General features: G+C 36.2%; 3 protein-coding genes and 1 long non-coding RNA gene across 7 annotated transcripts; 3 read left to right on the plus strand and 1 right to left on the minus strand.

Annotated features, from left to right (window-relative positions):
- Nucleotides 1-2941: 2941 nt before the first annotated feature.
- LOC132622324 (uncharacterized) lies at nt 2942-4541 on the minus strand. The gene is made up of 3 exons (XR_009575864.1): nt 4477-4541; nt 4228-4280; nt 2942-3172 (listed from the first exon to the last, which is right to left on the minus strand). It is a non-coding gene; the product is annotated as an uncharacterized LOC132622324 (long non-coding RNA).
- A 9157-nt stretch (nt 4542-13698) lies between these two features.
- On the plus strand, nt 13699-23023 carry LOC132627266 (uncharacterized protein At2g24330-like). The gene is made up of 6 exons (XM_060342519.1): nt 13699-14003; nt 15420-15698; nt 18319-18463; nt 21510-21619; nt 21878-22295; nt 22392-23023. The coding sequence occupies exons 2-6, from the start codon at nt 15423-15425 to the stop codon at nt 22658-22660; spliced, it is 1218 nt and encodes a 405-aa protein (XP_060198502.1). The 5' UTR covers nt 13699-14003; nt 15420-15422; the 3' UTR covers nt 22661-23023.
- Nucleotides 23024-25582: 2559 nt separating this feature from the next.
- LOC132627267 (vacuolar protein sorting-associated protein 45 homolog) lies at nt 25583-42616 on the plus strand. Of its 2 annotated transcripts, none has more exons than XM_060342521.1 (14): nt 25583-25849; nt 28987-29188; nt 29343-29422; nt 29765-29992; nt 30176-30301; nt 30496-30576; nt 30663-30804; nt 30926-31104; nt 31625-31780; nt 32338-32445; nt 33068-33189; nt 41545-41676; nt 41989-42100; nt 42190-42616. In XM_060342521.1, the coding sequence occupies exons 1-13, from the start codon at nt 25760-25762 to the stop codon at nt 42047-42049; spliced, it is 1707 nt and encodes a 568-aa protein (XP_060198504.1). In that variant the 5' UTR covers nt 25583-25759; the 3' UTR covers nt 42050-42100; nt 42190-42616. The 2 variants fall into 2 exon arrangements, with proteins under 2 accessions (XP_060198504.1, XP_060198503.1); XM_060342520.1 differs by having other exon boundaries at nt 42218-42616.
- A 2300-nt stretch (nt 42617-44916) lies between these two features.
- LOC132627268 (protein LAZ1 homolog 1) lies at nt 44917-54562 on the plus strand. 3 transcript variants are annotated; one of them, XM_060342524.1, is made up of 9 exons: nt 44917-44999; nt 46403-46909; nt 47125-47181; nt 48086-48194; nt 48495-48679; nt 48763-48851; nt 49023-49278; nt 53492-53737; nt 53838-54562. In XM_060342524.1, the coding sequence occupies exons 2-9, from the start codon at nt 46694-46696 to the stop codon at nt 54120-54122; spliced, it is 1443 nt and encodes a 480-aa protein (XP_060198507.1). In that variant the 5' UTR covers nt 44917-44999; nt 46403-46693; the 3' UTR covers nt 54123-54562. The 3 variants fall into 3 exon arrangements, with proteins under 3 accessions (XP_060198507.1, XP_060198506.1, XP_060198505.1); XM_060342523.1 differs by lacking the exon at nt 44917-44999 and adding an exon at nt 45037-45301; XM_060342522.1 differs by lacking the exon at nt 44917-44999 and adding an exon at nt 45039-45396.
- The last annotated feature ends 12576 nt before the right edge of the window (nt 54563-67138 follow it).

Genomic DNA, 67138 nt, shown 5'->3' on the forward strand with positions numbered 1-67138 from the left:
CTTTCAGCAAAAGGGAATTCAATAGCTTTCCCTTGAAGGTTGTCTAAGAGCTTAGTATATATAGTTGACTCTTCTATATCACTCCAAGTAGTAGTAGGTTGAGGCTCTTCACCAACACTTTCGTTGTCACCTTCTAAATCTGTTGTCTCTTGTTTTTCCACTCCAATCACTTGTGCAATAATTTCTTCATCTGTGTAAGTTTCAAGAATTGAAAGTGTTGCGTGAAACTTCATCCATTGTTTGATTGGTGTTATGAGATGGGATTTGGGCAATAAGTGATGACACATTACCAACATCCTCAACAAATTCTAAATTTTCACGATTAACACTAGGGTTGTCATCTGTAGGTAGAATTCCGGTATTTCTCCAATAATGGAGAATGGTAGAGGTCTTAATATTATCACATAATATTTGAGTATGGTTGTTATAGAGAGATAATTTTACAAAGAGTATATCGCTATAATGAATGTCACTACTGTTATAGGTAGAATGTTGTTACAGAGAAGTAAAATATAACATGAAAATTTGATTTTGGAGAAAATCATACCGTTATAGTGAAATGTTATTATAACGAATGGCAATTATAGAGAGGTTTGACTGTTTCTCAGAGCATTTTGAACATGTAGTAGATTCTAACCGGTTCATATTGGAATTCCGTTAAAGTCAAGGGACAAATATGATATGATTTGCCAACAATAAGGATATGAATGGAGGTAAAAACTTGTTCGCACAGGATAGATACTTCAAACCAGATTCACTTATCATGGTTAGGTGATCTAATGAGATGAGAATGTATATAATTAGTTAATCATGATTAAGTGAGAAAAGTCACTTTAATATATATCCCGAAGGAATATTTGGTTTTCATGGACAAACGCCTACAATAAATCTGAACATTCAGCTAACTTAAAAGTAACTTGAATGAATAGAACAACATCCTTTAGAACTAATCATATGGATCTGTTTAGCCCAAACTCAGCCCTGTCACACATACATTTCTTTCCTTTTGGACTTAATTTTCCAAACTTGCCAAAATGATCTTTTACATATACAGCACAACCCCAACGTCGTAGATCATTTAGGTTTGGTTTATGACCAATCCATAGCTCATAGGGAGTGGAAGTAACTGATTTAGAAGGCACTTTATTCAATATGTAAGCCACAGTCAATAACGCATGTAAATTTGCCTAAGCCATCATGGACCTTGTCATGTCCAATAATGTTCTATCCCTCCTTTCCGCTACACCATTCTGTTGAGGTGTATAAGTAATAGTTAACTGTCTGGTAATGCCTTTTTCATTACATAATTCTTCAATTGTTTTGATAAATATTCACGGCCTCTATCGATTCTTAAAGTCTTTATACTTTTATCTAATTGATTCTCAACTTCATTCATATATCTTCTAAAGCTTTTAAGTGCTTCAGATTTATGAGAAATCAAATAGACATAACCGAAGCGCATGAAATCATCAATAAATGCAATGAAATACAAAGCACCAGATCTTGCCCTTACATTCATCGGACCATAGATATCATAATGGATTAATTGCAATGGGAATCTGCTCTCTTAGCCTTCCCAAATGGTTTACGTGTAATCTTTCCGGCATGACAATTTTCACAAGTTGGCATTTCAATTTTGGAGAAAGGACCTAAATGCCCTTCCTTTTCCAATCTATTCATCCGGTCTTGCCCTATGTGACCTAATTTTGCATGCCATGTAATAACATTAACATCATTGTTACTAGAATAACATGTCATTATACAACGGTCAACATAATCATCATCACGAAGTCCAAAATCATAAAAAATATTGTCTTGAGTAATTCTAACACCACTGCGACTAAAATTTAAACAGAAACCATTCAACCAAGATCTAGAAGAACAGACACAGAAACTAAGTTTCGTCGAATCTATGGAGCATATAGGACGTCATGCAACATCAAAGATCGGCCACGACGCAAGTCTATTTTGCAAGTGCCTATCCCTTTGACTTCAAGCTTTGCATTATTTCCTACATATATCCATCTTGATCCAGCACTGTTTTACTAACTGAATCTTATCCTTTATGGATTGTAGACTCAGGGACCACCGACCATGTAAGTCGTGATCGAGAAGCGTTTATGGAGTTCCGTCGAGTTTCACCTTGATCAAGGTGGATATATGCAGGAAATAATTTAAAGCTTGAAGTCAAAGGGATAGGCACTAGAAAAATGGGCTTGCGTGGTGGCCGATCTTTGATGTTGCATGACGTCCTATATGCTCCAGATATTCGACGAAACTTAGTTTATGTTTAAATTTTAGTCGCAATAGTGTTAAAATTACTTAAGACAACATTTTTTATGATTTTGGACTTCGTTATGATGGTTTTATCATTTTAGATTGTAATCCTCCAACTTATGACTATTATGTAATGACTTGTTATTTTAGTAACAATGATGTTGATGTTATTACATGGCATGCAAGATTAGGTCATATAGGGCAAAATTGAATGAATAGATTGGCAAAGAAAGGACATTTAGGTCCTTTCTCCAAAATTGAAATGTCAGCTTGTGAAAATTGTCTTGCCAGAAAGATTACACGTAAACCATTTTGGGAAGGCCAAGAGAGCAGAATCCCCATTGCAATTAATCCATTCTGATAGCTGTGGTTCAATGAATGTGAGGGCAAGATCTGGTGCTTTGTATTTCATAACATTTATTGATGATTTCACGCACTTTAGTTATGTCACGCCCCCAGGCCCACCTTAGGCGTAACAGACATCCAATGCTATGAACAACTCCAGAAGCTCCTTATAAAATCAATAAACGTCTAATCTCTTTCGATAATCTTTCAACAATGATATCAATACATTATGAATAGCTAACTGACTCATGATCACCATCAAATAATAAAATCAGCAGAAGTCTGTCATAAATGTATCGTTATATAACATAGCAACACCCAAAGAGTCAAGCAGTGACTTCGACAATTACCTACAGAATTAACGTCTATTTATGGAGCCTCTAAGATGATAAATATAACATAATATAACTTGGGGACATAGCCCGGAAATTAAACAATACTAAGATAGAATAGTGCCCCACGAATAAGCATGTGGACTCACCAAATAGTCCAAAAAGTAGCAAGCTCTCCTACTCCGCATGAGTTTCACGAACTTGCTCTTCAACATTACCTAACACACCATAAAAAACAACAATGGTATGCCTGAATACTGGGTACTCAGTGAATGTCTCTGGAACAATAGTTAATATAACAAAATAATATAATAAGGACCAGTAAAACAATGTCAATTAAATCGGTTTGAAATTCAGAGATAGCATAAATCATCAAACTTAGTAACACCATTAATGGAAACCGTTAAAAGAGAAATAAATCAATTTCAACTCATTATGTCGTTTATCACATTTAAGTCTTTCAATCAAGAACTCAAGATAATCAACAAGCCACTCATAGGCAACCAAAGTATAACCCATGCCAATACAGGCCCAAATCAATATAACGAAGGGACGACCATTTAAGGTTCTCTAAACTGCATAAAATCACCACATCGGGGTTTGTCACCCTCGACGGGTATCCTTCATCCCGAATAGCTAGGCAAAACCACATCGGGGTTATGAACCCTCAATGACTGCTCTTCCTTCCAAATGGCTAGGCAAATCCCACTAGGATCCATAGTGACTACCCTTCCTCCCAAGTAGCTAGGGCAAACACAAACAATAGAATCATAGCATAAAGCCAAATCACAATCAAAGCATGAAAGCCTATTCACTCATTGTGAGTTATGTTCATCATCCCATTAATAAGGGTACACCAATATCATTAACTGATTTATAAATTAAGTTCAAATCATTATTCAATTTCAATTCAACGAAACCCGTTCATAGAGCAAACCACATGAAATATCCAAGCTTTCCGAAATCAATTTTAAGCATCCCTTATGGGGTAATCCATGTTCAAAGATTAAAGCTTTATATTTCAATTCCAATCATCCTTCAATAAGGAAAAATCATGTATATATATATATATATAATAGTATAACACACATAAGGTTTAATGCGGGCTTGTCCCTCACGCACACAAACCTTACCAAACAACACCTTTAACATTTGAAAAAGTATGTTCGAAAAAAAGACACACGTCAAAAGAAGATTTTCAAAAGAGACATATGTCAAAATAAAGTTTTCAAAATAGATATACGTCAAAAGAAGGTTTTCAAAAGAGACATACCTCAAATCCCGCTAAAATGGTAGCAACAGAATTTCCAAGGTTCAACAATCACTCTACATTAGGTTTAGATGATAAAGATTAGAACTTTAATCGATTATAGGGCTTTCTACCCTTATTCGAAAAACTAGGGGTTTTTTAGCCTTAAAACTTGTTCTTGAATCCTCATGTAAATCATTAGTGAATTATAATTTTGTAGTATGCTCTACACTCAAACTTCATTAATAATCCCAGAAAAATCAGAAATCTTACCTTTCTGACAAAATCCACACACCCCAGTTTTCTCCTTTCTTGAGTTTTCAAGAATCTAGGGTTTGGAAAGATGAACTAGTGTCAATTTAATGTTAGAATGATGAAGTAATGATGAGAATTGATTAAGAACTTACCTTAGATGTTTTGGGGAAGTTTCAGGGTTGTTTCCTCTCTAAAAGTCGGCCAAAACGAAGTGAGAATGAATATAACGAAGTAGGAAACTTATAAAATTCAAAACTAGAAAAATAATGTGCGGCGGAACCCTTGCGTCGCGGACCCATCACGGATGAGACCACCTGCGGCACCCCTACAATGCAGTGGTGCCACACAAGGCAAAATTTTGATCAGAACGACTGCCGACCTTTTCTCAGTAAAACAGTCATTACTTTTTGTAAGTAGCTTCGGTTGAGCTGGGAGACCTACTGTTGGAAAGATATTTCAAAGAAGTACAACTTTCATTCTTTCAATTTTCTCATATTCTCAACGCAACTATCTGAAAAATGGGAAATATTAAGTAGTCCTCCATGTTATGACCCGTATTTTTATACATTGGGACAACCCGGATTAACTATGATAATTTAGGGCCAAGACCATTTCGGGATTTGAAGTTGGGACTTTTGACCATTTGATTTTATTTTGAGACATAAGTTGTGTATGAAATTGTTGGCTTTGAACACTTAGGGAAAATTGGGACCACAATTCATAAATTTGGAATTTAAAAATCTTGCACCAAAAGGCCATTGTGGCCGTGTATAATGGAGTTGGTCCCACACATTGTGTGGCCAATTTTAAATGGTCCAACACATGTGTGGGCCAAGGACATGGAGATATTTTTGTGGGACTTAAAAGATGACTTTCAAGTCATCTCTCTTCATTCTCCACACTTAGAAAAATACCAAGAGAGTTGGAGAACAACTCCCTCCAACTCACGGCCAAGACCATGGAGAACCAAGTTCCATTTCATCCCTTCCAAAATTATTTCTTTGGTACAAATCAACTATTTTGAGGTCCCTAAGTAGCGTGGAAGTGTTATTTGAGTCATCCAACTATTCGTTGTGGCCATTTGCAAACCCTAGCCTTCTTGTGGATTGAAGAAGAAAGGTGAGTTTTGATATTGTTTTAAGGGTTATAAATGTTTTATGCATATTGTAGTATGTTAACATGGATGAAATTTGTGAAATATGGTATGTTGAAGTTGGGCCGTGTGTTTGGTGGGTTGGCCGTGTGAAGTGTGTGTGTGTGTTATGTGGTGTTGAGTTGATGAATTGATTCTTATGCATCATGTTAAATTGTTGTAGTGTGTAGGATGGCCAAGAATCATCAATATATGTATATATGTGGGTGTGGCCGTATATATGGCCCCAATGTGTGACAAAGGATGAACTAATATCGCTTAGTGTTTTAGTTGTTGTCGTTATGAACTCTAGTTGGAAATGAACGTTTAATGACTTACGGTTTATGTTGTAAGTATATGGGCTGATTTGAGGCTTATTGTGCGTTTGACGTAATTTGTATATCTATGAAAATGATATCGTTATATTGTGAATTGTCGATACAAATCATGATTTGAAAATGAGGAATGTGTTGTGGGGACTGTTCTCGGTTTGGGGTTGTTTTCGGCCAACTTGGAAAAAATTGTGGGATTGTTGGAAATATTAGGTGAATTGTTTAGAGTGTCCTTGAATATTGATGGTAAGGATTCAGGTTGATAATTGGATGAATGAGCGATAATGTGGCTTGAATGTAAGCCGTCGAAATGAATATTATGAATATTGTCGAATGGTGTAAAAGAGAGTTACTATTGCTATATTGTCTTTCGGATTGGTTATTGGAGTTGCTAGGTTGATTATTGTTGTTGTTGCTGTTGATTTTGGACTAGTTAAATTCTCGGGTTGGCCTATTTACAGGGGAAATGCTGCCGAATTTTCTGTAGAATTTAGTGTTAGTTTGGAATAAACGGCTTAAGTGCCTATGTCTAATGTTCGATATTCGTTGGAATATTTGTAGACCTTAGGGAGCCCGAGGCGTAGATTGGGATTAACTTTATATTGGCTATCTTGGAGTGCGTGCGAGGTATGTAAAGCCCAATCCTTCTTTCTTTTGGCATGCCTTAGTTTTCAATAGGCTAGATTATAAGCCTTGAGGAAATTCTAAATTCAAAAATCCGAGCACATTATGATCCTTATATATTCCTTGGCATTCTTATGTATGATGTGATGAAATATGAACCATTATGCCTTTGAAGAAATTGATTTCCAAACTTTGCACGAAAAGTTGTTTTAAAGAATTCCGAACTATAAACGCCATATCTTTCACCGAAAGGCTTGGATTTCTTCAATACTTTTGTAGGAGTTTATATGGCATATGATGAGCATACTTTCCATAGGCGGGCCCGACTCGGGTCAATACCCGTCTGTGGGTCCCGCGACTTTCCTTTATGTAATTCGGAGAACTTTTGAAAGAATTTGGTATGACTATTATTCCGATTTCAAGTATGATCATTTTACTTATGTTTGAGTCTATGATAGTGATTTTATGCATATAGTTACTCACGACTCTACTCGTGCATTTTGTTACACCTTTCGCCGAGTCCCGGGCCGGTTCTGCTGTCGTGCGCACTTTGATATACTCCGGAGTTATGCTGTGTTTATGATTCATCGAGCCACTCGTTAGAGGGCCATGTTCCACTTATATTTGGCGTTATGCTGTGTATGGAGTTATGCTGTGTTATGATATGTGACGGGGATATGGAGATTTGAAACCTTCCGGTGTTATGCTGTGTTATGGCGCCATCGACGGGCGGGCGACCATATTCCTCTGTACCCTATGCATGACTTACATAATTTTTTAAAGTAAACGTTTTGATATGTTGGATTTGTACTTATTCTCTGTACTACTATTTTTGTTTATGTCTCAGATTTGTTTCTGTATCTTCTGCTTTGCATACTCAATACATATTTCGTACTGACCCCCTTTCTTCGGGGGCTGCGTTTTATGCCCGCAGGTACAGACGCACAGTTTGGTGATCCACCAGTCTAGGACACCCTCTTCTGCCGTTTGGAGTGCTCTTCTCATTTCAGAGCATATATTTTGGTATATATTCGTTCGCTGTGTATGTATACATTTGTTCAGGGGTACGGCGGGGCCCTGTCCCGTCATATGTTTCGGTTGGTATGTTTAGAGGTCTGTAGACGTATTTGTGGGTGTGTGTGCCTACTTCTGTTCAGATGTGTTTGTATGATCCTATTCGCTATGGCAGCCTTGTCGGCGTGCATTCGTATTTGTTTTGGGGCCGTTGTGCCATTTGATAGCCTTGTCGGCTTTTGATATATATATATATATATATATGTGTATGGTTGTGTTGAAATGCGTTTGAGACAGTTTGATATAATTTAAGGCAGCGTGTGACAATTGTGCTAGTATATGCTATCTGTATGTGATTCGATTTGGATAAGTTCGTTAGGGTGCCCAACTCGGGCACCAGTCACGGCCTACGGGGTTGGGTCGTGACACTCCAGACTTGGACGAAATTTAGAAGCCCTCAAAAACTTCACTTTTTGGTTTGACATCAAAACGACTGTTTATCACCCGAATTCATCCCGAATTGATTCATATAGCTAAAATATCATCCTAATACTAGTTTTACACATTCACACCTAATCCAGATTTACGGAGTGTTACCAGTTATGTCTATTTGATTTCTCATAAATCTGAAGCACTTGAATGCTTTAGAAGATATATGAATGAAGTTGAGAATCAATTAGATAAAAGTATAAAGACTTTAAGAACCGATTGAGGCCGTGAATATTTATCAAAAAAATTTAAAGAATTATGTAATGAAAAAGGCATTACCAGGTAGTTAACTATTCCTTATACACCTCAACAGAATGGTGTAGCTGAAAGGAGGAATAGAACGTTATTGGACATGACAAGGTCCATGATAGAGCAGACAAATTTACCTATCTCTTTTTGAGGAGATGTGTTATTGATTGCGGCCTACATCAATAAAGTGCCTTCTAAATCAGTTAGTTCCACTCCCTATGAGCTATGGACTGGTCATAAACCAAACTCAAATGATCTACGACCTTAGCGTTGTGCTGCATATGTAAAAGATCGTTTTGGCAAGTTTGTAAACTTAGTCCCAAAGGAAGAAATGTATCTTTATAAGATACTCAGAACACTCCAAACGGTATGTGTTCATTGGTGAATTAGAAGATGGAAGTATTACAAAAATTGAATCACGAGATGTCACATTTCTAGAAAATGATTTTCCAAAAAAAGGTGAAATAAATGAAGGAGATCCTCTTTACGAAATGTTGAATTCAGATGATCACAAACAATGTCTTCAGACATGTTTGATAATCAAATAGATTAAGGATCAGTTCCTGATCCAAGTGGGAGTTTTGAATACCAAAATCCTTTAGAGGAATTTGAATTTCAACAACGTAAGAGTACCAAAAAAGGTGTACCTAAACGATCTTATAGATTGAAGACTACGTTTTCTTGGAATCTCCCACAGAATTGGATGAGCCTAATTCTATGACTGAGGCTTTGGCAAGTCTTGGAAAATATGAATGGATGAAAGCAATGAAAGAAAAAATGGAGTCCATGAGAACCAACAAAGTCCGGGATCTGGTTGACCTTCCTTTTGGGCGTAGAGCTATTGGGAATAAATAGGTTCTCAAAGTTAAACGCAAAGCGGACAGGTTAATAGAAAGATACAAGGCACGATTGGTTGCAAAAGGTTTTACCCAACAAGCTGGAACAGATTATGAGGAAACATTTTCACCACTTGTGAAGTTTACCTCAATTCGCTTACTTTTGGCTATTTTTGCACGTTTGGATCTAGAATTACACCAAATGGACGTGAAGACGGCTTTTCTCAAATTGAGCACCAAACGAGGAAATCTACATGGAACAACCTGTAGGTTTTGTCGTTAAAGGCCAAGAAAAGAAAGTCTACAAATTAAAAAGATCTATTTATGGCCTGAAGCAGTCTTCAAGGCAGTGGTATTTGAGATTTCACAAGGAGGTGATTTCATATGATTTCACCATGATCGATGAAAACCATTGCATTTATGTGAAGAAGTCCAATGAGATGTTTGTAATTCTTTCCCTTTACGTGGATGATATTTTATTGGCCGGAAATAATTTGGAGTATGTGAAAACTATCAAGTCATGGCTTTCAAAGTCATTTGATATGAAAGACATGGGTGAAGCAGACTATATATTGGATGTTAAGATCCAAAAAGATCGTTCCAAGAAGTTTTTGAGTATATCTCAAGAAACTTATATAAGGAAAATTTTGGAACGCTTCTGAATAAATAATTGCAAACCCATGGATACTCTTATAGCAAGAGGTGTTACTTTAAGCCTTAGCATGTGTCCAAAGGCTGAAAAAGAAAAAGAAGACATGCATGTCTCGAGTTCCGTATTCAAGTGTTGTCGGGAGCTTGATGTACGCTATGATGTGTACTCGTCCAGACATTTGTTATGGCATAGGTCTAGTTAGCAGGTATCAATCCAATCCTGGAAGAAATCATTGGAAAGTTGTGAAGAGGATCTTTCGATACCTGAAAAGAAGTGTTGAATATTCACTATGTTATAGTGGAAATGATTTACACTTGAGAGGGTATACAGATGCTGATTGGGTTGGTGACCGGAACGATAGAAAATCGACATCCAGTTATACTTTCTTACTTAATGGTGGTGCTATTTCATGGAGAAGTAAGAAACAAACTTGCACGGCCCTTTCGACTATGGAAGCTGAGTTCGTGACTTGTGCATCTGCAGTACAAGAAGCTGTTTGGTTAAAGAGATACTTTGAGCATTTTGGCTTTGCAAAGAATCCCCAAGGATCAATGATTTTATATTGTGATAGTCAAGCGGCTATTGCATACACAAAGGACCCTAAGTATCACAGCAAAACCAAACACATCGACATCAAGTATAACTTTGTGAGAGACAGTAGCAAGTGGAGAAATAACTTTACAATACATACCTACGCAAGAAATGATAGCTAATCCTTTTACAAAGGCAATATCTAGAGACCTGTTTGAGAAATATGTTATGGCTCTAGGTTTACGTAGGATATGATCATATTTCTGTATTGTAAAATGACTTGGTTGTTATAGTACTCTCATCAATATTTGACTCTTGAATTTATGTTTATATTTTGTATGCATGTGATGAAGTGTTTTTTATTGATAAATTAAAGCGTGTCGAACAAGTCGCGAGATTAGCTCTCTCACACAAGCAATCGCCTCTTACGTTGAGGAACGTGAAGAGTGTGACTGACCGTCACACCAAGCATAGTAAAGACAATAGTAATAAAATGAACTACCAGTACTAATGGTTATATTTATGCTTGAATTCTATATTCTACAAGTGGTCAAGTTTAATTTAGTGTGAGAGTGATTGGTGGATTGGTAGACTACCTTTCGTTTTTGTGGAGCCTCGTCAATTAATAATTGTCTGGATATTGAATAAATGCTTATCGATCCCATTATTCACGTAGTACGGTAGTACTCAATATTGACCGGTTCTTTCCGATTGTAACATACTCCTATTCGTTTTGAGTCTAATAATTTGTTTGGTCAAGTTTTTAAAATTATCTTAATTAAAAAAAAAATGACTAAAGTACTTTTTTTAAAAATATTTTTGGTGAGAAGCAGTTTGTGTTTGACTAATTAATTTGAAAAGCAATTAACGTTTGACCACTCTTTAAAAAAATACTTTTCAACTTCTGAAAAATAGCATCTGCTACTCCTCAAAAGTACTTAATTATTTTTCCTAAAATTTTGGCCAAACACCTCATTTTTTTTAAAATAAATATTTTTGGCCCACCAAAAGCTTGATCAAACAGGCTATGTTATATATACTATCAGTGTAAAGTATTTTATTACGTTATCAAGTCATCTAAAGAATATTTACAGGTAAAGTCCCCTTAAAATGTGAGATTTCAATCTTTAAGATAAGACAAAAACTTATAGTTACAATATAGAACTGACATTGTAAATACTCCATATACTAAGCCCCTGTTTGGCCATAAAAATTATTCACTTTATTCCGGAAAATGTTTTCACTTTTTTCCGGAATCAGCGTTTGGTCATGAGAATTCCGAATACAACTTGAAGTTGTATTCCGGAATACCAAAAACTCAAACAACTTGTTTTTCAAAAAAAATTCTCTTTTTTACAACTACATTTCACCAAAAATTACAATTTCAAAAACTATGGCCAACTCTAACTCCAAAATTCCAAAAAAATTGAATTTTTTTATATCTATGGCCAAACGGGGCCTTAAAAGTGTGTATGAATTTAATAATTTTCCTTTACAAGGATTGGTAGACAAATATGGTAACTATTTCCTTGTTATCCTATTTGACATTACTCTTTTTTTTTTTACCTGACCAACGATTTTATTTATTTATTTATAACCACTAGATAGAGATTACATTAGCATTGATAACACTTATAGCTTGTTTGATCAAATTTCTAAAAACAGTTTATTTTAAAAAGTAGAGTACTTTTTTAAAAAATGCTTTTGACTAAAAACAGCTTGTGTTTAACCAATTAATTTAAAAAGTACTTTTGAGCAGCAATTAGTGTTTGACCAAACTTTTAAAAAGTGCTTCTATATGTATTTTTCTCAAAAATACTTTTCAAAAAAGTGTTTTTAGGCAAAAACTATTTTTTTAACTTTTGAAAGTTTGGCCAAACATCCCACTTTTTTTTAAAATAAGTACTTATTAAAAAAATAAATACTTTTAGAGGAAAAATAAGCTTAGTGAATCATGCTATTAGGTTATTAGGTTACCCAACTTCACTAATAAGTTACTACAAGCATTGGAAGAGACATTCCTAGTAACATATTTCTCTTCCGTATCGTATCAACTAGTACTTGATTCATTACAAAAGGTGGTGGAATACACAAAAACAGGTGCTGACTTTCTTCTTCCTCACTAGATCCTTGATGTGCCAAAAGTTGTGCGGCCTGATTCCCTTCTCTAAAACAGTGTCGGATCATCGGATTCCCCAACCTCTTCATCCATAACCTGCATTGACATATAATGGTGAATTAGTTTGGAGGATATTGATGACCTCGGTGGAATCTGTTTCGATTTCCATTGGAAGACACTGGTAATCCACAGCTAATCTTAAATGCCCTTAAACTATGTGAAATTCAACAAAAATATCCCTATTGTTACTTAATTGAGTCAAAAATGCCCCTTTTCTACTAAAAATATTGTTTCTTTTCTTTTTAAAACACACTTTTTAATGAAAATATTATTTTTAAAGAAATCTTTTATTTTTTCATTTATTTAAAAATCCCTTTAACTAATAAAACGCGAGAAGTAATTTTTTTTAATCTTGTTTTTTCAATCAAGATGAAATTACCCCATGTATTTTTTTAACTAATAATATAGTTCATATATATAAGTCATAGTAACCCCATCATTAATTTTCATTTACATAACGATAAATTCTTTTAATAGGAAATATTTTTATTTTTTAATATTTTTCAAATTGAGGTAGGATAAGCATGATATCTTAAGATATTTTTTTTATTTGAAGCATGTAATAAATTTTCTTGTTTTATGGCATTATGATTGTTGTATCTTAACTTTAAAACCAAGGATTATATCAATAAATGCTTATGCTACTTCTATTTGGAAAAAGATTAAGAAATAAAATATTTCCTATTTTATTATGATTTTTTTTATCGTTATCTAAATGAAATTAATGATGGGGTTACTATGTAAGATCTCTCACACACACATATGACATATATTATCAGTAAAAAAAGTACGTGGAAGTAATTTTATTTTAATTGATAAAACGAGATTAAGAAAAAAAAATTACTTCTCACTTTTTATTAGTTAAAGGGAGTTTAAAAGAAAAGAAACAAGAAAAAGTTTCTTTAAAAATAATATTTTTATTAAAAAATGTGTTTGAAAAGAAAAAAAATAATATATTTATTAGAAAAAGTACATAATTGACCCAATAAAGTAACAATAGAAGCTTTTTGGTTCAATTTCATATAGTTTTAGAACATTTTTAGACTAAACTATGAATGAAGGACATTTGCATAGTCTAATGACATATTTAATCCTTTTCGAAAAATTCAAGAAAAGGAGGAAGGATGAGTTTTGGTATGAAAACGTATTATTAACTTCCATAAAAATGCCCTAACACGCACCGCGTTGGGAAAGTACACGGTCTCAAAATTTTAAACAAAGAGCCATAATGGCCATCATTTCACTCCCAAACTACCCCCTCTTAAATTCATTTTTTTCCCCAGATATTTATTAATTAATGCTTTCCTTCTTCTCGGGGGAAAAAAAATAATTCCTTCCTATCGATCTATTGTGTTGCTTTCGGAAGTTGCAAAACGCCTCTCCCTTTCATCATTTGCACGTCTTTTTTGCATTTCCAACATTTCTAGAAGCTTCTATTTCTCTCTCTCTCTTTTTGCCAATCGATCTGTTTGCGGTGCATATTAGCAATCGATCGGCTCTAATCCAGGTATAAACCTTGCGCATAATCTCGTGCGTTGCCGGCCTTTTTTTGTTATTTGAATTTGGTTATTGGTCGTTGAAGTGATAGTTTGTGTTGATTTTGGCTTGGAAATGATGTTCCGATCGATTATGTTATTATGTTTGATCTTTTGAGTTGAATTATTGATATAGTCTTTTGCTTTCCCGATCATTTGGTTTTTGTTTTAATAAATTTATTGCTCATCAAATTGTTTGATATGAATTTGAAATGCGGAGTGCTAATTGATCTCTAGAAGTTGCTGAATAGTATTATTGGAATTATTACAGTAAATTAAGGTGCTAGTTTGCTTATTGGTTCTGTATGCAGATGCTAATAGAATATGTTTGATCTTTGAGTGAAATTATATTGATATAGTACTGCTTATTTGTTTTCCTCATTTTTGATTAATTCGTTCATTTATTGTTCATCAAATTGTTGGATGAATTTGAAATACAGAAGTGCTAGTTGATAACTGGAAGTTGCTACATAGTATTATTGGAATTACAGTTAACTAGTCTGCTTATTGCTTCTGAAGTTATTCGGCATGTTAATTTTGAATAAGGAAGATATTTGGTATGAAATAATGGTATATTGGCAAATTTATGCATTTTACATAGTCTTGAAAACTGTACTCAGATGCGTAATTTATAATAGAAGTCAATATGTGGCAGTGCAAAAAGTTTCAATTGAGGGAAGAGAGACAACAGTGTTGCGAGACGATGCTTAAAATGCTCTCGTTTATCTGTAAAGTCAACTAGAAAGTGCATATTTAAGATAAGGCATAATTTGAATTTTACTGATGGTGTTTAACGTGAACAGTGAGGAGGTGTGAGAGGTTGGCTATAGTAGGAGCTAGGAGAGGTAGGGATGGGCTAAAGATGAATTGGGGGAGGTGATTAGGAAGGTATGGACTATGGAGGTCGAGGATTAGGGTAGAAGGTTCGTAGGTAGCTGAGTGTCTGTGTGGGAGAGGTAGGGGGCTAGCCTCCTCCTCTCCTCTCCTCTTCTCCTTTGCAGTAGTATGATTTAGGTATCGACTATCGCGTAGTTTCTTATTCTCCATTGTGTATTACTATACGTTGTCTTGTATTCAGCTGTCTTATTTTTCTTACAATCCTGCGTCGGATACATTTCTTTTGAGCCGTGGGTCTATTGGAAATAACCTCTCTATTCCACAAAGGTAGGGGTAAGGTCTGTGTACATCCTACGCTCCTCAGACTCCACTTGTTGGGATTACACTGGTTATGTTGTTGTTGTTGTTGTGTTTAACGTGAACAATATGGCTGCTAAATGGATGTTGTATTTGTATCATTAACTTAACGCTTCTACAGGGCTATTACTTGCTCTCTCACTCACCGCCTTTCTCCTTCAATAATTTGAATATATCTTCATTTTAACTCGTAGGAAATGGCTGCAGAGCCTAAAAAAGAGCATGTTGATGTTGCTGAGACTGAACCTGTGAAATCATCTACTGATAATGAAGAAAAGTCAAAAAAGAAGAAAAAGAAGGGATTTTTTTCAAGATTGTGGAATAGTTTATTTAGGTCCAGAAAAGATGATTTTGAGAAGAGATTGCAGCACATTTCTAAGGAGGAGGCTGCTGTTATTGCCAGAATAAATAAGCGATCTCAAAATTGGAGAAGGATGAGAAGGCATCTCATTATACTTTCTGTACTTTTTGAGGTGATGTACAAATTTCTAATGGATGTTCTGATGTACAGAAAATTAGAGCATAGATCTTTTATCTGTAAATAGATTTACCTTTTCTAAGCTTTTGAATTGGTTGTTTTTATCTGTATGCTAATGGTCATTTAGCTTTTGACATATTAAGTTTGTTTGGACGCACTTCCCCAAATAGTTTAGTGATTGAGTGGAGAGCCATGACAATTTCTATTTTATGGATCCCTAAGTGGCTGTTTGTGTGTGTTAAGGAAGAAACTACAACATCTTTCTTCTGGTATTATTCCCACAACAGGGTCACAACTCACACTCCTTTTGTCTACTCCTACCCAATTACTTACCTTCTCAAATAAGAAAAATGTTTCCTCCTACTGTCCTAGTATGTTATTAATCTCTTTATTTTCTTCTGAGGGTCAATTTGACCAATATTTGGAGTGAAATAGGACAATGTTTATTTTGCCTTTTCAGAATTTTAGCTAGCAATTTATGAATTACACCAGAAGTAGTAGTTGTAGACTGAACCCTCAGGGGTTAGCCTGGTGGTAATTGGCTTGAGCCTTGGGGTGCTCCCTTTCAAGGTCTCAAGTTCGAAACCCACTGGGTGCAAACAATTTCTGAAGGCCATCGGACTGGGGTAAAACCCTGAATTACCCGTGGTGCACTTGCAGGAAACTCCTTGCCGAGGGCCTGTGCACCCCCGGGATTAGTCGGGGCTCAAAGAGACCCGGACACCCGGTGCTTAATCAAAAAAAAAAAGTAGTAGTTGTAGACTGCTGCACCCAAAGAGATCAATTTTTTTTTTTTGGGGGGGGGGGGGGGGGTGTTGTCATCGGGTCTCAACTCTCTAGTTTAAATTTCAGAGGCAATTAACGCTTGGTGATTTCTTTCCATCTGTCTAACCCTTGGTGGACAGAGTTACCAGTACTTGAGCTGATGGGAGGTAGTAGGTGCCCGATGGAATAGTCGAAGTGTGTGCAAGCTGGCACCGTTAAAAAAATATCTTTCCGTCGACTAGTAAAATATATTAATGTAATGCGTAGAGTTAGTCTAAAACAAATTCCTCTAGCTCTTTTGAAAATATATTATTTTGGGGGCTAGGTTGGGGGAGGGTAATATGCTACTTCTCAATACTTGAGCTAATCTATAATGTGCTGTAATTGCTCTTCTGACATATCTGTGGAGTTTTAATTTGGTTTATTCTTGTATTTTTCTTTTATTGGTTGAGCTTGTCGACTTCTCATTTCAGTAAAATGGAATTTTTCCTTTCAAACAAAAGACTATATTTGAGACTGGGGGGTCATCCTCTTAGAGTTGGCAGTGGACATAATGACTTCCTAGAGCTGATTTTCGGTGTGCCTTGTTGATGAAATAATGCAGAAAATACTGGGCTTTTGAGGGTTTAAAATAAGAGTAAGGTTGCCTGGCTATTTGAGATTTTTGTGAAAATCTTGATCTAATATGCTACTTCTCAATACTTGATCTAATCTATAATGTGCTGTAATTGCTCTTCTGACATATCTGTGGAGTTTTAATTTGGTTTATTCTTGTATTTTTCTTTTATTGGTTGAGCTTGTCGACTTCTCATTTCAGTAAAATGGAATTTTTCCTTTCAAACAAAAGACTATATTTGAGACTGGGGGGTCATCCTCTTAGAGTTGGCAGTGGACATAATGACTTCCTAGAGCTGATTTTCAGTGTGCCTTGTTGATGAAATAATGCAGAAAATACTGGGCTTTTGAGGGTTTAAAATGAGAGTAAGGTTGCCTGACTATTTGAGATTTTTGTGAAAAAAAGTGGCTGAGAACATAACTTTGCGGTTTCATGCTGCAGTCTAATTTTATGTTGATGATGCGGGATACTTAATGGCAGTTCTGAAGCAATACAATATGTTCCAAGTGCAGAAATCTAGTTGATTGTCTTTCCATAATTAATTAATGTTTTTCCTAATTATATTGAGCATAGGTGAAAAACAAGTTAGTTCTCCGATGAGCTGTTTCATAATCATGTATAACTTGATTATACAGTATCTACATCTGATAAAGCATTAGAAAGATGCCATTACAATCTGGTTGAATGTTCATCAACTTTTTAACTATTTGATGTGTAACTGAAATCTGTAAATGGTTAGTGGATATTACAACGCTTTTTTGAGCTGGAAATTTGTTTTTAGTAGTTAAAACACACTGAGAAGATGTGGAAGCTCTAGTTGATAGCACCCTTGACCTCCAAACTGGAGGGAGATTCAAGTCAAAGGAGAAAAAGTGGGGAAGAGTCATTGTTGACTCCTGGGCACGGGGGTTCAGGGGATAGTGTAGGCCTATAGATCTAGGTTGCTGTATAAATTGAAACGAGTTAGTGCACACAATCTTTTTAGCCGAACGGGGTAAATTTTTTTTGAGTTTCATTAGATGAATCTGACATGATATAATGAAGTTAAAGCATACATCTCTTATTTTGTTGGGATGCATCCCTTTTGAATTTCAAAGGTGAATTTGACATAATCAGTGTGTTCCTTTATGTATTTGTGTGTCCGACTGCTGGAATTGCTTATTATATCCTCACATGTTACATCATACGTTTACTTATCTTATGGGCGTCGTATGGCGGCTATTTCAATTTTCAGGTTATCGCAGTGGGTTGTGCTATCATGACAACAAGATCCCTTGAGCTAAACTGGAAAATGAGGGCATTGCGAGTTTTACCGATGTTTCTGTTGCCTGGCTTATCCTTCATTACATATACAGCGGTTGGAAGTTTCACAAGGATGTGTAAGTAATTCATGGTTATTAGCTAACCAAAGTTCTCATACTACTGATTTCATAGAGCCTGTTTGGATAGGCTTAAAATAAGCAGCTCATAAGCTGGAAACAGCTTATAAGCCAAAAAAAAAATAAGTTAGGGTGGGCTAACTTATTTTTTTTGGCTTATAAGCTGAAACAGCTTATAAGCTGCTTCAGATAAGCTAAGCTAAACGGGTCCAATTATTTTTTTGGGTTTATTTTATGCACAAAATGACTTTAAGCTGGTCAGCCAAACACTCAAAAAAGCTGAAAACAGCTTATAAGCAACTTATAAGCCAATCCAAACGGGCTCATAGTCATATTGTCTAACAAACTCATTTTTCCCTTTTAGTGCTGATTGTGAAATAGGACTTTTAATTTTTATGGCAAAATGGTAAATGCCCGAGCGATGACCAGGTTATTTTGTGTTCTCTAACTAGAAGCTATAGTTCGTAACTTGTTTTAGCTGCCTTGGGATATTTCTCTAGCATTTCTGGGTGCTTAAACTTAGGTGAATAGATGTTGTATACATGCTAGAGCCAGTATCGTTCAAGTAACAAGTTAAGCTTGGAAAATAATTCCATGTTGCTAACATGTCAATGCCTTGACTAAGTAACATAATTCGGGGAAAAGAAATTTCATCAGAAGGCCAAGGAATTTGGAAATTGTAAACAATATGTCATACAACAACAACATACCCAGTGTAAACAATATGTCATAACATGTTATAAATAACAGAAATCCTAGCTTGTAACTTCATGATGTATATTTTTCATTGATTTGTGAGCAAGGTGGTTCCAAGAGGAGTCTCTCTCTCTCTCTCTCTCTCTATATATATATATATCTGTCATTGACAAATACACATGCACATAAACAAAAACACATTATTATAGTGTATCTATGTTGTATGTTATGATACATGGATCTTCCACTTACTGTGGTCGACCTACGGTAACACGACACTAGAGCGGGTGTAGGATCCCTGCCGGATTCGACAAGTCCAAGTAGAGGTTGTTGACTTAACAACAATATGAAAGAAGATAGAATGACTCCCCTGAAAACTGGGATTGACTAATACCAGTTCAATGTTGTTCGGGGGGGTCATATGTCCCCACAAAGTCAAGTGTCTTTTTGGACATCTAGGATTAGTTTTTTTTTTTTTTTTTTGGGGGGGGCGGGGGAGCACTTTATGTATTTTTCCCAAAAAAGAAAAGAAAAGGGTGAGATGGGAGAAGGAAGAAAACAAATTGAGAAGAGATAAGCAGAGCTGCTGCTGTCGCCATCAGGTTACAATCCGAGAGCAGCCCTTCGAACATAACAACAGGGCAGAAGCTAGAGTATCTTTCCAAAGCTGCTATCGGTTTTGACTTAATGAGCTGATTTTCTTAAAGTAGTATTAAGTGGTCCAAGATTAGTGCAAACCAAGAAAATACGCTGACTTAATTAGAACAAGTGTATTTTCTTATTTGGGCCAAATTAATTTATTTCTGCCACAAATAAGGGTTATCTTTTAGTTATTAACAAAGCCAAGAAGAATAAAATGAATTGGACTAACTGTGACCACTTAACACAGCTTAGAAGAAATAAGTTTATATTGAACACCACATAAAGTAATTAAATAGATAGATACTAGCCACATTGTTAACCAACAAGAATATTTAAATAATTCTAAGTAGTTATATGTATTTAACATTCATTTGCAGCAGCCCTACTACTGCACTTGCACTTATATTCATATTCTTTTTTCCCCCAAGATATCGTTATCTCCGAATCAAAAAAAAATTAAGAGATGACGAATCCGACCTCTAGATTTATATCCATACTGAATACTCACACCTGTGTCCATGTAACATAGGATTACATGTATTCATACATTGTGATCCACGTAGAATGCATGCTGGCATTTCCTATATTTTTGGCTTAAACTTGTGTGGTAACAGATATTGCAGTTATGTGCTAACCCTATTTTTCTGGCCTAGAGAGAAATTCTCTGATTAGACATTTATTTTGGGGGTATGGACTACCATAGTTGAAGCAGGCATTGTAGTGAGGGAAATTATGACGATAAAAGGAACCGTGAAGATACTGAATTGATTAGTAACTGGACTGTAGTAGAAAGCAAGTGGCTGTAGAAGCGGATGAAACTATGATTTTTAAGTAACTTCCAACCATCAACAAAAGCTTGTGCAAAATTCTAATGAAAACCTGATTATTTTGATGAAGCTATGATGACATATCAGGGCTCATAGTGAATCTCTCTCTTTTGATCGCACTTCAAATGGTTGAGAGCAGAGGCGAATTTATGTAGAAAAATTGGGTCACGTGAACCCATGGTCACTCGACTAAACTCAATATATTGTGTGTATAATTTTGAAAATACATCTAATATTGACTGAAGGAACACATAGTCAGACCAGACCGAGTGAAGCACTGGTTAGGGGCTGCCGGTTGTGTCTAATTCCTCAAGGTTGGGGGATCAAACCCGACCTGCTTCTCTTTTTTGCTCTTTTGTTTTATTTCTAAAGCAGCCTTTAACTTTCCTTTTTTTTATATTATTTCTAAACCCTTTTTCTTTTTTAGTTCTAACTTCTAATTACCCAAAAGACAAAAATGTTTTCCTTTTTATATTATTTATAATTACTTTTTTTTTTTTTAATTTCTAATTACCCAAACGGCAAAAGAAATATACTTAAGAGCAATGGTGAACCCATCCTTTTGAAATCTTGGATTCGCCTCTGGTTGAGAGTATATCTGATTTGGCATTCTGATTAATGTCAGGATTTCAAACAGCATGAAAAGGTCTATGACCCATATTTTTAGATCACCTCATACGCTGTTATTGAAAATGTTGTATAAAAATTAATACATTATGCCTTTTGAATTTCCTTTTGTTTTTTAGAATCTTCCTATTTGTCTATTCAACCTTGCGGCTTTCACTGAATTTGTCACGTCGTCATTGGTCATGAAGGCCTTAGAAGAATAATGTTTCTTGTCTTTCATCTTTATAGCTTATCCTTTGTGTGTGTCCGTGCAGGTGAACGGAAGGACCAGAAAACTCTGGAAAAGCTTCGAGCTGAAAGGCAAGCCAAGATTGATGAACTCAAAGAGAAGACAAATTACTATATTACGCAACAGCTCATTCAGGTGATAGCCATTTTCAAGTTCTTGGGCTTATCCAAGTTCTTCACATATTATTAACCATGAAGATACTATGATCGTAGAGTTTTTCCTTGTGTTAAATAAATTAAAACAACCATGCAATTGCACTCTGAGAGACTTGTTTATTACTATTCACTCTTTTGTCCTTGCCTCTACCATCGTGATTTTCCAACAAACCTTTTCCTGACAAATTCCGAGCATGAATGAGATGCATGATATCTCATTGTTGAATCTTTTGTGCAGAGATATGACCCTGACCCAGCAGCTAAGGCAGCTGCAGCCACTGTGCTTGCATCCAAGCTTGGTACAGATACTGGCTTGAAAGTGTATGTGGGAGATGACACTAAGCATACTGCCCCTACTGGAAAGAGCAACGATGTTGAAGTTGTGCCATCTACTGGGCTGAGAAATAGGAAGCAGCCAAGATCTAGTAGTCCTGAGAGCGCTGTAATGGATCATCCTGAAGCTGAAATGCTTCAACATGCAGAGCCTGAAGGTTCTGGTATGATGCAGCATCAGCAACGGGTTGTTGAGCATTACAATCCGACAGGTCCCAGCACACAAGATGGAGGATGGCTTGCACGAATTGCAGCATTGCTTGTGGGAGAGGATCCAACCCAGTCTTATGCACTCATCTGTGGCAATTGCCATATGCACAATGGTAAGAACTAAGAATTTAATGATTAGTAAGCCCAATTAATGGTGCAGATTCATATAAAGAATGGTGAATAAGTAATGGCATTACTTTCATTTGCAGGGCTGGCCAGGAAAGAGGACTTCCCTTACATAACCTACTATTGCCCTCATTGCCATGCCCTGAATAGGCCTAAGCAACTTGATGATCGCGTCTCTGGTGCCAGTACCCCTAACCTCGGTTCCACAACTTCTTTGGCTGATGTTGATATGGTCAAACAGGTCGGTGGATCCACTCCGCATAAAATATCCCCATCAGCAAGTGGCAGTCCTGTAGCAGCTCCAGTGGAAACAGAAGGTGATAACATAGTGTCCAGTGCTTCTAACAGCTAGTAGATGGCGAGTTTTGAATAGAGTCGTGCAGGCGAGTGCTTTTTCTCCCTATATATGTGTAGCGGGTTTTTCTAATTTTCTTGGTAACGTATAACTGTCTGTTGTAAAACATAGTAGAAAAACATATTCAATGATTCATACGGCAGCTTCCCTAGAAACCTTTCCACAGGCGCAATATACCTCAATTTCCTGCATTTTGTTTTCTTTCGTTTGGGAAATATTTAGGCCATCAGCAGAGCTTTATGAGATTTTAGACTGCACAGTTTGCAGTTCCTCACGTGTTGTCTCTTCTTGAATCATTTGTGTATGTACGTTACGTTCTCCTGTATAATTGAGATAATATATTATCCAAGGCTTTTCCCACTTCCTTTTTCACTTGCTTGGTTATTTGGTCTTGCCTCTTCATATTCTCTTTTTTTCTTAGTGGTGAATAATCATTACCCTTTCATAGGTCTTATTGTTTACGATTATGTTGTTCTAGACGATGTATGATAAGTACACAAACGAAGTAAACTGAGACAATGACAGCACAATCACTTATTAAAAGCTCTGTTACCATCTCAAAAATAAAAATTAAAAAAATCACTTATTAAGACATCATGCGAGCGAAAACGCAAACAATTTCATAAAATGGAGAGAATTGCAGTAGTACTTGTCATGAAACAAAAAAAAAAAAAAAAAAAAAAAAATATAGAGAAAATTATAGAAGACTGGAGGTGAGTAAGTAGTTGTAGAGATTGAGACAAATTTTGCAAATAGCGCAATATGTTAAAGACACGTGGATTTTCCAGTCCTCTGGATTAGGGGTGTTGAGCCAATGCTAGTATGGTATTACTTGGTTTACACTTTTTAATTTTTGTTCAAGTGTTCCACTTAATCGTTGCGACTTTCTGGTCACCGTATCCAGTGGCAGACATCAATTGAAAAACCTTTGAAAGCATGGAAGCGCCCTCTTGGCTTACTTGGAGGCACATCTTGTTTTAGTTCAATAAATGCTTAAGTGATTGAATTTGGTTTTAGTTTTTCTTCTTTTGAAAACCTTTGAAGAACAATTTTGGAGAAAAACTGTGTGGTTAAATTGTCTTTAAAAAGTAATGTTGTTGGAAAAGGTTTATTGAACCAATATAAATTAAGATCGTCTCTTATTGGAAGGCAAAATGAAATGGCACAACATCTAATCGCTTCTTGACTTACCTTTCATGATTTTCTAATACACCAGCGAGTGATCAAACTAATCCGTGGTTTAAAAATGTGTAGTCTAAATCCATTAGACCAATGTTTCTAGCAAAATTATTCCACAAATGTTATTAGTAAAATTATTAAAATTCAAAGAGGATCAATTCTCTCTGTATCTTCAACCAGCCTTTTTAGTCATACAAATATGTCATTAATTATCTGCCAACACGAGCCCGTTTGGATTGACTTATAAGTTGCTTATAAGCTGTTTTCAGCTTTTTTGAGTGTTTGACTGACCAACTTAAAGTCATTTTGTGCTTAAAATAAGCCCAAAAAATTAATTGGGCCCGTTTGGCTTAGCTTATCTAAAGCAACTTATAAACTGAAAATAACTTATAAGCCAAAAAAAATAAGTTGGCCTACCCTAACTTATTTTGTTTTGGCTTATAAGTTGTTTCCAGCTTATAAGCTGTTTTTTTTAAGCCCATCCAAACAGGCTCATACTCTAGTTTGAGCCGCAATACCTTAATTTGACCGTAAATGGATGTATGTGTCGGGTATCCATTTTGAGACTTCAATAATTCTTAATTTACGTCGCAAAAGGTCTTAGGAAAAAACACTCCATACATGGAGTTATCCATTCGAAGGACTCAAACCCAAAAATTCTAATTAAGGATCCGAAGATTTTTATCTATCTACCGCATTCTTGGGGTAAACATTTTGATCAATAGCCTTGCACCTATCTATTTGCAATGCCTCAAATAGATGCTCCAATTATCTTTTTTCATCAATATTACTTGGAGAGTCAATAAGCACATTAACTGTATTTTTACAGTGCATCAAGCAGTGAATTTTCACATAATTATTTGAAGCTGGTAAACTGTTAATAAATCTAATCGTTTAATAAGGCAACCACCAATTATTAGTCTCATTAATTTTGCAGTTTCTCTGTTTTCAATCAAACATCGTAGGCCCCTATATATTTTTTTTTTTTTGCAAATATAAATTTATAGATACTTTTTCTACTTCCTACCACTAAAAAGCATCTTGAATTTCCATGAAACAATGTTCATTTTGTTCTTGACACCATATAAATTAACTCTACATATATTTTCTCGGGCTTTTGAAAGATGAAAATTTCATTGTTAACTTTTGAGCCAGCATTAACTCAAGTAATAATAAGATATAAACTCCACACAATTAACACACATAACTTATACATAATTATCGTATCGTTTTCTAAGATATGTAATGTAGAATAATAATATATGTATTTATAATATTGAATTAAGCTAGTACTTGACTAGGTATTATAATGTTCATTCCATTCCCCATATTATTATTGACCACATATCACTTTAAAATTATATTCTCTGCATAACTAGCCAGCTAGTAAATCAAATAGCATCTATCTTCCTCTATCATTTTGGTGTAATATTCTTTCTGTTTATTATTATTGACCACATATCACTTTAAAATTATATTCTCTGCATAACTAGCCAGCCAGTAAATCAAATAGCATCTATCTTCCTCTATCATTTTGGTATAATATTCTTTCTGTTTGAGAAGTTAAATAATTCTTGTTTTGATTAAAATATCTCAATTTTTTTAAAAAAATTAATCATGATTTATAAATAATTCTAAATATATAATTATACTTTATAAAAAAAGTTAAAAATCAACATAAAAAATTACACAAAAATACCATTCAAGACTATATTTTCCCCTTTAATTAATTGGGACTTGTCAAGAAAATACTTTAGTTGATTAATCCACAAACATAAAACTTATATTTCTTAACTCCCTAAACTCCCCAACAACGTTCTTTAATTCCCTCCAAAGATTAGTTGAGATCTCAAACCATTTATTTCTCAGATCAATCACAGAATTTTGGATTCTTGAAATCAAAGAAGAAATAAAAAAATGGTATTAGTAGCAGCTGTAAGGGACTATATTAATCGCATGTTACAAGATATTTCTGGAATGAAAGTTCTCATTCTTGATTCCTCTACGGTTTGTTCTTAATCTAATATTTAAAGACACCCTTTTGTTTGTTTCTTTATTTTTATGTCTTAAAAATTGTTCTTTTGGTGTTTATGTATTTATTTTATTTTTGTGAAATGAGTGAATATTGCATTGAGATGGTTTAAAGGTTGATGAGGGTTGTTGCCTGATTTTTAAATAGGTAAGTGTGGGTGATAATTCCAAACCCATTGGAATATTATGGACTAAGAAAATAAGTTCAGTGAGATAATTACTTAAAAGTAGCCTTTTTTTGAGTAATAAGTTCTTTGATCTGATGCTTTTCTTGTTTGAGTTAATGTGTAGTTACAGATTAATATCAATTGGGTAGTTTTGATGTAGTAATCTTGAACTCAAAGAATGAAAAAGAAAGAATCTTGAAGCCTTAATCAGTCTATCAACCAATCAACTACTTCTATATTACTAGTTGGGTTAGCTATGTGAATCCTTTGTATCCATTCTGTATCTATTCAGGTTTATTTCATTTTAATACTAAATATTTTGTCTTTTAAGCCAAATTAGGAGTTCTTTAGAAACCAGATTTAGCTGGTATTGCTTATATGGATCCAATTGATCCCAAGAGATTGTAGGTCTTCCGAGAGCTGAGGCAGCTATCCTCAATATGATTTAAGTCTATGTCGTCTCCTTATTAATACCTTCGACCATCTAAGGAGACTATAATCAGGAAATGTTGGACTGGGAAGCCAAGCCCAGTGATCTAACAAGAATTGTTAGCAATGTGGTCAATGAAACACTAAAGGAAAAAAGGAATTGCTTATTGCTGAGGGTATGGGGGTAGGATGCAGACATAGTATTAGTGATTACTAACTCGTTAGATATTTGCTTAATACGTTTGAAAAAGAAGAAGAAAGCATGAATATTTTAATCATCGGTTGTGGTAGTGATGGAGTCATGGAGATGTCATTGAAGTGATTTTAGTAAAACAAAGATGCAAAACCTTTTCTTGTAGGTGAAGTGATGTGGTTGGATGAGGTAGCTAGAATCTAGGCAATGTTTCAGCACCTTCCCGTGTTAGTTTGTGTTAAATAAGTTGTTGTTTATTAATTCGATATTGGAGCAGCCATTGTACTTTTAAAGACATGTAAGCTGCTGTTTATGAATTCTGAAGATAGAGGATCAAAATCTTGTTTCTTACTGGAGTAGATTCGGGCATGATTTTGAACTGGGAAGTTCTGAATGATACCTAAGGCATCAAGTGACTATATAGCTGGAAAGACATATCAGGAGCTTATCAAAATGCAGTCACAATTTGCATTTTGGGAAGGATGGAGGGAGAAACGATAGATGTTTTATAGGAAGAAGAGAGACCTTTTAGAGTTTGAAGTTGAAATGCTTATAGTTTTTGGTTTTTGGTGTAATCTGACGCTGTAAGTGATATACAGATTGTAATAGATTTCTCTTATTTCTCTACATAGGTTGGGGTGTGAGTAGATGTTTGTACTTTTTATAGATTCAACACCCATTTGGTGCTACTTACTTATGTGTTTGAGGGTGTCTTCGATGAACATTATATTAAGTGACATGACCATAACTGCAATTTTACTGGAGAACTATTACAATCTAGAAGTTTTATGATGCGCTAGTAGTGAATGCTCTCTACAGCAACAGGTAAAGTAAGAGGCAGCAGGGAACTTGTCACACCCTAGGAGAATCGTGCATCGGCAAAACACGAGAGGGATGCTGCGTATATAAGGAAACAAGCCTTAGACCCTACAGACGTGCTTTAAAGCCTTTGGGTTTAGACTCAAAGCGGACATTATCATTAGTAGGCTGAGGTTTTACAGAACTGGCAGTTGCCTAATATATGAAAACCCTATAAATTCTTTTCCATTGGGGTTTCTTCTCAGTTTGATAGCTTTGTCTCATATGTGTTGCCTTCTTTTCGAGGAAAAGCGGCCTGTTAAAGAAGCTTTTATGCAACCAACTTCGTAATGGCCTTAGTCTGTAGGATGAAGATTTAAATATGCTTTGTTAGGTAGGTTATGGAGACTAAATGAAGAGAGAGAGGAACTTAGAGGGATATGATATCACTAAATATTAACAAGTGGACTTCTGGAAGCCTAGCCCTGTGGCATCCCCAAACAAGAAAACAATTTGGGAAAATATTTGTCACCTTTGGGAAGAGTTTCAACTGTATGTGGAGTTAAAAATTGGAAATGGTAAGAGTACAAAAACCTGGTCCGATTCATGGGTGGAGATGCCGAATCAAAGGATTCTTTTTACTGTTTTATGTTCACTTGGAGTGAACAAAGATTGCATGGTGGTGGATTGTTATGAAGATACTGGATGGAACTGTTTATCTCAACAAATAAAAGAAGATACTGGATGGAATTTACTGTTTTAGAAGAAATTTTAATGACCGGGAGGTGGATGAAACTTGTGAATCATTGAGTTTCTTAAATCCAATTAGACTGGATGAGAACAACAGAGATAGATGGTTTTGCTTATTGATAGTTATGGTGTATTTTCGGTTTCAGAAAAAAAGATAGTTATGGTGTATTTTTACCTTACCTTCTCAAAGATAATTGTGGTGTCTTCTCTAAGCAAGTTGCTACAAGGTTTTGCAGAAGCAAGCTGAAAATTGGGAAGCTGAGTGACCAGAGGAAGTGATTTGGAAAACAAAATAATGAACTGTAATTATGCATTTGTCGGACTTGCCCATTATGCATCGTGTGGAATATATGGCTGGAAAGAAATAAGAGATGTTTTGAAGAAAAGAAGCTGCATTTATCTGTAGCTGCATTTACAGTAGTTAAATCTGAATGTATTAATAGTTAGTTCCTCTGGTGCAAGGAACACGAGATGGGGAGCCTGGAACATCTGTTTGGTTTTTTGAACTTCATGATGTCAAAGATGTAATGAGGTCATTGTGATTGTCTCTTTTTGTACTCTTTTGCAATACCTTAAACAAAATAATCCTTACTTTATTATATTTGTGAAATGTCATCTCGTGTTAATGCTATTCATTCATAAACCGTTGTTGCCAATTTAGGTGAGTAAAATCTTTATAAACCTGAAGTCAATTATGTTATTGCTGAGTCTCACATCTCATTACTTCTGAGAAGTACAATACAGACTGGTACTTACTTTTTGCTCTGGATGAGCAGGTTAGTTGTGTTAGTGTGGTGTACTCTCAGTCAGAGCTTCTGAAGAAGGAGGTGTTCCTGGTGGAGCTGGTAGATTCTATTTCCATGTCCAAGGAAGCCATGTCACATCTTAAAGCAGTTTATTTTCTGAGGCCAACATCAGAGAATATCCAGCATATGCGGCGTCAACTGGCTAAGCCACGATTTGGAGAATATCACCTTTGTAAGTATGTCCTCTTTAGTTGGATGGCATGGAAAATCTGCTAATATATCCTCAGGCTGTGAACTGATATTTTTCAGAAGAACCTTTTTGTTTCGATGCTGTTGTCCGAGTTTCTCAAGAATGACATATTTCATATATCCTTTTTGTTGCACAGTTTTCTCCAATATTTTGAAAGATACTCAACTTCATATGTTAGCCGATTCAGATGAGCATGAAGTTGTCCAGCAGTTGCAGGTATGTGTAGATTTGGCATTTTCTGCTATTTTACTGGTTTTAGATTCCTAGTAAGAAGAGCAAGGATTGTATTTTGGTTTTTGTTGTAACCACCTTTTGGTTTCCAGCTCAATATTTGTGCTGAAGATTCACATCGTATACTGGAATACTTTACCTTCTAAAAGAAAAGGGAAAATCATTTGCAATCAAAAAGGATATTGCATAGTATGGAATAATTTAGGAAATCGTTGCTGATACATCTTTCTGTTGGAGCTCTAAAAATTTGTTGTAGCCTGTAACTTGTATAAATTTGTAGTTGAACTAGAAATTCTCTTGTTACATGATTATTGACGTGATTTGCAGGAATTTTATGCAGATTTTGTCGCGTTAGACCCTTACCATTTCACGTTGAATATGGCCTCAAACCACATGTATATGCTCCCAGCTGTTGTAGATCCATCAGGATTGCAGCATTTCTGTGATCGAGTTGTTGATGGAATTTCTGCAGTTTTCTTGGCGTTTAAGCGAAGGCCTATTATTCGATATTCAAGGACATCTGATATTGCGAAAAGAATAGCACATGAAGCTTCTGTAAGCACGCCAACTGTTTCTTTCTTTTCCCTCAACTTCAGTTGTTCGTACTTTATAGCCTAAAAAGTTCTATTATTAGGTTTATTGCCTTTCCCTGATTAGGGTTGAAGGTTTAGTTGATTTTGGATATTTGAGATTGGAAAGGAAAAAGTTGAACACATTTTTCTTTCATCAATATTGCAGAAGCTGATGTACCAGCAGGAGAGTGGCCTATTTGATTTCAGGAGAACAGAAGTTTCTCCATTGTTGCTAATAATTGATAGGAGGGATGACCCCGTGACTCCACTGCTTAATCAGTGGACTTTTCAGGTATGGCTAGTCTGTAAGTTCTCTGCCTTTGTTATTTCTAACAAATTGTGCCTCTTCTGTATCTTTATTATTCCATCAAATTGTGCCTCTTCTGTATCTTTATTATTCCATCAAATTGTGCCTCCTCATTTTCTTCTTCAAGTAACCTCTGAGTGTCACATAATGCTTCTCGTTTGTACTATGTACTTCTACAGGCAATGGTTCATGAGTTGATAGGCATTGAAGATAATAAGGTCAACCTGAAAAACGTTGGCAAGTTGCCAAAAGATCAACAGGTCAAAAGTTATTTCCTCTTGTATATTAAATACTACCTTGTTATCTTTTCCACAATGATTTATTTGTTTATTATTTGTGCTTTCAGGAGGTTGTACTGTCATCTGAGCAAGATGCATTTTTCAAAGCAAATATGTACGAGAACTTCGGAGATATTGGAATGAATATTAAGAAGATGGTGGACGACTTCCAACAAGTGGCAAAAAGTAACCAGAATATCCAGACGATAGGTTTGTATTTGCGAGCTTGTAGCTTAGCTTGGGTTGTACAGCAAGTGTTCCTGTTGCAACTCAGACATGGTATTTTTCTGCTAAAAAGAAGCTTTTGTTCATAAGGCTTGCATTTTTGCAGAGGACATGGCTAAATTTGTAGACAACTACCCAGAATACCGAAAAATGCAAGGCAATGTTTCTAAGCATGTGACACTGGTTACGGAAATGAGCAAAATAGTTGAAGAGCGAAAACTCATGTTAGTTTCACAGACAGAACAAGAATTGGCTTGCAATGGTGGACAAGGGGCAGCATTCGAGGTAATTTGGTCCTTGGGGATTGAAGCATAGCTTTCTTATTAGTTATGGAAAATTAAATGTGGAAAGCTTAAGTGGAATGAGGAAAAATTTGGTATAGTCGTTTCTCTGTTTGCTACTTGTGGTGATTAGTTGGACCAAGTTTTACATGCTAAATTCCCTTTGATTGCATTGAAGATGTAACTAAACCAAGGTAACTCTGTGTTTAAGCAACACTGATTTCCTTTAACTTCTCCTTTGGAACTGTACTTGAAATTGTTGTTTTAATGAAATATACTTCTAATGAAAAATAAAACTAAATGAGTTGTTTGTGAGCCACAAAAGCACAAAACACCCTGCGTAAATGTTTAAAATATGCCGTGCTTCAGGAGGATTGAGCCACAAATATTTATTATATTAATATGCTGCTCTACAGTTGACTTGTCTTGTACTTAGCACTAGTGACTTTAAGATTTGAAAATCGGTGGAAGACTGAGATCTTTTTGAGTATCATCTTTTTTTCTAAATTCTGCTATGTCTACAGGCTGTGACAAATCTATTGAATAATGATAATATCTCTGATGTTGACCGTCTGCGCCTCGTCATGCTGTATGCCTTGCGCTATGAGAAGGAAAGTCCTGTTCAACTCATGCAGCTATTCAACAAATTAGCATCTCGGTCACCCAAGTATAAGCCTGGAGTAAGGAGGATTACTATGATTATTGCCTTTTCAGTTTCTTTTTTGTGTTAGTCCCGCTATTTTGGTTCTGTTTGCTTTTATTACCTGTATCTTGCAATTTGCTCTGCCTCTGCCCAATGTTTCTCTCCCTGTGAAAGAGTGTAAAGAAGATAAATAGGACCTTACTTAGTGCCTTCTGTAAAGGCCATTTTTCTTGTCGCTAACAGTTAATGTGCTTTATTTGATAGATCTGATCTGTCTGTGAATAGTAAAAAGTTATTGCCTGGTTGTAAAGATTTTACTTCTCTGTTTATGCTATGAAGTTTGTACAAAAAGGGATAAAAAGAGGAATAGCAATAGCATTCTTTAAAAGTTTGGTAATTATGTTTCATATACGTAGGACAAAATGTCAGTAGTCTTGTTTACTTCATGCTTGTTGTTGGTTATAGTTTTTATGTAGGTATTGGCATCAAAGTAGGTTTTCTTCTATTGTTGAGTAGACTGTTAATCTGCACTTGACGTAACATTGACATTTTTATCTGACAAATGAAATTATTTTTATTGGTTATGGTTTGAAGCTAGTGCAATTCCTTCTAAAGCAAGCAGGAGTGGATAAGAGAACTGGGGATCTGTACGGGAACAGAGATCTCCTGAACATTGCACGTAACATGGCTCGGGGACTCAAGGTGTGTCTAAGAAGTAGAATACTTTCTTTTTTTCTCTCTAATATTATCGGAAACTAGAGTATTTCTCCACCTCTTCAATTGACTTGTGCAATTGGTTTCCTCTGCTTGCAGCGTTAATATCTGCCTAGTTTGGTTTGGTCACTACCCAGTGTAATCCCACAATAGTGGGGTCTGGGGAGGGTAAGATGTACGCAGCCTTACCCCTACCTGGGTAGGGAGGCTGTTTCCGATTGACCCTCGGCAACCCTCCTCCTTTATCCGGGCTTGGGACCGGCAATGTGAGCGAGCTCACACAGGCGGAGTTAATATCTGCCTAGTTCTTCTTGATTAATCTAAAATATGTTACCAATTAGGGAATCTAACACTTCTATATTGCTTGAAATGAAAATTTAAAAGTTCAGCTACTTCTTAACTTAAAGATTTTTAAAAGTTGAACACGAATGTCTTTTTTGATACTTCCCTTTCCCAGAGTTATAATGTCCTTCCCCCCCCCCCCCCCCCATCCCCCATCCCCCCAAACACACACCCCACCACCACCAACCGCCCCCTTAAATGATCGTTACAATATTTCTTAACCTCATAGGTTTAGATGTTAGCTGTTTACAGTTCTCTTTTGTCACAGGGGGTTGAGAATGTGTATACCCAGCATCAACCTCTCCTATTCCAAACCATGGAGAACATCACTAGGGGGCGGTTGAGAGATGTGGACTACCCATACGTAGGAAATCACTATCAACAAGCCAGGTCAGTCAGTTGAGCTCCAATGATATTTCTAATTTTACTATTTCCATACAATTTTCAGCTTCTTCTGCAGTTTTAGTGCCCCAAGAGAATGAGTTAGTAGTACTCTAGCCAATTGACTTGTTTGTATTTGCAAGACCTTAGCAGTTTGACGCAAGAAGTGCAATTACTTTCTATAAATAATTCTGGCGTTCATAAAATCTCTCTCGTAGTAAGTGTAACCTAGCTATTGTAGCATTCGACAACTTGGTGCCGCTTCTTCAGGTGCTACTATCTTGACTTTATACGTTTTAAATAGGGGTCAATAGATTTCATTTGTGGTTATGCTAACACTTTGAATAATGTTAATTTTGTAAATCAACAACTAGTACCATTCTATTTTTGACCTCACAAGTCAATTTCTCTGGTTAACACGGGTTGGGTAGAAGCTCTGAAAAGAAAACAGAAGCACCATATGGAAACAGGGGTTTCCTTTAGGATCTCTATGAAGCCAAACACTGACACATGGATCTTGATCTCTCTCCGTTAGAGTATTAACCTTCACTATAACATGCGTTTGACAACTTGCTCTTGCCATAGGATTTCTTCAAGTCGGATGTCTTATGTTAGGCTTGCCTACTCTGATCAGGCGACTATTTATTAATTCTTGGTTTATTTCAGAGTCAAGCAAATCATCAAGTTAAGCAGATGTTACATTTGAATTACGATTATACTATTATAAAAGTAGATTATAGAAAGGCAGTCCAGGAGTAGAACCATTTATTGTGGAAATTTGATGGAGCTAGAGGAGATTTCACAATTGTTGTTCTATTTTTCTGATAAGCAAGATTTTATCAATTAAAAAGCATTAAGATAGTGCTAGAATAAGTTGGTTACCAGAAACTCAGTTTCTGACATAATCTCTAGGGAACCAAGAATAGGTGTCGATACCACATTAAGAAAATGGACCAGGGGCTTAACTCAACCCCAAAAGAGTTGGCTCATAAGGTGAGGATTGCCTAAAACCAAATAAGAAGACCACAACCCATGCCTTGAATCAATTTGAGACACTCTAAGAAGATTCGTATAGCAACCTAGGATCCTATTCAAAAAAAAAAAAAAAAAAAAAAACCTAGGATCCTATTTTGATTTCCTCAAAGTATTGCACAGTGTTTTATTTTAGCAACCAGCCTTTCTATGTGATTACATTTTCATTGCACATTGGTCATTTGTGGAAAACCTTATGCTTTTGTCCCGCTATTCTGACCACAAACATCTTGAATTTCTCCTTCTGAAATTTCTTCATACTGAGAGATTTCCCCTACCCCACAAAGGTAGGGGTAAGGTCTGCATACATCCTACCCTCCCCAGACCCCACTTGTGGGATTACACTGGGAATATTGTTGTGGTAGACTCTAAACTAGATTCATGGAATAACTTCAAATTCGGGTGGTTCCTCTTTTGCCGATCCATCCAATCCAATCAAGTTATCCAAGATTTCAGTCTTCCTTTTCCCAATGAGCCGAAGAAATAGATGTTCCATTCCTTTGGGTTCCTCTTAACTAGTGTTAGTATTTTTCTAAACAAGTAATCTAGTGACTCTCTACTTTATATGAGCTCCACCTCTTCTGCACTAGCTCCACAAATCCTTCTCTTTAATCTACATATTTGGAAGTTGGAGCTTGAAGTATGAGCTCTTTTTCCCACCGTTCACATTGTAGTATAAAGTGCATTATGATCTGAGCAGACCCTAGGCAAGGCACATAGTTTTAAGTGGCTAAAAAACTTGTCATCCCATTAGATGGAGAGGAACTTGTCTATTCTTGACTTAACCCTGAATCTTGCCCCTCTGCCTCTTGTCCACGAAAATTTCCACCGCACAGGGGAGAGTCAGTTAACTGTGTCTTCTATAAAATCTTAGAAGTGCCGCATGGATAAGTTTGACTTCAAGGTTTCTCTCCGCCGCATGGCTGATTACATTGAAATCTCACCCATGGTCCTTCTTCCCATCTTTTGAAGGTAGTGAATTCAGGCCACAATTCAAACCTTCCTTCCCTTCTACCTGGCCCAATATTCACTGAGATTGGCAAGTGAACTCAGTGAGAGTATACAACTGCACTGTTTACAGAGTGTAATCCATATACTGTTTCTTCGCATTATCTTCTGTGTTATGGCTGCATAATTCACACATTTATTTGCGCTTATCTGTCTTACGATCCCTGTTCATCATTTAATTTTGGTTTCTTGTAAATAGAAACCATTTGCTTTCCCTTTTGACCAGCGTTCTCAGAATTCTTTGTGTTTCTCTTTGTAGTTCTCCAAACTTTGGATTTGATGAGTTCAACTAAATTTCCTAGTCACGTTTTAGGGTTCAAGATGAGCTGGAACCTGGCACAATTATTATGGTGCTTAAACAATTCATGTTCCCAGAACCTAATAAACGTTCACCATACTATTTATGAATTTGCACTGCAAACAAATATCCTATGGAAACACTATAACAGGTTAATACCACAATCAAATGAGTGATCTTGGACTTCTACCAAGAACTATTAAACAAACAGATTCATGCTGAGAATGTCAAGGGCATGCTAAAGTAGTTTGGAAATTATATTTTTTTTCTCTCTCTAAAATCCTTTTTTTCCGGTGAGCCTTCTCTTCCCTCATGGGAGGGAAGATACATTTCTTTTCAGGGGACAAATCCTTTGAGATCTACGAAGATTGTGGGGACCAAGACAGATGGTTTGTTTGGGTGGAGCGAGGCAGAAGGTTTACCAGCCAGATCAAACTAGACGAGGAGAACCTTAGATGGGTCTGCTCACAGTTATACCAAGCTTCATACGGACAAGGGAATCTCTATAGAAGATGGGGAAGGAAAATACAAGCATACATTTATAGGGTATATCAGAATTACAACATTCATGGAAGATTCATAAGAGTCGAAACAATAGCAGGGGAGAGGAGAAAGGCGATTATTATTCCAGAAATTGTGTACAATGGGGGATGGGGAGACATAGCAGGGAAGATCCTTCAATATTTGGGTGAAGCAACAAATCACAAATACAAAGTAATTACTGATATTAAAAAGAGATCCTTCCTAAAAGCAGCAGAAATCTCTCAATGGCCAACTTAGAGAAGGGCAGGCGACCTTGAAGACCAGGATGAAAGCTCCAATTTCCTCTCCAAATGCTTGATTGGAAGTTTCAATGACCCATTCCACTACAGCCCAAAAGCAGAAATCATCCAGCCTTGGTTTCTTAAGAGATGGCAGGTGACAGCAGGTCTGAGAGTCACACCGATATCACACAACAAATTTTTATTTGAACTGCCTTCAAGACAAGAAGCAGCCAGGATCAAAGCTGGAGATTGGTTCTGGAACGGTCGTCATCTAAATCTTGAGTGGTGGTCAACAGAATCTGAGTATTATCCAGCAAAATCAGAGATTGGACACAAATGGGTCAAGGCTTTTGGGGTACCGCTAAATGGTTGGAACATGGAATCTTTCCGATGTATCGGAGAGAAGTGCGGAGGTTTCATAGGTGCAGATGCAGACACGAAGGCAAGATCTCATCTTTTCTGGGCGCGCATCTGTGTTAAAATCACTATGGAAGAAATCCCAAAGGAAATAGACTTGTATGTTGGAGGTTTGAGATATCTGGTGGTGATTGTGGAAGACCAAATTACTCGAATCATCCCTGAAAGACGGAGAGAGGTGGAGAAGATGGAGGCTGCTACTCCAAACCCTAGAAAGAAGCTCAGTTATCCAAGCAACTTTAATTCAAAATCCCTGGGTTTGTCAGAGAAAAATAGAGGTCACGTGCCACAGTATAAAGGGGAGGAAAAAGTATGGGCTAATGGGGCCAGCAACATTCTGGGCCACAATTACACTAATTATTTCCACTGTGAAGCCAATATTTCTAATTCCTTTAACAGGGACCACCCCTATTATTTTTATAACAACAATAGTAGCAAGCCCAAAAGGAAAAGGCCCAAATCAAGAGCAAAGCCTAGACAGATAAAGTGTTGGAAAGCAAAAGGGCCAGCCCAAATTCAACATTATCCCAGAAGTTTCATTAATGACCCCACCATTGAGAAGGCTGTGGTAGCACTTTCTGGTCAAAATACAGAGAACTTCGGAGCAGAGGACGCAGATGATGAATCTGATCCCCCTCTTTACTCTATTCCGACATCGCTAAACGACTATCTTATTGACAACTCCATGGATTTTGAAATCTCTTCCTTCTCTGGCAGCGAGACACACTCGTTAGTTCTGCATGATGGGTTAAATAATGGGAATTGTTTAATCAACACACCTATGGTAATCGAGACTTCTCACTGGACCAAGCTGTTTATGGCTAAGGCTTGCAAAGCCTTTGGAGTTAATTTGGCTGGATTCGAGCACGAGATGTTCGATATAATTCTCAGGATGGAACAGAGAAGACAAGCTCAACTAATGCTACAAAAAGAAAAGAAGAATGGGGGAAGGTGCTCTGCAAAGAAAGGGGTAAGAGAGGCCAGGAATATGGAATGCACTGTTACTTATGAAAAAGGGGAAGGATCAGCTAGGGGCAGGTTTCAAAAAGCTTTCTCTGAATGAAATTAAAACTTATTAGCTGGAACGTGAGGGGGCTCAACGATATGAGCAAAAGGAGTACTATCAGGGCTCTTATGCAAAAATGGAAACCAGACATTTTGTGCTTGCAAGAGACCAAAATAGATGGCTGTCCAGTGGCTACTATCACACAAATTTGGGGTTCTAGATGGGTTGGTTGGGCTGAGTTGAGGGCTCGTGGTACTAGAGGAGGCGTAATTATTATATGGGACAAGAGACAATGGAACTGTCTTGACTCCCATCAAGGTCAGTTTACTATCACAACTATGTTGGAAGGGGTGCATTCTAATTTTAGGTTTTGCTTTACTGGAGTTTATGGACCCCACACTAATTGGGAGAGGGCTGAATTATGGGAGGAACTGGCTGATGTTAGAGGATTATGGGATGAAGGCTGGGTGGTTGGTGGGGACTTCAATGTCTGTAGATTCGAGAATGAAAGATACAATTGCATCAGGAGATCCAGGGCAATGAGTGCTTTCTCTGATTTCATTCAAGATATGGGACTGATTGACCTCCCTCTTCAAGGGGCATTCTACACTTGGACCAGGAATGCTGATTTTCTTCAAGCCTCCAGAATTGATAGGTTTCTTGTCTCTTCTGAATGGAGTGATTACTTTGGGGTTATTTCTCAAAAAGCTCTGCCCAAAGTTGTCTCTGATCATTGCCCTATAGCGCTAGAATGTGGGGATTGGACATCTGAACCTTCCTACTTTAAGTTTGAGAACATGTGGTTGCAACATGAAGGATTTGGTGATCTGGTGAAACAGTGGTGGCAGGGGTATGAAGTGAATGGATCCTCAGATTTTGTACTTTCTCAGAAGCTCAGAATGCTCAAAAAGGACCTGGTCACTTGGAACAAGGAAGTATTTGGTAGCGTCAACACTAAGATCAACAAGGTTTTGGAGGAGCTGCAAATGTTGGATCAGGTTGCTGAAAATAGAGTGTTGACTCAAGACGAGACTAACAAATCCTTGACACTAAAATTGGAACTTCAACAACTAGCCAAGGCTGAGGAAATCTCATGGAGGCAGAAATCTAGATGCTTGTGGTTGAAGGAAGGGGATAGAAATACTAAGTACTTTCAGAGAATTGCCAATTCTCATAGGAGGTATAACTGTATCGATAGGCTGCAAGTGGCTGATGACATTATTGAGGATAAAGAACATATTAAGCAAGTGATCTTGGACTTCTACCAAGAACTATACTCTGAGAATGAAGAATGGAGGCCTACCGCTGATTTTGAAGGTTTGAATTGTCTTGACAATGAAGACAAAGAAACCTTAGAATGTCCTTTTGAAGAAGAAGAAGTCCTCAATGCTATCAACTCTTGTGCTCCAGATAAGAGTCCTGGACCAGATGGATTTACTATGGCTTTTTTTCAGAAATGCTGGTCCACTATCAAGCAGGATGTCATGAACACCTTCAACCATTTCCACACCAACTGTCATATGGTGAAATCCTTTAATGCCTCATTCATAGCCCTTATCCCTAAAAGGAAAGGGGCAATTGAACTAAAGGACTTCAGACCCATCAGCTTGATTGGCAGTGTGTACAAGATAGTGGCTAAAGTGCTCTCTGAAAGACTCAAAAGGGTAATATGGAAGTTCGTCTCAGGCTATCAAAATGCATTCATAAAAGGTAGACAGATAACTGATGCTTCCCTTATTGCCAATGAAGTATTAGATTGGAGACTAAAAAGTGGTGTTCCTGGTCTGCTTTTTAAACTGGACATAGAAAAGGCTTTTGACAAACTTAACTGGAAATATCTAATCTCTATTTTGAGGCAAATGGGATTTGGAGACAGGTGGATCAGATGGATCAGGTTCTCCTTTTCTACTGTTAAATACTCTATTCTTATTAACAGGAGTCCAGTTGGATTTTTTTCTCCCAAGAGAGGAATAAGGCAAGGGGATCCTCTGTCCCCTTTCCTTTTTATCATAGCAATGGAGGGACTTAGCAGGATGCTTGACAAGGCAAAAGAACTTCACTGGTTGGAGGGATTTGATGTGGGCAACAGGATTGGTCAATCAATCTCTATCTCTCACCTACTATTTGCCGATGATACCCTTATATTTTGTGGTGCTGAGAGGTCCCAGGTTCAACATCTTAATATTACCTTAATGATCTTTGAGGCTATATCTGGACTTCACATCAATATGTCTAAGAGTGTAATCTATCCGGTGAATATGGTTAATGGTTTGGAAGATCTGGCCGAGATAATGTGTTGCAGTACAGGGACCTTTCCAACTACCTATCTGGGACTTCCTTTGGGTGCTAGCTACAAATCTGTTGAAGCTTGGAATGGGGTGGTTGAAAAATTTGAAAAAAGATTGGCCTCTTGGCAACAACAATATCTCTCTCTCGGAGGCAGAATTACACTGATCAACAGTGTATTGGACAGCATCCCAACTTATTTCATGTCCTTATTTCCCGTACCTGGTGAAGTCTTGAAGCAGCTTGACAGACTTAGGTGCTTATTCTTATGGGATGACAAGAATGAGAACCACAAACTTCATTTGGTGAATTGGGACAAGGTCACCATCCCAAAATCTCTTGGTGGGCTAGGAGTGAAGGATTTGGCACTCCATAGCAAAAGCATGCTTATGAAATGGCATTGGAGGTACAACCAAGAGAATATGGGATTGTGGAAGGAAGTGGTCCAGGCTAAATATGGAAATGATAGCCATTGGGTTTCTAATCTCAGCAGATCACCTCATGGCTGCGGACTGTGGAAAGAAATTAGGAAGTTGTGGACTGATTTTTCTTCTAACTCATCTTTACATGTAGGCAATGGGAACCGCATCCGCTTCTGGGAAGACAACTGGCTAGGGCAGAATACCTTGAAGGAGCTCTATCCTATGATTTTTTCCATTGCCTCTAATCCTAACTCTACTGTCTCTCAAAACTGGGAGGGGCATGCTTGGTGCCCCAACTTGAGAAGGAACCTGAATGATTGGGAATTTGATGAACTTGCAGCGCTTCTGGGAAGATTGCATCCCAACGTTGTTAACCCACTGAGAAATGACACGCTCAAATGGGGCACTAGCATGGATGGATCATACTCAGTTAAGGCTAATTATCAGCTCTTGAATTCCAACAAAATTCTGATTGACCAGTGGCCATGGAAGCTGATATGGAAGGTCAAATTGCCCCCCAAGATCAGCGCTTTCTGCTGGATAGCTTTGAACAACTCTTGTTCCACTATAGATAATCTTAACAGGAAAGGCTTCAATACAGTTAACAGATGCTACATGTGTTTGAACAGGCTTGAAACTGTTAACCACCTTTTTTTGCACTGCTCGATTGCTAGAGACATTTGGTCAATGTTTTTCTCCCTTTTTGGTCTCCAGTGGGTTCTGCCAAATAGTCTCAGGGAAGTTTTTGTAAGTTGGGGCAATTGGAAAGTTGAAAAGTCCATCAGAAGAATCTGGTCTATGGTTCCCGCTGTTGTTGTGTGGGGTTTATGGACAGAAAGGAACCAAAGATGTTTTGATGGCATCGCAACTAACAGCTCCAATTTTAAAGGCAGATGCCTAGTCTTACTTTTTAGTTGGGTTAACCATACTCCCTTGTATGATCCTGATCAATTCTTGGATTTTGTCAGCTCTCTAGTTTTATGATAGATTTTTATTTTTGCCTTTTATAGAGCTGACTTTCCTACTTTTGTAATCTCGCATCCCCTGGATGCCTTGTTATTAATATACCACTTATTTCATCAAAAAAAAATTCATGTAGCTAAAACAACCTTTATTGTTTATATTATACAGACCACAGGAAGTGGTGATTTTCATTGTTGGTGGGACAACATATGAAGAGTCACGTTCAGTTGCTCTGCAGAATTCAACGAACTCTGGGATTCGTTTTATACTTGGTGGTTCTGCCCTTCTAAATTCTAAGAGGTATGCTTTCCCTTATACTCCAAAACATCATTTCGGTCTGGTAGGTATGGCAAAGTGTACAATAAGGACAATGCATTTTTGTACAGCCTCCTTGATTTAGTTCCAAAAAAAAATAATAAAAAAAAATCGACGCTTTGATTTAACTCTCACATTCCGGTCCTGAAGATTCTTGTTTCCATCAACCTCAGAACATGCTTTTTGGTTTTTATTCCTCATCGTCTCCCAGTTACATAAAATCTGCAAAAATTTTCTTTGATCTTATGTATTCAGTTAGCTGAAATCTTTTTTGTAATGTGTCTGGTGGATATGTAGATTCTTGAAGGACCTTGAAGAAGCTCAAAGAATCGCTCGTATAAGCACCAATGTGCTTTGAATTTTGGACTCTACTGCACCTTGTGAAAATCTGAAAATATAACAATCACAGGTAAAATCTACATTCAGCTTACCGTCACTGTAGTAGTTGTATGTCCTTTCAGCAGCAGTGTTGATGATGACACTATTTTTCGTGTTTAGTCTAAAGGGGGGTTCTTGGTTTCTGCAGAAGTACATAAAGAGCTGAGTTTGCTGATGAAAGTTTGTGTAGCCTTTGTAATCATCTTCTTTCATAGCTTCTGCTTCCTGCCCGAGTGAGACGGTTTTGAGACCTGCTCATCTGTATACCTCTTTTCATGTAATCTAGGTTTGTTGTGTACATGTAATATTCTCATATTCTTAACATCCTTCCTGGTCTTGTATTCTTATAGCGTTCTTGTAGCGTTTCTGAGATTCCGTGAGGATGCATTTGAGCAACCTTCCTCACTCTTATTAGAAATCGCACAAAGCCTGAATATGGTGTACCTTACAGTAGTTTCTGTGAAAGTAGTTATTACCTTCGTGTTTATTTTTTCCCTTGGACTGCCCTGTTTTATCTTTTGATATATTCTAAAGTTTTGTCATACCATTTTTGTTGTCTAGCATCTTTTTCTTAATTAGTCAAAGTGAACTAGGAACGCTGTTAAGTTAGGAACATATGTTTGCATCAAGCCCACATAGTGATAGTAGTAACATATACAATTACGTGGTACATTTTCAACTTTTTATTATTGTTAAATTTAATTTCTCGTTAAGTTGTATGAGTACATTTTTGGGGGTACTATTAAGAGTTTTATGTTTTGAGAAAATTGGAGTTTGTGGAATAAATCGTGGCCATTCTTTTGTCGAAGGCCAAGGTATCAGGTTTGGGGATATTGTTCAAATTGTCAGAAATTATTTGTCAAATCTGTTTTCTGAAACTCACTAATTTATGTCTAATTTTGGTGGCATCACATATAAACCTGGATCTGTCAAGCTCTAGATGACTTGTTGGCTGGTGTAGATAGTTAAATTTAAGAAAAGGTCATTTTTCTCCTAAACTTTGCAAAATGGTTCAAATTTGTCATCCGTTAATAGTTGGATCAACATACCCTTGACGTTACAAGATTGCTCCACATGTGTCCTTATTCACGAATGACGAAATTTTTTCAACACACTGGCCTTTATTACAAAGAAAAAGGGTCAAATTTGCTGTTGAATTATATATGCAAAATGATCAAAATATTTCAGCTTTGCATTAGTGGACGCACGATTAGTCTAGTGAATGTGGGATATTATTGTTTGATGATTTTAATATGTCGATCTCCTTTGATCTTGACTTGGATTCGAAGTAAGCTACTTGGTTTCTTATATTGCAATTGACTTACTATTCTTTAGTTTTGAGGTTTTTGCAAACAATTTAAGCCACACCAATATATTCAGTGTGATCCCACAAGGGTGTTATGGAGAAAGCGGAATATACACAGACTTTATCCCTATCTTGTGAGAGGGGCAAAGGCTATTTCCAAACATTATAAGCCCCGAAAAGAAATATTAATAAATTCTTACATTTGCATTTGGATTTGTTTGAGACTCAGTGGATGATCTAATTTTGAATCTTAAGTTGATTTGGAATCATTTGCCAAGTACAAATTAACATGTGCAAGTTATATCTCAAGCTTAGATTTCACGAACAGAAATTTCATATTTATGTAATAATCAAATGTAATAATGTTTCGATTGATTTTTAACTTAGTGAAGTAGATTATTCTTAATCTTCCCTTTATCTCCCTTTCCCCAAATTCACCAACCTTCTAGTCTTGTCCGCCTCACAATCTTTGTAGAATTTTGTGTTTTCTGATGTATTTTCTTCTCTAGCATTTGCTAAGAGCTACGTGTCTGTCTAGTTCCTTTTCTGTAAGGTTTTATTAATTCTATCGAATAAAATTTCATGTAATTATGATTTATTTTCCTCTTGAAACTTAATATTATAAAAAGAAAACACAATATGCACGTATACATAAAAAGTTAGTGAAACACGCCCCTATATAGACATTATACATACGAAAGTATTAGATTTAATTCGCATCTCTCCTCCTTATACATGGAGCCACCCCACAATGGCATAATTAATTAAATTATCCTTATTAAAAGAAAAATTAAAGCAAACACATCTGCAGTATGGTTTATTCAATTGGTTGTTCCAAATTGAAAGTGTCGCAATCCTTCATCTGTAAGCAATCAAATCAAACAAACAAGTCATACATCCTTCAATCTTACATTTATGACGTGTATAACCTTAAAACTATCTACTTGCCACGCAATCATGCATACGTGGACAGCTACTATCACTTTCCCTAGAAAAACAAAGTATTTGCATGTGAAGCTAAAGATACAGACCCTTTTCACTATAAACCGTCTATAAATAAAAATCCGTGGGGCGCACAAATTGAACGGTCAGATACTCGTCTGTTGAGAATATGATAAAAATGGTTCCTTATATTTGGCAGTAGGTTTAAAATAGTCTCTAAGTATAACTTGAACTTTTTTGATTCTTTAAGTTTGTCAAAACCGTGCAGATATTTTATAAACTCTTATTGTTAAATTTTATCGGAACAGTGAAAATATAAAAGTATTTTTCGGGAACTCACATTTGAAAGTATAAATTTATATTATTTTTGATCTATTTCTAGAGTCTAGTGTAATTTATGTCATTTTCCATATATTCATTTGTGTCCGGTATAGTTTTTTATACAGTGGTTCTGAAATTGTGATAATTTTTTTATCGTTCCGATTAAATTTAACAATTGAAGTTTAGTAAATATTTGACAGAAACAAAAAATGCTCACTTTAACCAAATTTAGAACATTAAAATTGCTTAGTTGACTATTTTAAACCTACTATCAAAGATAAGCAACCATTTTAGACATTTTCTCGTCGTCTGTGGTATGAAAAAATATGGAAGGGGCTGTCACGTTAACTTCATCGGTTTCGTAAGTGTATTTCTGGAAATTCTATTTTCCCCAACTGCCAAAGCAAAGCTAAAAACGAAAACGAAAATCATATGCAATACGCAACCTTTTTTCACCAACACCTGCCATTCAATCCACAATTTCTATTTCTCGAGAAAAAGTTTGTTAGATCAATTTGTCGACTTATTTACACCATTATATTATAGTATATTGTTTATTTGTTTGCATTTCCATTCGGTAACTTTGAAGCAACCATATTATTATATCGGTTAAAACGTCAATTGTAACCTCCCTTTTGCAACACTATTACTTCACTTTCTAGGGTTCGTTAACTTTCCCCTCTTTTTTTTTTTTTTTTTTTAATGAAGGTGGTGATTGATGAAAGCTGCTTGCTAGAAAATTTAATTTGTGTATTAAGGTAACTTTAGTTTGTGTGTTAAGAAATTAAAAGAGGTGGAATTTACATGTATGCAGGTTTTTTTAATTATTGGAGTGGTTGTTTTTTAGGTTTAATTTATGTGAGATAAATTAAAAGAGATGATGGGTTTTATATGTATTCAGGTTTGGGTTTTTAATCAGACAATGTTCCTTGTTTAATTTGTTTGGGTTATCTGGCTGTTATGGTGATTTGGGATAGTTTGGACTGTGTTATACATTCTTTTTTATCAGTGCAAGCATTATAAAATCTTTGATTACTTCTCAAGAAGAAGGAGACTATTATCTGTGGACAAATACTCTAATTTGTGACAATACAGGTGAAAAGTAGGAGTATTGAGTGCTCATTTCACTTTGCTTGTTGATGTCCGAATATATGGTTTTACAATGCTAGTTGGAGCGTTTAGTATAGTTGATCTTTGCATACATCTCTTGTAACTTCAAACAAGGATTTAGGTTAGTCCTTTTTGTATGTCATGTCTTTATGAAGTAAAAGATTTTTACGAAATCCAAAAGTCTGGTCACGATCCTATCAAGCAGAAAGATGAAAAGGGCGCAAGTACTGTCTTTTTTATTACATGTCATGCTCAAAATATCTACATTTGATTTTGCTTGTTGATGTGCCAATATATAGTTAATACTGGTAGTTGTTACATTAGGGAAAAGTGAACTCCGGATGCATATCTTTATTTGCTAAAATACTGAGCTTAAACAGTGGATCTTGGATCACACCTTTTAATTTGTCCTATCTCTATGAGATAACAGGATCTTCTGGAATCTGAAAGCTGGTTACAATATCTAGCAAGCAGAAATATTGAAAAAAAGAAGTTCCAGTCTCTCTAGTACATGTCACGCTCCAAATGTTTACATTGCGATTGAGGATGTTTGCCTTTCTTATTTCCTTTTGCTTTCCCCCGTATCATCTTATTGACAATGTCGTAGTAGTCATGCATACGGTTTTCTGTCTTACATTCAATTGTTTGTGGCAGGGTTCCTGAAGGAAGCATATTGAGAATTTGATCCTCCCCATTCGGCATCAGTTTTTTTATGGATATGAACTTCTGATGCCAAGGTTTCTCTTACATGGTTATGTTGGATAGAACTAATTGGGACTGAGGCAAACCTGCTTTATGAAAGTATTGAAAAGTTTGCTCAGGAAAGAAGCTAAAGTGATTAATTCTATCTCCGGTGACATGGAAGCTTGTGGTTGAGTTTTGAATCATCCTAATTGTGGGCGTATTTCCTAGAGATCTTGTGAAGCAGTATCTTAAAAAGTTGGAATGGGATGGAGGAGAATTTTAGTTTCATTACTATTTTCCATCACCTTGGTTGAATCATCAAGCAATTCTAGAAAAATGTGGTCGCTGAACACAGTTTCAGGATCATCTCCACTTTATAATTGGGCTGTGTACAGTGCTGGTTTTTTCGTAGTGGTGTCTGTTCTCCTGTCTATGTATCTAATCGTTGAGCATCTAGCTGCATACAATCAGCCTGAGGTTTTTGCTTACACCTGTTCAATCTTTTTGAAGTTACTTTTTTACAAGTACATCATTTGATCCTACGGCTGCTGTTCTTTTCTTTTTGGATCAGTTTGTGGTGCTTGATTTCATACATGCTTGTATTATTATTTTTGTACAGACACTTGGTTTGTTGCATTGCCTAGTTTAACTGTCTCAGAAAACTGATAAGACTGAATTATCTTTGATCACAGGAGCAGAAGTTTTTGATTGGAATAATCTTGATGGTTCCTGTTTATGCACTGGAATCGGTAAGAGAACCTTTAGCTTGTCTGCTAGCTTTCTCTCCAGTTTATTTGGAAATGATCCTTAAAGTTTGTTATAAACAATTTAAGACGTTGGCAATTATTGTTGTTATTATTATTTTTGTTTTATTTTTATATCTCTCTATGGATAAGCAGAAAAAACACAACCAACCAAAAGGACCAGTTATGCTTACAAAGACAGTAAAGTAGGGCTAGGATAAGAAAATGTAAGTCACTCCAGGTTTTGTCAGTTCTGCATTTAGATATCTTTTTATTAAAATAATCAGCTGCGAACTTGCAATGACTCTGATGATATCTCTGCATTACATTTCCTATACTTCTCCGGAGAACACTTGATATTTTTATGGGCAAGGTTTGGATTTTGTGATTTGCCTCTGGAACAGAATTCATGGCTCCCTGTTCATTCCGGTGTTGGTTAGTATTGTTTCTTGGTCCAAAATAATGTCTGAGCAATTGCCGTATAATTCATTTCTCATGAAAAACAACAGATGAACAAAAAATGTATTCCTTATTCAGCTGATTACTAATGAAGTCCTTAACAAATGGTTAAACCTGTCGATAAAAGGTAACAGATACAGTATATGATGTACAGATGTACTGCAGATGCTCTAAAATAGCATATTCCAAAAGAAGAAAATGTCCTAAAAGAATGGATGAAAAGGGTTATCTATATTTTCCTTATCGCGCGCGAGAGAGAGAGAGAGAGAGAGAGAGAGAGAGAGAGAGGAGTTGCATTAAAATCGACTTGGGTGCACCTTCAACAACCTATATAATTTTATGGTATAGCCATCACCCTAAATTTTAAAAATATCCAGTTGTCTTTCTCTATGTTTATGATCGATTGAGGGTTTTGTTGAATGTTTGACCAGTTCTTGCTTTTTCCTGACAGTTCTTATCTCTACTGGACTCAAATGCTGCATTCAACTGCGAAATAATACGCGATTGTTATGAGGCTTTTGCACTATATTGCTTCGAGAGGTATCTAATAGCCTGCTTAGGTATGTCTTTAGGCATAGGTTGTTGCCCTCTTCTCCTATTTTAACTTGTGCCTTGGAAAAAGCTCACCTTGAAAAGTTTAAGTGCCTCGGTTACCAACTTGGAGTCTGATAGTGTAACTATATTTGTGTTTATTATTCACATAACCTTTTCCCCAATGTTGCTTTTGCATCTTATGTTGCAATGGAGTTGTAGAGTTTTCTCAATTCTCTGTAGTTCTCGATTCGGATAAAATTATGCTAGCTTGTTTTATAAAAGTTTCTCTCTTTAAAGATGATTCTCATGTGAGCTACATGGCATAGGTGGAGAGAAAAACACCATCGAATTTATGGAAAGTCAAAGTGTTGTAAGTTCCAGCTTGCCTCTACTGGATGATGCCTATGCATATGGAGTTGTTGAACATCCTTTTCCATTGAATTGCTTTATCCGGGAGTGGGATCTTGGTCCTGACTTTTATCAAGCAGTAAAAATTGGAATAGTGCAATATGTATGTGCCCCTCTAGTAATTTGCTCTGGATTTTGACAGTTTCGTCAAGTTTCTATGTACTGAATTGAGGATTCTCCTTCCAGATGATACTTAAGATGATATGTGCTTTACTGGCTATGGTTTTTCAACTTTTTGGCATCTATGGTGAAGGCAAATTTGAGTGGAGATACGCGTAAGTCAACCAGAGTTTTACTTGCTACTTCAAAGATATCAGTATTTTTACCTGTTTTATGGCTCTTCTACCGCAGAGTTCTAGCCTAGCCTCTGGATTAATTGCCATTTAATAGATATGTCATGAAAGCACAACTTTCCACGATGTTGATCTGTGTGTTAATTTTTGCAGCTATCCATACTTGGCAGTTGTTCTTAATTTTAGCCAGACCTGGGCCTTATATTGTCTGGTGCAGTTTTATTCAGTCACCAAGAATAAATTAGCACCGATTAAGCCATTGGCAAAGTTTCTGGTATTCAAGTCAATTGTGTTCTTGACGTGGTGGCAAGGTATAGCTGTTGCCTTTCTTTTGTCATTTGGAGCATTCAAAGGTTCTTTGGCACAGCTGTTGAAGGCACGGATCCAGGACTATATCATCTGTATTGAGGTCAGTTGTGGTTAGTAATTAGTTTTGTACACTGATCATTGCTTGATCACTAATTCTTGTGCCAACAGAGGTTCATGAATAGAAATGATTTATTTGCTGTGGGATATGCGCTGTTTTTCAGTTTGCATCGATGAGCTACTGGAGTATTCTGGCTATGAACTTTTGTGTATTAAAATGAAGGCATAGTGCTCTTCAGTATTCTATGCCTCTAGCGTTCTCAAAATTGAGCTGTTCTAGAATTAGTGATGAGTTGTTCTAGAAAGGGTGGGCGGACGGGAGCGACAAAACTAAATTGAGGACTTTGAAAGCTGGATCTCAAAACATCCCGAAAATATTGGACTCGTACATGTACACATGATATGCTTTGAGCTTCACTCATAGGTGGTGCTTGACTGCTGAAGTTTTCATTTGAAAGTATAACTTGTTTGTGATGTTGTACCAAATTGCCTAGCGGGATAAAGATAGAAAGAAGAACAGCTATAAAGGGAGAAAAAGTATCATTCAAGTCTTCTAAACAAAGTACACGACTGTCCTATTTGTGGGGTATTAAATTCTAAACAAGTTAGAACTCTTAAAACTAGTAGATTTTCATCTCAAACTAAAAGATAAAACTAAGTTAAAACTGTTATTTCTGACAAAATAATAATATTATGTCTACTAAATAAACTCCGTATCTAACTAAAAGACAAGGACATTACTTAATTGGAATAGATGAATAAAAGTTAGGGATAATTGTACTTCTGATTCCTCAGTTATTAGTAAATTCTGATTTTTGTCCTCTATATTTCACTAAGCATATACAAGGCCAAAGGGCAGCCCGGTGCACAAAGCATCCCGTGTTACCAGGTCCGGGGAAGGGCCGCGCCTCAAGGGATGTGATGTAGACTGTGAGCTTTTGGTCCCTTTACATAGAAAATTTGTTATATTTAAATTATCTTTTGAACTATATCACCCTTAAATGTAGAATATATTACAAATTCAGGATAACACGTACAATTAAATGGTTTAACAGTCAATAATTCATTAAATTTGTGAAGATTCACACACAGTAGGATAAAAGATGTACATTTTTTTCAATTAATCGAAGGTTAAATATGCTCAAACATATGTCGCAAGGGGCGTAATGTAAACTTTATTTATATTTCAGGTATTTAAATTGCAATATCCCTAAAGATTAAGATATTGATATAGCAATCTCTTGTGGGATCATGGGATACAATCACAAGAAGTCTAAATCAAATAGCTAACTCTTGCGATTAGGACCATGAAAGAAACTTGTTATTTCGTTGGGAAGGAAATCCTTGACATTTGATCAATTTATCTTAATATTATGGGTATAAATAAGAAGAAACTTCGAGAGTCGTATCAGTTTTAGATACAACATTTTGCTATGGATTACCAGCAACATGTATCTGGCGTCAGAAGGAGCGGGAAAAATCTGCATTTGGATGAAACAAGAGCAACTTTTATGATTATTATGTTGCAATCTTGGTATGGGTAAGAGAAAGAGCCATACAATTTTCCTGGCGATTTACTGAACTGAGGTTGGTCAGAGTTAGCTGGGATGATATAAAAATTCTTGAATTAAGACAGTGATTAATCAGTTGATTAAGAAGGAAGCTAGCTAAAAGCATAGGCAGGTGGCAGCGTCGAATCCATTGCCAGGAAATAAAATTGAATTTAAAGATTCCATTAATGTCAGATGATAATGGTTGGTGAAGCTTTATTCAAATCTAGGAAAGAGTACTTGCAAATATATTTGCTTGCTTGGCGATACATCAGAGAAGAGAGGTTGACTTGCACAGAAGTGAAAAGATGGTTGCAGTGAATGTGTAGGGCTGCTGCTGCTGGGAAAAAGAGATAAATCACTAGCTATTCCTGTGAAAGTTGAAGCTTAAAAAATTATCATGAGTGATATGTATCGAAACAGTCTTAAAGTGTCTGTATACTTGTGGTTGTGGGCTCTTACAATCGCCAGTAAAATGAACACCCAAAACATGTCTAGATAAGGCTGTTAGACTTTCCAAGTCACCTTTGATCATAAAGCGTGTTTAGAGTAATTGGTGATAGGTGCTGGGGATTTCTGGAGATTAATGACAAGACTTAAAGAGCACCCTGTTTTTCCCTCAAACACTTAAGAACGCACCTTTATTGGGCTTGTATTTGTGTGCGGTGGTCTCCCAAGTCTATCCCTCAGAGGTTGCCATTGAAGCTGAGAGTAAGATTTACTATTCCAATCATAGAGGTGAGGATACTTCTTAAAAAAAGAAAAAGAAGTTATCGAAATCCTAGTCGAGATTATTGGAAAAGGCCGGTGTTTTGAATCATGTGTTAGAGATTTTTTATTGAATTAATTAATTCTTCGGATCGACGAGTCAATTGTAGCAAAGAGGTAGATGTTAAGTTTCCCAAAGATCAATGTTCCCGCCCAACATGTCACTAGGACTTGTGTAGAAAAATGCTATATTTTCCAAATTTATGGCAGAACGATTTGAGACATTGCTCACACGAGTAGTGGAAGGAGACTTTTGGAAGATCTAATAAGAGTAATAGAAGTAGTGAAGGCTTGGGTAAAGATTGCCAAAACATTGGCATTGTTACTTGACCCCAAAAATTATTGACAGTCGAGACTTTTGTTCAAGAGAAGTCAATTTTGTGGGGCATATAAACCCTAGCCTAAAACTTCCTAGAGTCCTAACGATTCAGGCGTGCTTACATGGAAATAAATGCAGTCCTGGATTACACGCATGCACTGATTTATGGATTTCATGAGAGCTTTTTAGAATATAGACTGCTAATCTGGAATTTTAAAGTCCTTATTCCTCTTGAGAAGACTAGCCAAACTTAGGCAGCAATTGGATAGTAGCCACCTGGGCAGCAACAACTTCGAGTAAATGGAGGCTAATAAAAGTTCAATCAGCGGCAACAAGGTAATGTTTTAAATCGCGTACGTGATGTACCTATTTTCCATGGTACAAGGTGAAACAAGATGTGCATGCCCGGAGATACTTCTTGGTTGGATAGTGCTTCTGTGTTGGTAGCGAAGATGTCCTTAGATTGAGTAGACAATGGGTGCCCAATTTGAGAGCTTCTATGAGGTACTTGTACTATGTGAGAAGTCAAACCAGGAGATTGAGAGGAAAATGAAATGTTGCAGAAGTCCTTCAACTGTTAGAAGGGAAGTGTCAAGGAGCTGAAAAGGTTGAGTTTAATGAATGACATAGTAATGAGGCAGAAAGAAACAAGGATAGGCAGCACCGATACAGTGAAAGATGAAGAGGAGAATAATTAGTTAAAATGTAAGGGACTGAGCAGCAGGGTAAACGTATAAGATTACAACATTAGAATGTCTTTTGAAGGGCTAGCTAAAAAGTATTTTTTTAATCTTGTGAAGCATAAGAATACAAATTGGAGCGCAAGTGCAGAAAATTGGAAATTACTTGTGTATAGTAAATTGTAATGGTTAAGGCATTTGTGCCTTTGTTCTTGCCAGTTGTCATCACTTGATGTGCTGTCTGAAGTGTAGCTTTTGCGAATTAATAGATGAAGTAAATGGGGATGTTGATGTGAATAAAGACCTGGTGATGTAATGATATGGGAGAAATCAAATTGACTTCCACACATCAAAAAAGGCTGAAATTATGATTTAAGCTCAAAGTGGAATTATACAGCCCTGATCTGGCTATGGTTTATGTTTGCCACATTAGGATACTTCAGCTTGGGTTTCTGATAGAAAATATTAATAAAAGAGTTCATTATTGTATCACATGTCATAGGATTTCGCAGTAATATAAGTGCTTGAAAAGTAGTAAGCCTAGGAATGATCCTTGAAATGTTCGACCCCATTAAGCCACAAATTATGCTATAAGCTGAAGCAGAGGTTCTTCTCAGAATTGAATAGAGAAGACTGGTTAGTGCGCAATGCGGAATATCACTATGGTAGGAACATACTCTTCATGTGCATCCTAATTTATCTACTTTTCTAATAGGAATTTACTTAGGATTTACTTGGGTCGTTGAGAAATGCAGACCTAAGAATGTGCAAGTTTTTACCATATTTTAACGGTTTAACCTTTTATTTCAAATTCGGGAAAGACCTTTTGCTCGATAATAGTTGCTGCATATGATCCTCTTTGTGATGCTTTGAATTGTCCGGTGATAGATGTTAGGCAATTGTTAATTACAGTTATCTAATGTTTTGTTGTAAAAACAGATGGGCATTGCCGCTGTGGTGCATCTTTATGCTTTCCCAGCAAGGCCTTACAAGCGTGGGGAAAGATGTGTCAGGAATGTTGCTGTGCTGTCAGATTATGCTGCTCTGGACACCCCACCAGACCCAGAGGAAGTTCAGGACTGTGAAAGGTCTACCCGTGTACGCATTTCTCGGCCTGAAGAGAGAGAGAAGCGTCTAAAATTTCACCAGAGTGTTCGTGATGTAGTGGTTGGAAGTGGTGAAATAGTAAGATTTTCATTCCTTGATGTCTTCTTTTGTTGTTTTAGGTATTCTTGTTTTCTCCCATTGTGCAACTAATGTGTTTTCTGTTGTCATGTCTTTTTAGATAATTGATGATATGAGGTTCACAGTATCTCATGTTGCGGAACCAGTTGAAAGGGGAATTGCTAAAATAAACAGGACTTTCCATCAGATATCGGAAAATGTAAAACGGTATGAAGAGAGGAGGAGGAGCTCGAAGGATGACAGTTATCTTGTTCCGCTGAACTCACGGACAAATGAGTTCTCTGAAGTACATGATGATCTTGTTGAAGGCAGTATGAGTGACAGTGGGATGCATGGCAAGAGACCGCATCATCAATCCAAAGGGATGTCATCCCTACGGAGATAGTAAACCATTTAATCTAACCTAGAAGCAGAGTTTGGATTTCATCTTCTAACCATATTGTTCATTCAGTAACCACTGTGGAGGCATTTCCACATTGAGTATGGGGTAAACCTGTATAAGGAGTGCACATGATTATTGAGAAGATACTTGTCAGGGTTGTAGTTCTGGAAAGACTTGAATAGCTGATGATTTTCATATGTAAAGGTTGGAGGAAATTTCAAGATAATGATATGGTTGAAGTAAACACTGATTAAATAGTTTGTAGCAGGAGGGGACAGAAAATTTTCAGCTACTAATTTCTGACTGATTTCAGAAAAATGTATGACTCTTCACTGTCACCTTTGAATGAATTTTGCACTACACTACGTAGTCCTCCAAATGTATATACTTGTGGAGTTGTTTCACGTTGGTGGGACTTCTGTTCTTAATTCTGGATTTTGCCAGACTATGCGCAAGTATTTCTGCATGCTAACTTGTGTTTAATTACACCTTTGTGTTCATTTTGTTCTCTAGAATTGACTCGATTTTCTCTATACAATCAGCGCTTACGATTAAATAGCTTCCAGCGCTGCATTTGTATCTTTTTACATATACACATTCAATCTGAAGTTCATATTTTCATCATGACGTGTTGAACTGCACGTTATTTCAGCTTTCTGATGTGAATTGGAAATAGTGGAATAGAAAGCTTGGAAATGGCTATCAAGTTATCAACAACAACAACAACCCAGTGAAATCCCACAACGTGGGGTTTGGGGAGGGTAGAGTGTACGCAGACCTCACTCCTATCAAGGTAGGACGGCTGTTTCTGATAGATTCTCAGCTCAGTAAATGGCTATCTAAGTTATCCTTTGATGAATTTGTAGCATGAGTGTGGAGGCATGATTCTTACAGAATTTACTAGTCAAATTTGCTGATAGGGGTGTTTAACTTGAGCATGTTGAGATCTTTTATCCTATTGATTTTCCTCCGATTGGCTCTTGTTTTGGTAACGGATGATCTACTTGATAATGTACTTGTAATCTGATTATGGAATATGAATGCATTTGATCAATCTAATGGTTCCATTTAGAGCCACATTTTAGAATATACGTGTAAACCAGTAGTGAGATCTGTATTGACGAGATACACGAATCATCTAGCACTTTAAATTGCTTAGTGATATCTGGTTCTACTCTTTATTGTACATAGACCACGTCGAGTAGCAATAAATGGATTCATCAGTTGGGTGAGATCTATATTATATTGTTTGCCACTACACTATATTATATTGTTTGCCACTACACTATTGATGGAATTTATAGCCCTTCCGTTTTTTGTCCAACGCTTAACAGACGGCTCCGTCCCACGACTTGCAAAGAAAACTACTTCATGTAACTTGTAAAAAGTGTTTTTAAAGGGTTCTCTTGGGATTAATGCAAAGCGCTTGGAGAAGGCAATTGCTAAGCGATTGCAGAACTCCCCAAGGCAGTTGCGAAAGACTATTTGGGTGACTATTACATTCCAAGTGCTCGATTGTGCATTCCAATTTGCAAGTGCGCCTAATGCCAAATGTTGGGTAAGACAGTAGCCCTACCTCCGAAATAACGACCTTACTCTTTCAATTAAGGTAAATTTTAGACCATTTCGCTTAGCTCAATAGCAAATTTACTTTTGTACCTTTAACAAATGTTTACGTTACAGAGAGCTTATGCCAGTCAAAAAGGAGAAAAAATAGCAAACCTACTTTTTGTTACTAAACAGTAATTTCAGGCAATTATTAATTAGAGGACAAATCTTTGAACTTTTTGCGAACTTCTAGACAGATTTGATCATTTTTTCAAAAAAACTCCCTCCATTTCAATTTATGTGGCATCGTTTAACTAGACGTGAAATTTAAGATTTTTTTTTAAAATTTATGATTTAAAATAAATATTAGATATTTGTATAGCTGTAAATTATCTCATAGTTAAATTATTCTTAAATATAAAAATGTGACTTTTTTTCTTTTTTTAGAACAGATTAAAAAAAATGTACTATATAAATTGAGAAAGAGTGAGTAAATGAGTATGAACCTGTTTGGATGGGCTTATGTCTATAAGCTGCAAACAACTTATAAGCTAAAAAATATATTTTTTTGACTTATAAGCTGCTTTAGATAAGCTAAGTCAAATGGACCCAATTATTTTTTTGAGCTTATTTTAAGCACAAAATGACTTTAAACTGGCCAACCAAACACTCAAAAAAACTAAAAACAACTTATAAGCAACTTATAAGCCAATTCAAACAGGCTCTATGACATCCGGGGGGATAAATTCAAAATGGGAGGGATGAAAATGTACTTGCAACAAGTTCAAGGACAAAATGGTAATTCAAACATATTAGGGTTTCAACCAGTCTGTTGTTGGCTATATAATATTGTCCATAGCCGCAACCACAAATATAGATCTCAACTCTCTTTCTCTCACAAACACACATAAAAATACATTCTGAGCTCCTTCCTTCCTTGGGTAGCATATAAGGATGAGGTGGAAAGGGATGAGAGTATTGGGAAGTTGTTAGGTGTGGGTGGGGTGGAAAGATTTTACTTATTTATTCTTTCCAACCTATATTTGGTTTGGAAAAAATAAGAAAAAGAGATAAATCTTTCCTACTCCTCCCATACCCATAACTTCCACTGACTTCTCCCTTTCTTGATTTCTCATCTGCTTGCACAGTTCATCAGTTAATTGTATTAATTGCTGATTTATTATTAATATGATAGATTAACTGCTGATTTATTGTTAATATGATGGATTAATCTTAACTTCTGAAATTCCTGAATTATTATACCTACAAGCAATTGGATGTAAAATATATCCACAGTACTCCTTGACTGAAGGATGTAAAATATATCCACAGTACTCCTTGACTGAAGTTGGAAAAAGGTCATCTGAAATTTTAGAAGTTTGAAATCTTTATGTACAATCCCAAGTGGTTGTTGTTATTCAAGTCATTTCCTTTTGGATTAGGTTTGTTACAAACTAGTAGTTTAGTTGGGCGATAGCTTAATTATTATAGATTCTGATTCATTGTGAGCTTCAACTTGGTTTATATTTTGGTTTCCAGAGAATGAGATAAATCACTTTTAGCTTGCACACTTATAAGTTTTCTGGTTCTAATGTGAAAACACCAAACCGCATGTATCTGTCTAATTGCTAGATAAGTTAAATTTATGTATATCAGGAGAAGAAAAACTCAGATGGTGCCTTATACTAAATAAGGTTTAACCTATTCCTTTACTTTTTAATTTTCAATTTCGAAACTTTGGTCGATTATTGGCATGTTCCTTCAGGTCTCTCCACTTACATACCTATCCAACATTTTGAACTGCAGTAACTTTGCCATTGACCCAAAGACATTATTTTCGTGAAAAGATGGCAATTCAGGTATTATATACAAGTGGAATACAAGGGGAAAGTTACAATGACTTTGATTATGAGGTGAAACTGTGCTGTATGAAGACAGTGGTGGTATTTTGTTTGAATGTCAAACTATTGGTATTTTAATTTTGAGAAAGCCCAAATAGACTGGTTTCTGCTGTATCTCCCATGTTTTTGCTTTTAAAAGTCTCTCGTTAAGAGTGTTGGAGTAACTGGTAAAGTTTGACTCTATGTAACAGTCTCTTGCAGAAATACAGTGTAAGGTTGTGTATTGTAGACTCTTGTAAGGCTCTCTAGGGGATTAAACCGAAGTGCTTGGATAAGGCAATTGCGAAGCGATTGTAGAACTCCCTAAGGCAGTTGCCAAAGACTCTAGTCTTGTGTGACTTACGTCTTAAAGTGTTTGATTGTGCATTATAAGTGCGCCTAACGCTTAATGTAGAGTAAAATTTTTTCACTCAGAGCCTAACCTTTTTCTTAACTCGGGAAATTTGACGTAACTATCAACGGTGAACAATTTTTTGGACTACTTGTGGAATTTCACGACAAAATTGATCCATCTTTTTCTAAAAATAAATGAGTATAACATCCAGGGGATAAATTCAAAAAGACAGGGATGAAAATGTACTTGCACTCGTGAGAGGACAAAATGGTAATTCAACATATTAGGGTTTCAACCACTCTGTTGCTGGCTATATAATGTTGGCCATAGCCGCAAACACCAATATAGATCTCAGCTTCTCAGCTCTTTCTTTCTCTCACAAACACACATAACTATGCATTCTTAGCTCTTTCCTTCCTTGGGTAGCATATAAGGATGAGGTAGAAAGGGATGAGAGTATTGGGAAGTTGTTAGGTGTGGGTGGGGTGGAAAGATTTTACTTATTTATTCTTTCCAACCTATATTTGGTTTGGAAAAATATGAAAAAGAGGTAAATCTTTCCTACGCCTCCCATACCCATGACTTCCACTAACTTCTCCCTTTCTTGATTTCTTATCTGCTTGCACAGTTCATCAGTTTCTTTCTGTTTGTTTGGAAGATTGTAATTGTATTAATTGCTGATTTATTATTAATATGATAGATTAATCTTACTGTTAACTTTTGTAATCATTATACCTACAACAAGAACTTGAATGTAAAATATAATCTGTACAAGTTTGATTGATTAGATTTGTTAATAAAGTAGTATTTTAGTTGGATAATAGCTTAATTATTATATATTCTGATTCAGTGAGCTTCACCTGAGTTTATATTTTGGCTTCAAAAGAATCAGATAGATCACTTTTAACTTGCACTGTTGTAAGTTTTTTGGTTCATGAGTTAAAGATATACTATGTTGTAGGACAAAAAAGATTCGTATGGTCGTTTAGGGTTGGTTTCACTCTCTTTTACCTAATCCTTTTCTTGTTAGTTTTCAATTTCGGAGCTTGGGGGATTATTGACATGTTCTTCCAGCTCTTTCCACTTAAGTATCAGACTTGATTTCAAAGGAAGATTAAAACTTGCGCCTATACAACATGTTGAATCTGCAAAAATATCCACTAGGAATCATCCGCCAATCTACAGTTAACTAGTGGCAGATGTAGCCTTACTGTTACGGGTTCAATCGATATGTATGTCCAAAACAACAAAATTTCAATATTCCATAACCTTATAACTTAATGATTTCAGTGCCAGTTTGAACCCATCAAGTTATGAAATCCTGATCCGCCACTACAGTTAGCAGCAGAACATTTTCACATCCAAAAAAAAAAAAAAAAAGAATATTCTTTAAGGTATTCTGATGGTTCAAGACCTTAAGAAGAGCAATTGTATCCATTCCTTAGGTCATTCAGATGTCTGTGAGTATCAATTTATTTACGCTCTCTTTCTGAGCAGGAAAATTCAAGGAGAACAAAATGGCCAAAGCGAAGTTATAATAAACATTAAATATTTGATGAGGTTCAACTACAATGTTGATAGAGCCTTTTTTTGGGGAGCATTTGGATCAGTTGTACAGCGTTCATCCACTACCTATTCTATCCCTGGCTAATGATGTAGCATAACATTGATTTTCCTAAACTGATGTTGCTAAGAGCTTATTGTTCAAACAAACGTTAGTGTAACATTTTGCACAGCGAGACATGATTGTGTTCAAGTACACAAGCCAGCCCATCTCTCAAGAGTGGTTTAGACCCTTGAAAATATGATTGATATTAGCAGCTAAATCTATTCACCGATTGTGTTAGTCATTCATCCTTAACTTTTCATCTCGTTGCACTAGAGGTCTACGTTATTGCAAATTACTGGACCAACATGTTGAAGAGCCTTTCATGAAAGCTAAGAAGTTGGATTGTGCTTGGTTTCTGTAGTGAAGGTAAGTGTATTTGCCACCCTATCAGAATGAAGATTACATGCTGTGAAACTAGTTTTAGCTTATAATTAATGAAGCTGGTAAATGAAACAATTAACAAAAAGAAAAGAAAAATGAAGCTGGTGCATTTTTCCTGCCTTTTCCCTTGGATACAAAACAATAAAGCCACTATTCAATTTAAGTTGGAATTTACTTCCACAAAACATAGTGAGAAGAGAAAAGAGAAGTAGAGCAATCAAAGGATGCTGTTGTCTGGCGAGCAATCAATGGACAATGCTGTTGAAGATTGTTTGTAAAAACTTACAAGGATAGGGGAAATGAAGCTTACAAAGGAATTTGTCCTTTTAAACTTTGGGAAGAGTAACCTTCTAGCAAGGATACAACAATTCCTTAAAGGTGATTTTCCAGGCTGCGTTTAGATCTCTAATGTTTGGTCCCTTTGAAGACTTTCATCCAACACCTGGTCTTCATTATTTTCCGAATTTTTCTTATCGCCATCTTTAAATCCTAGCGGTGCATTCAGGTCTTTTTGTATTTCAGCTTCGAGTTAATCAGATCAGTGGCGAAACTAGAATTTTAGGGTGTCAAAATATGCCAAATATGAATAAGTAAACATATGAAAAAATCAATGATATTCAACGCATAGTGTGTGTGTACAGTGTTTGTGTGTGTGTGTATATATATATATAATATAAATATCTACACATTATAATTTTTTAGCGAATGTCACATGTGGCTATGCCACTGAATCAGATCAACTAGTAAAAAGGGCAGTTCGGTGCACAAAGTATGTCGCATTAACAGGGTCCCGGGATTCGGTGCACAAAGTATGTCGCATTAACAGGGTCCCGGGAAGGGCTGCACCTCAAGAAGTGCGATCTAAGACAACCTAACATAATGCAAGCATGATTAGATCAGCTAGCAATCTCGGTAATACATGTATTCAAGCTTCGGGAGATCATGTTCTGTAGTGTCAAGCATGTGTTTGTCGCCCATAACAGGAGAATAGTGGCAGAGGAACGTAACTCTAATACGATTTGTAATGCAGAAGCACATAGAGAAGAGGGATAATGCAAAATTAAAGAGAAGAAGAGCAGGAATAGTAGTGTCACGCTCCGAACCATGGCCTGGGCGTAACACGACACTCAGTGCCTGACTGCATGTGACTGAGCGAACCACATGGCTTGCTGAATCATCATGAGGCATACATGAGCGGAAATATAACGTGAAGTGCATGATGAGCTTTTATAAAACATAGTAAGTCATAATATTAAACATAAGTACTTGATTAAGTCATGAATGCGGGCAATATCATAAATGAGCCAAACCGGCTAACCAACTCTGGAAGTCTAACATGACACTTGTCTTGTCTATGAAACCTCTAACATGAGTCTGAAACACGTAACATACTTGCTGGGACAAGGCCCCTAGAATACCTTTAGATGCAAAACTAAATAAAGAAAGACAATGCCTAAACCCTGAATGAGATGGGGCTCACCAAGAAGCTGGTATGTGCAGATCCTAATGAGCAGAGGCGTCGTCCTGTAAATCCGTACCTGCATCGTGAAATGCAGGCCCCCGGGCAATAAAAGGGGACGTCAGCATATTGAATGTACTGGTATGTAAAGCAACTGAAATAAATAACATGGGACATGGAATAACATGATAAGAACTGAAACTGAAAACCCGGACATGAACATGAGCATGAGCATGGGTATATATATATATGTATAACATAAGTAAAAGATGATAAGTAGGGAGAGCATTTCATAAACCGACAACATGATATCACCACGTGGATACGTGGAGTCTGGTACCTCGCCGGACCAGCAGAGCCCCTATACCTTGCTAGGTATAAGGTGGTAACGTGCTTGATGGATCCATTCAGTGTCAAATTAAGGAAATCGTCCTAATTGGGCGGAGCGATCCTTGTCCTACGGTGGCTACGTAGTTTTAGGCTATCTGAGCCTTCTCGGTAATTCGTGCAACTCCCAAAAACATGAACATGATATAATTGGCTAAGAAGCCCATGATTTTCGTGAATTAACTTGTACTTGTCTTGTAATTATGATTTCACGAAATAACTCGTAAACATGATTTCATGAAATAACTTGTATTTAGCATGTATGTATCTTGAGTCATGGCATGAAGATAGTTCTATAATACAATTGCATGAAAACTTGTAGACATGTAGGATATTCATGAAATAAGCATTTTTATTTAAAAACATGCATGCAAGAACCCATGGAATACAAGATATGGGTTTTCATGGATTACGGACGGATTCTCAATAATCATAAAGAAATATTAAGAACTCAATGATAGAATTATAATAATTCATACATAATATAATCATGGACATGGACCTAGGGTTATCATGAGCATGGTATAAAACCCTTAGTTTTAGTAGAGAATCATAATTTATGGATTATGAGGCGTGAGGAAGAACAATAATGTTCCCACACGTAGATAGTAACTCTACATACCTGGTAATGCTCCAAACTTGAATCAAAGACTTTAACTTTGAAGAAGATTTCCAAAATCTTGAATCTTGAACCTTGAGATGGGTTTTCTTGAAAACCCTAGGTTAGGAATGATGATTTCTTGGTTAGATTACAAGGATATATATATATATATATATATATATATTAAAATTGACTTGGAATGATTAGAATAGGCTTACCTTGGTGTTCTTGATGATGGGAGAGAATAGAAGGTCGTTCTAGGGCTTGGGGGGGGGGGGGGGGGTGAAGAATGAAGTGAAAAGGCCTTAAAACGAAGTTTTAAAATTGTTGTCGGACCCATTTTACGCCCTATTTTATAGCCCATAAAAGTTTTACGGACTGTATATCCCACCGTAAATCAATCATAGTGATTTGGGCTTTCTGGGCCAATTTTACGGCCTAAATCTACGGCTCGTAGATTCCGCCGTAAATCGGCAGAACAATGTTTTAGTAAAACGGGCATAACTTTTTGTAAAGATGCCAGTTTGACCTCCATAATATACTTTTGGAAAGGTATTTCAAAGATCTACAACTTTCAAGAAGGAAATTCTCCCAAATTCCTTACAGATTTTTCCGTATACTCATTTTAATTGAGACATGGTGCAAACTCACTTGAAAACACGCTCCGTAGGGTAGCTTCCGACATTCCTTTGCTCAAGGACTCTTCTTATGTCGTGATTGGGTTTCAAACACCATTTATACACTACTCAAATTGGGTTCATTACACCCCCGTCTTATGAGTCAAATCTTAGCCCGAATGCACGAGGTGTTACAAGTAGAGAGGAACGAAGAATCTTAAAAAGGGAAATAATTTTTAGTCAAGAGCTGAAGAATATATAAGTGTGTCCTAACTAACCCTATGAGTTCAATAGAAAATAAAGAGGAGCCATCCGCCTTATTAAGTCAATTTTGATCTCGACTGAGCCACCAAGAGATTGGTAGTCAAAACTTATTGAATATTCAAAAGCATCTCTTCGGTGTGCGAGAACACTTACTGGATAAATAAGAAATACTTTTGTAGCCCATTCCCCAATACGATAGAAAGTGTAAAACCGCTTAATGTCATACTTACGGGCAAGGCTACAAAGGCTTAATTGGGAGAAATAATTCATGAGACACCTAACCGAGACTGGGGACAAAAACATGAGACACATAAAGGTGAGCTAAATTGTGACGACAGCAACATGCTCCATTATCTTTCATTTGTTACACTAATGGCTTGTTTGGCCAAGCTTCTAAAAATAGCTTATTTTAAAAAGTATTTTTTTCAAAAGTACTTTTGGGTAAAAACAGTTTGTGTTTGGCCAATTAATTTAAAAAGTACTTTTGAGCAGCAATTAGTGTTTGGTCAAGCTTTTAAAAAGTGCTTCTATGTGTATTTTTCTCAAAAGTACTTTTAACTATTTTTTTTAGCTTCTGAAAAACTGCTTCTGCTACTCTCCAAAAGCACTTATTTTCTCCCAAAAGTTTGGCCAAACACCTCACTTTTTTTAAAATAAGCACTTATTAAAAAAATAAGTACTTTTGGGGGGAAAATAAGCTTGGCCAAACAGGCTATAAGCTAATGACAAAGATGGTGACACCTTTCAAATTTCAAGAATCTAATAATTTTTTTAGTGTAATTTTTTCATATATTTTTTAAACTATTTTGATTTATAGTACTTTTTGCGTAATTTTCAAATATGTAAATCTTATTTTTAATAATTTAAAGATTCTATAAAATCACATACAAAATTAAAAAATTTGACTATCGAAATTCGAACTTTGCTATAAATTGAAACGGTGTGAGTACAATGGTCGCTAGACGCGGATGCATATACCCCAAATTGCCTCTTACCTAACCCTATCCTTCTGTGCTAGCTCCTTTTTAACTCCTAGTAGTTTTACATGAAAATATTTTTTTAATTCTATTATTTTTTAAGTTTGACCAATGTATATATCTAAAATTTTGAAAAATGGGTAATGCCAAAATACTTGAGTGGGATAAACTTAGGGCAATTGGCGCGAATGCCCCTCTTTTGGGCTGGTCTTTAGATTTTGCCCCTCAAAATGGTGGTCTTTAATTATTGCTCTTCCGAGCAAAACTAACATTGTAAAAAGACATTACTACCCCTAACTGTTACATATAAAACACAACAAAAATCGTTATTCTCAAATCCTTCTATCGTTAACCCAGCCCAACTTCGTTCCCAAGCCAGATTTCTCAATTATTCAAATCGTTGTTTCAAGCCAGATTTTTCCATTGATTTTGCTGCTACAACATCAGTAAAAGGTACAAATCTTAATTCAACTCAATTTAATGATTTTATTGAGTTTAGATTGTTAATATTTGAAAAAGATCATCTTCTACGACCTGATTATTAAGAAACAGATGACATACAGCTCATATTGAACATTACGCATGATAAAATTAATCAGCAAAATAGAATCGATTGGATTTAATGCTTTGTTCTGATTTTAATTACTTTATACCTTAATTAAATTAGTATACAATGCTTATTTACTTGAAATTGTAATTATAGTAAATTCAATTTAAATCAGGCAATGCTTATCGATTTAAACTTGAATTAAGGTAAACTGTGTGCAAATTTAGAACAAGTATGCCGGAGGAGGCAAAAGTTCAATTTACAAAAGAGTAGAGTATGCCGTTAACGACAATGTTCTGAACCAATTTCATAACAAGTATGCCGGAGAAGGCAAAAGTTCTGGTTTATATAGAAGTATAAATTAGTCCAGTTGCGTCAATCCTCTAATTGGAACAATTGTTGCAGGAATTTGATTTAAATTGGATGAAGGTAGAGGAGGTTTTCATTTTTTTTAACCAGAAACAGTTACTGCATTATCATCAGCAAAACAAAAAGTGCTTATGCTGGAGGAGGCAAAAGTTCAATTTACAAAAGAGTAGAGTATGCCGTTAACAGCAATGTTCTGAACCAATTTCATAACAAGTATGCCGGAGAAGGCAAAAGTTCTGGTTTATGTAGAAGTATAAATTAGTCCAGTTGCGTCAATCCTCTAATTGGAATAACTGTTGCAGGCATTTGATTTAAATTGGATGAAGGTAGAGGAGGTTTTCATTTTTTTTTTAATTTTTTTAAACCAAAAACAGTTACTGCATTATCATCAGCAAAACAAAAAGTGCTTATGTCGGAGGAGGCAAAAGTTCAATTTACAAAAGAGTAGAGTATGCTTTTAACGGCAATGTTCTGAACCAATTTCATAACAAGTATGCCGGAGAAGGCAAAAGTACAATTTACAAAGTAGTAGAGTATGCCGTTACCGGCAAAGTTCTGAACAAACTTCTGAACAAGTATGCCGTAGAAGGCAACACTTCTGTTTAGAAGCCATTAAAGTAAAATTCTACAAACATAAAGAAACTTACACTTCATTAACATACATTTATATATATATATATATATATATATATATATATATATATATATATATATATATATATATATATATATATCCACAAAACATAAAATCCTAACTTCATAAGTACCAAACTACCATCATCAGTTCTAATTTCATGTGTACCCATTCCAAATTGCCCCATCGTCAACTTGGCCAATGTGCTGGAATAACCTCTGCCTTACAAATCGTAATTCTCTTCGCAGATCATCATTTTCTCTACTTAGAGCACCGTAAAGAGCCCTCAAAAAATCTGTCTCTTTTGATATCAGCAATTTCATGAGTAATTTACAAATTTGCAATATTAGGATGGATTTGGTTATGAGGATGGGCATGTTCATGTGCTTGCCCATGGCCACCATTAACATGTACAATATGTTGATTTTGGTTCATTTTGTATGTGATTATATCTGGTTTTCAGAAGTAAAGTGTTTTTTTTCCTTCTTCCAAAAGTTGTGTTGGTTTATATAGAAGTATAAATTAGTCCATTTTAAATTGGAATAACTGTACATGGATTTGATTTAAATTGGATAAAGACAGAGGAGGTTTTTCAGTTTCATGAAAATAACTGTTGCAATTTCATTTCATTGGAATAACTGTTGCAGAAACAGTTACTCCGTTTTTGAAGAATGCTGGTAGCGGCAGAACTTCTGTTTACAAAATGGTAGAGTATGCCGTTTCAGGCATACTTCATGACTTTACATACAAAGTCTGCTGGGAAGGGCAGAATTTAAATTTTCCAAACTAACAACTTAAATACATTTCATTTTGTTTTTTTCTCAAATGAATCTCTCTTTATGCAGGAAGTTTAACAAAAAAATGACACCAAGATGCATCTACGTAGCCTTCAACGGCAAATGGGACGCCGCCTACAATTATGTTAATCATGAAACCAAGCTAATACTTGTCAATGATGGTGTAAATTTTCAACAATTCACTCAACAGATATTTGCGGGGCATACACAAGATACTCAGCAAAAAGAGGCCAACATATGGTTTGACACCAGTGCGAAAACATCCAAAGGGATGCGTGTAACAAACGACATTGATCTTCACACTTGCTTGTACCTGCTCAACAACAATGACAACTTTAGGAATTCCCGTTTCATATTAGAGTTCAATTCAGCTGATGCGGAGAACAACCCATTACAAGAACATCATAATGAATCTATCCTAATGACAGAAGGACAAACCATAGAGGAAATTGACAGACAACTCTGCATTGCTTATGAAGAAGACATGTCTGAAGTTGGATTGGATGACGAACAACGCAGCCCTATTGGACATAACCTTGGGATTCCACATGAGTAGAGCGAGATAGTAACTCCTAACCAGACAACTCAGTAGCT

This window comes from Lycium barbarum, chromosome 2 (genome assembly GCF_019175385.1).
Source record: "Lycium barbarum isolate Lr01 chromosome 2, ASM1917538v2, whole genome shotgun sequence".
In the NCBI taxonomy this organism is placed as follows: domain Eukaryota; kingdom Viridiplantae; phylum Streptophyta; class Magnoliopsida; order Solanales; family Solanaceae; genus Lycium; species Lycium barbarum.

Excerpts from the sequence above, each read along its gene's own strand:
- LOC132627266 (XM_060342519.1), top strand. The coding sequence starts at position 15,423 with ATGGCTGCAGAGCCTAAAAAAGAGCATGTTGATGTTGCTGAGACTGAA. Across the intron at positions 18,464-21,509 it reads TGGAAGTTTCACAAGGATGT|GTGAACGGAAGGACCAGAAA; the intron begins GTAAGTAATTCA and ends GTGTCCGTGCAG. Across the intron at positions 21,620-21,877 it reads TTACGCAACAGCTCATTCAG|AGATATGACCCTGACCCAGC; the intron begins GTGATAGCCATT and ends TCTTTTGTGCAG.
- LOC132627267 (XM_060342521.1), top strand. The coding sequence starts at position 25,760 with ATGGTATTAGTAGCAGCTGTAAGGGACTATATTAATCGCATGTTACAA. Across the intron at positions 31,105-31,624 it reads GACAAGGGGCAGCATTCGAG|GCTGTGACAAATCTATTGAA; the intron begins GTAATTTGGTCC and ends CTATGTCTACAG. Across the intron at positions 32,446-33,067 it reads ACATGGCTCGGGGACTCAAG|GGGGTTGAGAATGTGTATAC; the intron begins GTGTGTCTAAGA and ends CTTTTGTCACAG.
- LOC132627268 (XM_060342524.1), top strand. The coding sequence starts at position 46,694 with ATGGGATGGAGGAGAATTTTAGTTTCATTACTATTTTCCATCACCTTG. Across the intron at positions 46,910-47,124 it reads CTGCATACAATCAGCCTGAG|GAGCAGAAGTTTTTGATTGG; the intron begins GTTTTTGCTTAC and ends CTTTGATCACAG. Across the intron at positions 48,852-49,022 it reads AAATTTGAGTGGAGATACGC|CTATCCATACTTGGCAGTTG; the intron begins GTAAGTCAACCA and ends TAATTTTTGCAG.